Genomic DNA, 70147 nt, shown 5'->3' with positions numbered 1-70147 from the left:
GAGGGAACATCCTTCATACAAGTTGACAATGTTGCAACCATGCGGGAGTAGTATGGCAGCAATTCCAAAGATGTCCTTGGGACATTAAACAATGCTCTCACAAGCCTTTTTCGATTTGATTTTGAATTCAAATAACAGAACTCCACCTGAAATTATAATGAACAATTCAATACTCTTCTAGAGTTGCATACAAGCCCATCAAAAGCGGCATAAAACAGTAGCAATAAAAAGGGAGGTATAATTACCGTAAGTTGATCAATGAGGTCACGGCTCACACAACCTGGGAGTCTTTGCAGTAGAGCATCCAGATTCGTTCCTTCAAGACCTTTAAGCTTCTCCTTTTCATTCTCTCCTTTTTTATCGGAGTCTTTTTCTTTCCCTTTCTCCTTGTCTGGATCTTTATTCCTTTCTTTGTCCTTTTCTTCTTTGTCCTTTCCTTTCTCTATACTTTTCCCTTCTTGCAAATTGCCAGAGTCTGCAGAAGCCTCCACAGCATCTTGGGCAACTGCAGTACTTTGATCTGCTTCAGTAGAGGAATCCTTGAAAAAGAAAACCAAAGTATCATTTAATGATAACCATTAAATAAAGATAGCCTATTCAGAAAACTTAAATCATATCTGCCACGAGAGGCTCAAGAAGATTTCAACAATCAAGAAATCTAGAAACTGACTCACCCCTCCCGAACCCCCACCCTGCCACAAAAAGGGAGAAAAAAGAAAACAAGTGTACTGCAGTTAAGAAATCAAGAAATGGTTCAGTCTATACTTGGGTTTCATAACATCAAAATGCCTTGTTTCTGTCAAATTTCTTCTTCTTTTTTTCTAACAAACTATCAGATTTCTTTAGTTTTTAGCATCAGGAGCATTTTGATAATTTCCAACTGCAAAGATATGGATCATGGTGATGATTGGCGGAGCAGGGATGAGCATTAAATATGAAATGACAGCACATAAACAACCAATGCTCAACCAAGACTTAGATATGTTACACAGAAAGGATAATACTTTATTGGCAGTATTTAACCACAGATGACAAAGCCTATAATAACATTCAAAATCTTGATGTACTTACAGTTGGTTGCTCTTGTGCCTTTGACGTTTGCTCGATCCCTTTGGGCTCAGCTTCTCCCAATAATACTGCTGGGACAAATGCTCTGAGAATAACATGTATGCAATGCTCTTAACAGCAAGCAAAGACATCTTTTACTTCCGAAAAGACCATCAACAAAGACTCTATTGGTTAAGAATATATCTTCTTAACTAACTGCATAATGGCCACAACATACCTGAGATCTGGTAAGCATTCATAGAACGCTCTAGTGTCGTCATCATCCCATATAGCTTCAAGGGTGGAAGACTCTTTTCCAGTGGCAGGAGATGAAGCATCCTCTCCAGTAGTAACCCTAGTTGTGTGACTGTCCTCTGGCATCACTGGAGACTGCATATCAAGTGCTTCTGCTAAACTGCAGTATAAGGATTTAAAAAATATTTGAATTGATTTGTTTTTGGTTAAAAGAAAATAAGTCATTTATGATTGGTTTTCTTTTGTAAGAAATATAAGCTCATAATAAAGTTACTCTAGATGCAAGAGGCATGCTTGAGATTTGAGAATAAGCACATTTAAATGGGGAAAATTATGAAAATTCTGAAAAGCAAGGTCGAAGCAGTAGTATGAATCTGACAGTTCAACTACGGTTTGGCATCTTAGCCACTAACTTTGGCAAGACCCAAGAGACACTAAATTGTTAAAAAAACTGAGGTCTAAAGTTCCCACAGGTCATTAAATCCAAAAATCCACAAAAGAGACCACCAGATCAAGCTCAAACCCCGCATTTCTGCCACAATTCTTGATAGAATTGCTCATGCGATGGAAAAAAGTATGAATAGTACCAGGTGGAAGCTCACAAAGGATTTACTTCCTAGACTCTGTAATGGAAGAGCTATCTTGGCATACACACAAATCCAAATATCTGACAAAGCATTTATAAAGCAAAGAAATCATAGAAAAATCCATTACTTTTTATGCTTTGCCACCAACACACTCCATATTATAATCATTAATCTGAGGTCATTTAGTACAGATTTCCAAATTCAGCAATCAGAGCTATCACTCCGAATTCAGCAGCAATAATTTTATTTTGCTTTTACAAGAAATCATCTTGGTTTAATACATGGGGCTCAAAACTCTAGAAATCGATATTGAAGATAGCAATACCAACAAACCTATTCTGACAGCTGTCATCAATAGTTCCAGCTTTTATACTTCCCAAACAAAAGTTATTCTTAGCATAAGTAATCTCAAACTTCTCGACTGAGCATCCGAAGATTAAGTAATCTCCTGAAATAACTATTCCCCTATGCTACATCTTTCTTGACAAACATTTTAAAATACAAACCTTAATTCATATGTAGTGCACAAAACAACTATTAGCATCTAAATATTTAAGTTATGAAATGTAGAAAAGTATAATCTTTTCCACTTATGCCGATTGGTAGTTATTTAACGGAGCCTTGGTCTTCAACAATTTTCTATATGGAGAAACTGAATATTTATGGTATAAATATGGCAACTTATATTCTGTTTCATTTATGCTGATTGATAGTTACGTGGCAGATGTTTGGTTTATAGACAATATCTGTTCATCCAGAGACAAAGAGTAAAGATATTGGAATGCAACTCCATAATTACTCAATGATTATAAACTTGCTAATACAGCATAATTATTCCTGGTTCAGGCATGATCTAAACATCTATAATTAATATATAAAATAAGTAATACAATACCATAAATACCACTTACAATGAGACATTGCCACCAGAATAAACAACCACGAAATGACACATAAAGCAACTTACGACGAGACATTGCGGTACAAATGATCATAGGATTTTCGCAGCTTTTCATATGAAGACGCATTTTCTTCATTGAGCTCTCCTTTAGCATTTAGAATCTTGGCATTCTCATGCTCCATCTGGCGAAGTGTCTATAAAAGAATTTTAATAGTAATAAAAGGAAAAAAACCATCAATTAGGGCAGGGAAAAAAAAAAGATAATGAAAGAAACCAATTATTTCAACTAATTATTTGTGGAACAAAAGATGTGGCTAAAGAGAAGTTCAAATAAAGACCTTAATATTTATTCCCTTAAAAGATAATATTTTCAATTGCAAAAGCTTACCGCATGCTCAGACTGAAGAAGTTCAGTGACAGCATCATAATATGCATGGAAGGCCTTCCTAAAAGTTTTCTTCTGATCTGCTGTGATATTGAGGCCTTTAAAGAACTGCAGCAAATTGCCAGCAAAGAAGCTATAAACTAAGGTCTAGCTGGCATAACAATTGTTCACACAAAGAATAAAATGTTTACATTACAAAAGTACAGCCACTAAAGCATGATAGAATTATCTAATAATACCAAACAAATAGGGGTGAGAATTGTTAACCATATCCATGTAGCCACCCTATACACCGGGTGTTAGTGTAATTAATTTAACCTCTCTGGTTACAAATGGGTTAAAATTCACTGACCCCAGATATAAACATGTTTAAGAGGGGAAGGTGTGGTAACTACATATATGACTCCCAAAAACCCGCTTCAGTCCGTCATAACTTTAGATCCTCCCTTCTCCCACTTAGGAGTTTAGCCCCAATGCCACGTCCAAAGAGAACCAACAGAGGCTCAATCCCCACCACCAAAATAACATCATCATATGCTCCTTAAAGTCACAGAGGCCTCTTTGCCAAGCATGGCTGACTCACCACAACTGAGTCATCAAGTCCAGTTGGATCACTGAGTCAGGTCTCAGCATGTTGGCTTCTAGTGGGGCTAAAAAGGTAATGGTAAACTAGTCAACTTCTTGGCATACCCGTTTTGACATTGTTGCAAGCTTCCAACAGAGCCACTGTGATCCGGTTTTTTTTTTTTCCTCTTTTTTGCATTTCTGTAGACAATACATCTAATAATTGTAATATATATGTATATATTCCTTTTTAATAATGGTTGTTTTAATAGGTTTTTTGGCTACTTAACCTAAATCTTAGTTGAAACATTATAAGAATTGACCACATTCTCAACAGCAGAAAATATTCAATCAGTTAGGAAGGTAGGATCAGATCAGATCTGGATTAATAGTTACGGGTGCTAGTTTAGACAAATAAATGGGACATAAACTGGCAATCAGGTTGGAAATTAATCCATCTAAATATAATCAACCTATTCCTACCATTTTCTGATGCCAATAACAAACGATAAACTCCACTATCAATATCAAAGATACAAATAATCTAGAAGTCAAAATGCAAAGCCAAAATAGCTTCATAGAAACAATCCTAGATTTGGAAGTATCAGGCCATCTTAACGAACAAAAAAAGATGTACCTCTTCTAGAATTTCTTGTCCAGAAATTGGAAGCCCTAGAAACACTCGCCCTTGTCGAGCAAAACTAGCAAGAAGAGTTAAATTTGTCTGAGTAGCATCTCGGTCCTTCAAGTGCTCTGTGCTAGTAAGATCCTTAATGATATTGATAAAGATTCCGTTGTCTTCTATAACTCCAACAAAGTAAAGTTCCAGAAGAAGTTTCAAAGTACTACGCTTCTTCATTGCCTTCAAGTTCCTGTCTGCATCCAAATCATCCCCAGATTTTCCCGGAAAGAAGACTTTCAGGAGCCCTTGTATCAGACTTGGTGAGAAATCTTTGTACCTTTGATTAAGCAAAGAGCAGATCTTTGACAGATAGAAACAGTAAGTATCATATGGGAGGTAGAGGACATACAATTACCACAAATAAATACTTTTAAGCTCTCACAAATTTCTCAAGAACGACAGAAGCTAGCCAGCAAAACATATGTAGAGTGCATACATACTGATACAGACGTCACACATAACTATCCTTCTTATTACAACGAATAGATGTGAACTACACCCATTAACACATTTATGAACTTTCAGCCAACTTCATAAATAGTGGCATGGCATATGAAGACGCAGACTGTATACAAAGAAACCAGCAAAAATTTGGACAATTACAAACATGCATGCAGATACAGACATCACAGATATGCATATCCTTCATAATACAAGGAATGTAAATGTTAACTCTATTCATCAACATATTTTACAAACTTTTAAGCAAGTGACTTTACCAACAGTGGGCTATGAAGATAATAACTCTATATAACAAGAAACTAGTAAGATTTGGACATTACAAACCAGAAATTGCATCATAGTTGCCACAACCTGGAGCAGCTTATTATCCATACATGCATGAAAGTAGAAGGTGAACTACAAAGAAGTTGATGATGAAAATAGTAAGGACCAGACTAGGACACTCTATGGATATTTAAAATGTATGCAATAAACAATTTATAAAACATTGAATCCTCATGAAAAAATCAAATCTGCTAGCAAAAGGTTGAAAGCTGTTGCAGGAGGTAACCAATGACTCATACAAGCTACTACAACCCATTTGGACACAAAGACTACCAAATTCTTTTAGTTTCTTATTTAAATCAAAATTACCTAATACTGGCTGCTTAAATTACCTCGCTTAAACAGCTATGATTCATTCAAGTCTTTGAAGTTTGGCTCATGAAACCATGAACCATTTTCAGCTGAAGAGAATACACGAAAGTTCGCATTCAAATTTCAATCAAACATACAACTACCAACTTTGCATGTCTGAATAGGAAATAACATAGATTTTGAATGACTCTTTGTACTCACAGCGAATTAACTGAGATAACAATATGTATGGCCATATAATCTCAATATAAAACCAAACAATTTCTAGATCAAACTCATTCATAAACACTACCTGAACTGCAGCTTGTATATCTGAACTTTTAAGCTTGGCATCACATATAGCAGTCACAGCTTCACTAACAAATTTGCTTAAATTAACACTTCGTAGCTCCTCCATCAATCCTTCCTTCTGCTCTTCATTTATCTGCTTTAATTTTTTAATAACAGCTGTATTGCGCCTGATGCTGGAATCCAATGTTCTGAGGAACCCAGAGTCTAAAACCAAGAATAAAAACATATTAATGTCTATGTGACAGTTATTCAAAATACCATAATAAATGTCCACAACCTAGACTATATTGAAGTTAATCTACAAAGATAATTTTGGAAGTTAAATTAGGAAAGACAAAAATTAGACTAATAGGCACATGAAATTCCACCACCCATGATAATAATAAGCACAAAAGGAAGAAGGAATGGAAATCTGTCACTTATGGTTGGTCAAGGAAATTTTCCCCTAATTAAAGAAACGAGAAATAAGTCTGCAAAGCCACACAATTCTCATCTTTTCTCACATTTTCTTCTACCTCATTACCCAATTTAAAATATTGAAAGAAACTAAAAAGAAATGCATCATTCCTATCTTCAGGCTTTTATATCTGCCAAGTATAAAACTTTTAGACCTCTTTTTTTCATCCTCCCAATTTCTACCCTCTCAAATATTAAATTCCAGTTTTAGATATTCTATGAGCCCAAAAAATTACTTATGACGAAATTTTCTAGCAATTGTCTATCAAGTACCTAAGTCATCATCGTGGAAGCAACCCAAAACATCTTCAAAAACAATAAAAGAGCACTTTGTTCAGGGGCCATCTAGTGTTGATACATTTTTTTCTTGGATGAACTTCTTAAATTCCAAAAGAATTGGGTCACATATTACTGAAATAGAACATCATATGGACATAACAGAACGTTACAAGCAATGGTTAAGTATCAATATCATTAAATAGAAATTTTGAATTGGTCAAAAAAAATTACTTTGAGTGCTTTCACAACAATACAGTAAGAAGAAGGGACACTGTAGGTGACAACCAGTACAAAAATTATAATCACTACAAAGTAACATAAATTAAAAAGACAAATTATTATGGGCAAAACTTGGAAGGGCCAGCACTTTAAAAAGCTATCTAGTACAGTGGAGTTACCACTATACTAAGAAAACCTTAAGGAAGAATGTTTTAGACTGTCGTTATTTACAATATAGGCCCAGGGCACCAAAGAGAAAGTCCGAGTCGATTCGAGTGGAAGGGAACATAGAATTGCACATAACCAAAAATCTCATTGATAAAAGTGGTAAATTCTGAACATATAATGATAAACATGACTTAAGAGTTGACTACGAGCTTCTAAACATGAGCTATTCTAACTTGCATATCCCAATATTTCAGCACAATTCCTAATAATAAGTTTACAAAGCCACTTAAAGGAGCCTTATCTCAGCACTGACCTATTTGTTACCAAAAGTACTATAAGCTATAGTTCTTTCTTTTTCAGTTTTCAATCTATAGAAAATGCCATTAAGGATGAAGGATGAATTACTGGTTAACTCTAAGCAATTTCCATTTAAGGACAGGCTAAAATTACTATAATAGATGATAAACCAGTCGGGTAAACAATTTTAACCGTTTCAATTGCAATGGGCATTTAAGAAACTTTAAGGGTCCGTTTGACAACCAAAAAATAACTTGCTAGAGTAAAATTTTTTCTGTGTAAAATATTTTACAGGAAAATTTAATGTTTTCTGTTTTTAGGATAAACTATCAAAAAGATTGTCTATTGTTTGGATCATCCTGTGGAAAATATTTTCCACTATCACTGGTGGAATTATTTGGGTGTTAAAATGATAAATAGGGATAGATTACAAAACAATTGTGCCATTTGGTTTTCACATTAAAATTAAGAAAGGAAATGAAAAGGGGAAAAATCAATAATGATATTTTCCTAAGCAATTAACCACATATTGTAAAGAAAGTAAGCTCTAATTTTCAAAAAATTTTCCATCTCATCATTTTTTTACCATTACACTATAAAAATATCAATATTCGTCAATTGGGTAAAGCATCTAAAACCTATATTTATAAATGTATATTCATCGAATGATGGTCATTAAAATATTTTTTGTTATAATTTTGGTAAAATTTATTCAATTTACAAATAAAAGAATTAATTGAATTGATTGATTTCATTAAAAAAAATTTCTTTTAATTTTAATAGTATTGAATAATTTAAATATTAATACTTTAAGGTAAAAAATTTTTAAGTTAAATATTAATATTTTTAATTTTTTTAATATTTTAAGTTAAATATTAATTATTCATCAAACCTATACTACTAGGTAGTATAAAAGTATTTTTTCTGTTGACCTGTAAAATATTTTATATCTAGAATAAATTTTCCGTCTTCCAAACAAGCATAAGTATTGAAAACGTTTTCCAGAAAATAGTTTATGTGAAAACAAACGGACCTTAAATGTAGTAAAATTTACTAACCAGGCCTCTCAGGATTCAAATTGCTTTGACGAAGAGCCATTTTTCCCTCGATTGATTTCTTCATTTCCTCAAGACGAGCAACAGCTTCCTACAATTGAAATAAATCATATAAAAGTGAGTAATGTCAAAGCAACTTCAAATTTCTTTATTGTGAAAAACCCTCCAAGAACAAGAAAAATGATCAAATAGTAAATTTTCAAGCATACATGTACAATTCAACAGGCCCATTAGTGTTACCTCATCATCTTGTTTGCCATGGTGTTCACCTCCAGCACGACATTCATCCTCATGGTGATCCATCTCATCTATTTGTCGTAACAATTATCCTATTAACTATAACTAACGAATCAATCATCAAGAGATTAGCAGTAAAAAAATGAATCATTATTATATTTCACCACAATAATCCCTATATAACTATAACTAACAGATCAATTACCAAGAAATTACCATTAAAAAAATGAAGAATTGGAGCTAAATGGAACCTTCTACCAGCTTTCTAAATATAGTTAAAGAATCAATAACTGCGAAATTTGCATTAAAACAAAAACAAGCTATTAGTATCTAAATATGATCTTCTAGCTTTTCCAGAACCAAGCACCTCAAGGTAGTACCTATATAAATAACTCTCTCTGTATCATATATCACTCCCCCTTCCAGCATTTTAAACCCCTACGCTAAGTTGCACAAGATATCGTAGTCAACCCTGTAATACAGTAATTTTTCTTGGAACAATTTTTTTTTCAATTACTTTTTAAACTATGATACTCAAAAGTTCAGCCCTAAAATCCGCTTCACCAATTATACCTCATAACCTGCAGCATGTATATCAGAGTGATATTCGAAGCACAAAGACAAAGAAAACCATATTTTAACCTTTCAAAATACACACCTTAAAATCATGGAACAAATGCGGAAAAATACTTCATAATTAGAATTCTAACAATCTCATTTCTCCTTTTAACACTTACCTTAAATCCATGAAAAGAAAAGAGATTTGCATAACCATAATCTAGCTTAACTGTTCCAAATCATCTCACTTACAACTTCACTATAACAACTGAAAACATTTCGTAAGAATAATAATAATCATCAAAAATCAGAGAATTATACTTTCCTCTAATCATTAAATCATAAACATGTTAAAAAAAATTCAATCGGAAGATTAAAAAACAACAATAAAGTCTGTAAATGGGAGGTTACGGATCTTAGAGAGAGAGAGAGCGAGTTAGGGTTTTCACCTGAGAATTTGCGGAAGAAATAGTAAGAATAATAGAGTCAAGAGAAATAGACGAATAAACGGAGCCTGAGCCCTCGAGAGAAATTTCTGAAACGAACGCGAACTTTTTGAAGAACTGAATTGGCGAAGGAAGAAAACTGAAGCTTTCAGGGTGGCTCGGAATCGGATCGCGGGTCGAACTTGAACCCGTTTTGAAACGGAAGAATTTTGAGGATTTTGAGAATTTTATAGATTGAGATGATGCGTTTTGGCACGTCCGATTTGAAGATTTCTTTTTTTTTTAGTACAATTAAGTAGTATTTTTCTTTTAAATTTTTTTTACTATTCATAAGGTTGCCATTTTTCATTAGATAATAATAATTAAATACTAATAAATTAATATAAATTATTAAATAAACATATCTCAATCACGTAAATTCTTTCTTAAAAAGCATAATTTTTAAAAAAATTTGTCAATTATTTTACAAAAAAATTCAAACAATTTGTTATTTTTATTTTAAAGTCAATCAAACTTTTATTTATTTTGAACCAAATAAACTTTTATAACCAACAGTTCATTAACTACTATTAATCAAAATAATATTTATCATTTTATACCCATATAACATTAACGTGTTATTAAGTTAACGAGTGAAAAATGTTTTGTGATTATATTATCATATATTATGTTTATGATTAATAAACATATATGTATTTGTATTAGAATTCTGACACATTTAATTAATCATGTCATAGTCGTATTTACGTATATAACCATTAATATTTTATATTTACAAGATACGGTCGAAACACATGAACACAAAAAATTAGATTTACATATAAATTATTGAAAGTTTTTATACTTCTTTAGCTTTTAAAATTTCTTTTATGATATTTTATATAATTTTCATAATCTAAAACTATTGAAATATTATATACAAGTTACCAAAATTTTAGATAATTTTTTAAATATATCATCCTTAAATATCTATATAATCATAGTAACCTAAATTATTGAAATATTATGTATATGTTACTTAAAGGTTATATTGTATAATCAACTTTAAAATATGTTTTATAATATATATATACATATATAACATATTTAAAAAGAAGTTTTAAAGGGACTTTCTCGATTTTAGAGGGCGTTTAAAAACATTGAATAGCATTTTCAAAAAGAGTTTGAAATTGTTCATTTAGATTGTAGAAGTATGAACTTTACGTGTGTTACATACATAAGTGTTTTATATTTGATCCATATACAACGCACTTGTCATATTCTAATATATATATATATATATATAATAACAAACTTAATATATGTAATAATAAATAAGTAAAAATAAAAAATTAACATATAAAGATACCTTGAAACTGAAAAAAAAAAGTTTATGATATAGAATGGAATCTTTTTATTTAAAAATATATTTAATCAATTATTTTTACAATATTAAAAATCAATACGTATGGTAAATCTTGGGCCTGCATGAGATTCGACCCAAACCCGTTAGAGCTCGGTCCATGTAACTTTAAATACTGAGTCAAAGAAACAAATTGGGCTTTCGTGAGCTATTCAGTATTTGTAAATATGGGCTTAATGTCCAATATCACATTATTTTGGGTTTTCTTTCTTGTTAATAGGTAATTTTTTTATGATATATATATTTAATAAAAATTCGAGTAAAATAATTTGAAGACAACTTCATGAAAAAAAAAAAATAATTTGAAGACAAGGATACATATTATAAAATAAAAGTAAAATTCATAAAAACTTGACGATATCATTCAAAAATAAAAAATTAGGGATATTAACAAATAGGCTATTTATTATTTTTTAGATATCTTAATTCGAATTTTATTATTTAATAAAATATTCTAACTATATATAGAACTGATTAATTTTTTTGAATTGTTATCTAATTTGTACTTGGATAGCTTAAATACTACCCGATCAATACTCATATCTGTTAAAAATCATTTTTTACGCGTATTATTAATGACAATAAAATTAATAAATTAAAATTGATTCATAAAAAACAATTACAGTTTAAAATCATATTTACAATAATTAATGTAATGAATTTTATTAAGTATTATATTAATTATAAAAAATTTATAAATAAATAATATAATATATATAATAAAAATTTAATATTAAAAATCATTATTTATAATAATTAGTTACATATTCTAAAATCATTAATGAAACTTAATTATAAAATAATTTAATCATACTTAAATAGGTCAGATAGTACAAAATATTCGATTGTAAGGTACCCAAACTACCCCTTAACATCGTTATTAAAAATAGTCCGTTAATTTAGAAATCCAAATCGGCCTAGCCTTAAAAGGAAAATAAAAATTTCCAACCATATCCAACAATAGAAAGTTAAAACAGCTGTATGTACTAAAAATTTATATACTAAAAATAGAAAGCAATATACCCAAAAAAAATTGGCAATAATTGGTATAAAACCAAAGATCTTTTCCCCTTACTTATCTGCTTCCCAATTCCACCTTTCAATTCCATTTGTATGTCCAAAATCCTTAGGCTCAGAGATGGCTGCGGCTTCTTCTATTAAGAAAACCCCTGGAGGCTTCATGGCTATGTTCCTAGCGACCCTCATATTGTGCCAAGGGTTTGCAAATGCCGAAGATAAGCAACCAACCTTGATGGTTATGGGCAGCGAAATGCCCCACGTCGGAGAATCCACCGCAGGTATGCCTCTCTATAGGTCAAGGTCCGATCCCAGTGTTCTTATACCCGAATCTATGGTCCGGTCAACAAGCTTGCAGAGAAAGCGATCGCCATAAAAGCCTCAAGAGTCATACTATACACGTCTCATTCAGGAGTGGAACCAAGAATGATGTCATTATTGTCATCATGTCTAAAATTTAATATATATATATATATATATATAATATGATTATTTTTATAATTTATTTTTATGTGAAATTATGTCACATAACAAAAAAATAAAATATCGATGATTTATGTTTGCTTACTTTGTGTTCTTGACGAATTTAAGTGTGAATTAATAAATATTTACATGATAAGTTTAAAAAATTAGATTAAATTTGATGGGTCAAAGATGATTGCTTTAACAAATTCATCATGGATGTGTGGATGATGATTGTATTGATGAAATTGGTGGTGGGGTTTTATCAATGGTGTGTAAAGGGTGGACATGATTATGATGATGTATCAAGATTAGAGAAATTGGTTGGGGATTATTATTATTATTATGTATATGAAATTGTGCTTTGAGTTTTGTAATCTTGTTCATACCTTACCTTTGTAATGTACAAGAAATAGAATATCAAAATGCTTGGAAATAAATCGAAAGGATTGATTGAAGTTTAATTTCCAATGAAGTTTGAGCAATGTTTGCAGGTACATGTTCAAGAAAAGATTCAATCAAAAGACTAATTAATTGATGTTGAATGTTACGTCAAATATTTCTAAAAAAATAGGTAAGATATTTCAATCTTATATCAGATAATTAAAAAGATTTTAAAAAGCTTATAAATATGACGTTGCATATCTTAATCTATATTACGTTGATCTTTTAAAAAAACTAATGATCGGTGACAAAACAGTATCAGAAGAGACTTTACTTAATTTGACAGAGTTAGCCAATTCCTACTTTGTTTGATGCTGTTTCAGCTACTTGAACATGTAACCTCCATCTCCATGTCAGAATGGAGCAATTTTTTACCATTTACAGTCAAGTTAATGGTCACCCTCCTATCACATGCAGAAAAAATTTATCTGACATTTTGCTGCAAATGCATAATACATTCAGTCATTCACATCTACACAGTTGGCCTTCTAGAAAAAGTAGACTTTTCATCACCACCTTGCATTTGGGATTGGACCTGACCTTTCAAAAATGTTGAAATTTCCAATGCCAAATCAATATTTCAATCTCTTTGCATTCCCATGTTGTTTTTGAGGCAAGCCTGGACTCTCCACTTTTCTATTCTTGACTAATGACTAAAAAAGTGCAGAAAGCAGATAAAAAATAGTCAAAGATACCTCACTCTAAGGTAAAAAAAAAGGAAAGAAATGGTAATCATTAGTACAAAGGCTTATAAAGGTGAAGATTACTTAGCCAAAAAGAAAGGAAAGAACTACCTTTTTCTATTAAACCATATTCTGTACTATTGATTCACATGTAATTTTGAGCTTTTATTCTATTAATTACATCATTGCAGATGCCTTTCTCATTTAAAAAAAAAAAAAAAGAAAACTGGGTTTTGACCTCTGTCTCACATTGAATTTGTTAACTGATGAGTCTCAATCATAACATTTAGCTCTTGCCCTTTAACATATAGAAACAAGATTCCTTCCAGCTTTTAAACGAAAGGAAAATCCCATTTGTTTACTCAAATTCTGAAGGTTACCAAGGAGGTGTCTTTGTCAAAGAAACCATCCTATAAATGTAAATAAATGCAGCAAAAATTCCTCTTGCAGTTACCCTTAGTGTTATTTTTCAAGCACCAACAGGTTTATGTTTTTTGGGATAAAATTTCACAGAGATACTAAGCATATAGTTTCCACACGGCTCTAGTGGCCAACAATAATTGTGACAACTGGAATTGTAGTTATCCCTGGCTAGATATGGTAGGAGAAATTTACTTTAGATCTTTGAGGTTCAACCCTAGTAATTAGGGTCTATTTCTTTTACATTAGTTTACTATCTATTAACATCTGAACTAAGACTTTAAATTGTTTTATCCCTTTTAACTAAATTTTCCATATTTTTCCATGTGCCTATCACAGGCAGCAGTCAAGGGTTGTCATGCTGGCGTATTTGGGGTCTCATATTTCTCAAGTTTTCACATTTCCATTTTTATGAGTCACTGGCAGACTGGAGCAATTGTCGTTGTGAGGACTGAAAAAAAAAGGGGGGGGTTAAGCAATACTTTTGGCATGGAAAAAGACCCTTTTCAGATATGCATGAACCTGGTAATTCCAAGGAAATAGCAGACTTTGACTCCCTTTGGGCTGTTCTTTTCAATCGACAATGAACTTCAAAATCTGCATTTTTTCCTCATTTCCTGAACAAATGTCCAGTTTTTCCACTTATATTCTCTTGGCAACTGATTAGGACACAAATGGTTCCGAAAGAAGAAAGAACAACAGCCTTAAAAAAAAAAATACAATTTGCTGAATGGCAATCAAAATTACCCTTTGTAGGCAGGGCATGATAAGGGGAAGATAGAAGATGGAATAGGGAGAAATATCATAAGCTAGTCACAATTTGGACTATACAGTTTCAGATTTTTGGACTTGGTATTGATAATGAATCAATGGACTTTAAGTATAGACATTAGATTAATACCTGGCATGACATATCTTAAGAAGGTCAGATCCCAGTTCCTGTACCAGTTCACCAAGGTGAAAGATCAATTTCTGGTAACTTTTTGACTAAGCCTTTTGGCCCCAGTCAGACCATAAAATATGAGAAAAATTATCCACATAATGATACTCACATATCACTAAATCACTACATCTTTAAATTAGGATAGCTGTCTTGACAGGTGCTTTTGATGTTTATTTAGTATTCAAACAGCCCGTTCACACTATGACTGCATATGTAAAACCTTCTGACCACTACGGCTTGTTCTTTCATTGCACTATATATATGTTTGTTACCAGTCCCTTCTCCTAAATCTTCTCTTCTTATATTTTATAGTTAACTGTCAAACTCTTCCATTAGTTTCTCTTTCTGTAAGAAGCAAAGCAGATTTTTCCTCTGCTTTCTTCTGTACTTCTAAACAGCAATTCTTTAGCTTTCCAAGACAGTTTCAAAACCATGGAACATAAAAAGACCCCAGAAAGGAAGCCAGAAGTAAGGATCCCTCCAAAGAGGGGTCAGATTAAGGTTAAGATGTTTATACAGCTGGCAGAGAAAGTAATTAGTTGTTTCACAGGGAAAAGAAGGTGATGGAAGTGGAAGCTCAGCCTCAACAACACCCCCTCCTAGCACCTACCCATCAGAGGGGCATTCAGGTGCCTGACCAAGATGATAAAGTCATCCAATATCTTTATTTCTTGATTTCTGTAACAACTAAATGAAGCTTTTCTTGCATTCTTCCTTCCCTCTCTCGTATTACCCAAGCAGATAAGCTTAGTTGTTTAGCCTCAGAGTTCAGTGTTTCTTAGTTGGGGTATAGGTGGAAGGAGATTGACAATGGATTTAGTTAACTTGGTAAATTATTGTTTCTATGTATGTTATAGGATTTCATGGCTATGGTGGATATTGATATTTTGTAAATCATGGTTTGGTTGCTGGTCTTCCAGTTCTTTTCTCAGTGAAATCTACACTATTTCTTTAACTTGGCTTCTTTTCCCAGTTTTGCAGAAGATGACAACATTTTATGAGGATGCAATGTTGCAGAATCCAACTGTTTCTTTCTTTTCATGTGTTCTATATCTATGCTCATTTAAATCATACAATGAACAATCATATCTGTTACTGGTGAATGTTTTCCGAAAGCTGCCGAAACTGAAAGATAATATACTGTTGTTGGATTCTGATGAGTCCATTAATTTTTTCTCCCCTTTTTCTTATTCTTCTTTGTATGTTTGTGCTGCCTAGCGTGACGTTAAAGGCAAAGATAAACCTTTTCCTCCATTTTTCTGGTCATTAAATGGACAAATTAATATGTTATTGTTGGAGGCCGGAGGCTGGTAGTAAGAAGATTTAGAATGGGCCACAGACGTTGATTAGTGGTAGATATGAACCAACTCTTGTATCAAATCAATAAGGAATATATACTTGTTTCTTTTCTTTTTTTTTTTTTTTGGTTAAAGAAGAGAAAGAAACCATGACTACAATAGATGGTTATTCTACTAATCTGAATATAATATTTTAACTACTTGATGATTCTAGGAGGATGACAAGCTTGGTAGTATATGTGACGCGATTAACAAGCAAAAACCAGAATCAGATGAACATTGGGATTGAGATAATGAATGGAAAGATTATACTTCAAGAGAGTATTGTCTTATAGCTAGAATGGAGGTGAGTCAATGACGAATAGAAACTTGGAAAGGTTCAATGAGACTATTCAGTCAATGTTGATGAAGTGGAGCAAGGTGCAAATCTCACTCTTTTCAACAATGGTTTTGGAATGTTTCAAGGAAAATCAATGTGAAATTGCCTCAAATAGTGATGGGAATGAAAAACCAAAGCAATCAACAAGCACAAAGAATGAGATATTGAAGGGATGAGATGAAAGAAAATCTAGTCCCTTGTATGCTAATTTCAGCCCTGATTTAGTAGATATGTAGGGTTTGGGGGTTTGGGGGCTCACCTTTTGGCAGTTAATGGAAGTTTAGATTATACTAAACCCCCCACCCAACCCCACTTACATAGAAAAAAAACCTTGGAATTTTTCCCCTTTTTGTATCTCTGCACATTGCTTAAGGCAGTATATATTATCAAATTCAAACAACTTTTGGTTGTGGGCTGGAAATATATCAGTCCGGGTTCTATTTGGTTTTAGTGTTGGGTCATTCTAAATCTCTACAGCTAAGCAGCTAGGATTGAGTGGGGTAACGGTGTCAGAAAGAAAGTACCTTCAGTTCATGAGATAATGATGCCGGAGTCTCAAAGAAAGACTGTCTGTACAAACTAACCTTGTACAGAATTTCAGACCCTGGTATAGTTTTCTCTACTATTATTATAATAATACTTTTGGTCTTTGCTTACCAACTTTGAAGATTCTATATTAGTGCATGGATTCTTATTGTCTGGATGAGAAAAAAGATGGGGAAAAGAAAACGACAAGGATAAATCTTCAATCAAAGTCCCCAACAGTGTGAACACTTTAGAAAGAGACAATATTTGGTCATCATCTGAACCAACCCATTCTTTTTTATAACTTTGTTAAGTAGTCATTAGCAGACAATGAATCTTATAGTGTTTTGAGCCTTCTGCTATTATATTGGGCTAAATAAATACTGAAAGATTGGTCTATGACAGTTTATGAGTAGGATGTGCTATGCTGCCAGCAAAAAATAAGAAAAACACCTTGTAAACATTGAGTTTTGCAGTGCCAGCCTGTGATAGTTGAACCTGTTCCTAATCATGATCCCAAAAACTTGCTATACCTCTGATGCAACCTTTTACAAGGTTCTGACTCTTCGTTTTTTGTGAAGTATCCATGTCTAGCACATAATCTATGGACATGAATATGGAGGTCCGACCCTCCATATATAAGGAAAAACTTAGAAAAAATTGCCTGGACCTGTATCAGACACATACATATCCAATACTCACCTCTGAATCCAAGTAACATAGACTAATATTACATAAGGATTAATATGCCAATGTTTTGTGGAATAAGTGGCCACTGTTTATATAGGTTTCTACATCAAATAAGGTACATGTATGTGCTTTGCAATGTTTTCTGTTTGCCTTCAGATAGAATTTATCTTGAATTGCTTTTATTCATGTGCTTTAGAGCTCCCTTTTTGGGTTCAATCCTGTCCCATTACTTATATTAGAAGCGGTAATCAAAGCAAATTTACTAAGGAAGAACAATCCGATGAAAACCAAAATTATGAGCTGTCTATTGCTTGCTTTTTTGTCTGATTTTTTATAACCCCAACAAAAAGTAGTACCATCTGTCTATTTTAGAACTCTTTTTGCTTTCGCACTCACTTGCATATGGTTCTGTCACTGCGTTGGCTCGTGAGTGTTGTGCTACCCCACTAGGATAATATTAGACCCCACTGAGTCCCTAAACTCCCGAGTCTCATCTGCACTTCTTTCTTATCTTTCTTCTTCCCATCTCTTCTGTTTCTCCCCTGACTTTGAAACTATTCTCATACCTTTCGCTTTAAGTTTCCACACCATCCAACTACTCTTTTTCATAGCAGAAAGCATGGATAGCAAAGTCACGAGGCCAGTGAAGCAAGAGAAATCCCTTCTTCCACCAAAGAGAGGAAGGATCAAAGAAAAAATATTTGGGGAAATTGTGGAGAGTCTGGGGACTATGATCACTGTCACAAAAGGAGGACAACGCTGGGCGAGTGAAGAAGGCAGCCAACAGAATCTCAGCAACCATGAATCCACCAGGAAATAGCAAATATTCTTATTAGAGAAGCTGCATATATTCAAGCAGGGTGATTAGGTAGTTGAGACATGGGGGAGGGAGAGAGAAAGAGAGAAGAGTAGTTAGCAATGGGCTGAAGAAAATATTCCTATATCTTCTTCTTTCTTTGTTGTTTCTTGACTTCATTGTAGAAAATGAGTATATGCATATATTAATTTTCCCTGTTTCTTAGTCTGAATGTTATCTCTATGTTGCATCTTAATGTTATTTGCTTCTGTGAAAAGAAAATAGCATAAACTTCCTCCTACTTGCTCTCTTTTTCTCTATCATTTGTTTCTTTTTTCTTTTCCACAAAGTTGGCTTGGCAGTTAGCATTAAAAACTTTGTTTTGTAATCATTAAAGGTCACATCAGTTATTCAAGGCTTGAATCTGCTTATCTGCAGTTCACAGTTTCATATGGTGGCAGGAAAAAGGATTTTAGGGGTGAAAATAAATGTAGAAAAGTGTACGGAAATACTCCTTTCCTCTGTTCTTTTCTGTCTTGATGGGATTCTTGCTTATCCATACAGGCAATTTCCTCTTAAACCCAGATAACTTCCCTGAAATAAAACAGTGAGGGAACAATTTCAACCACTGAAAAACAAGGGATTTCAGTCAAAATTCAACTCATTGCATTTATGACACCTGATTGATCTGCTCTATTTTGATTGGAATGGACCTTCAGGTTTTCACTTGGAATGACCACTTGAACATGTCTAACATGGTGAAAAAGGGTAGCTTAGGGGATAAGGACAAGACTCCCAATATTTGGAACCGAATTTTCTGGTTGAAATTAGGTCTTGTATTCAACTGTTATGCCTGCTTCTTTAATTTTGAGTAGTACACATGTTGAAGAAAAAAAACCCCCAAAATACACATGTAAAACACATGCATTTAAACAATAGTCCCTCATTTGTTGAGCCTGGAAATTTTATTGTGGAACAAAATGACAGAAAAAGTGACATTTGTTCCCTGTTGAAAAGAAATTCAATGAATCTGCTGCAAGTGGCCTCATTGAATTAAATATTCCTTTTCTTAATAACTCATTTACATTTTCTGAACCAATCCTTAAGATACTACTCAATGATCGAATCTTGTTGACTAAATCCATTCATTTGTCCTGCATAACTCCATCCCCTTGCTTTCCCTATGGCTCAAAGATGGAAAAGGGTTGGATAAGAACAAAAGCTTTCAAAGAATTTGAATTTGACCAGCTTTCCTCCATGGCTAGAATGTGACCACTCATCAAACTAGGATTATAAAAACAGTCTAGTGGGACCATTCATCTTGTTCAGCTTAAACCATGTGCACAGTTCTTCTCAAATGCTTGGAAAAGAACAGTAAAAGCTCAGTCTCAAGGTTGAATGAGATGATTCTGGCCATTGGGAAAAGGTTAAATAACTTACTTCTTCATATTGAGTTGGATTATGGTAATGGAATCTGACATATGCAGCTCAATCAAATTCAAAGTGTTGGGGAAAGGAGAAAGGAAAAAAAAAAAAGGGTTTGATCAAATCAGAGATCATTTTTGACATCAGTGTTCTTACATCATCATGCTTATATCATCAACATATCATGCATTCCAGCCCCACCTTCCTGGCATAACATGGCATGTCTCCCGCTCTTTCCGCACATGATGAAATAATACGATGGTGACTGCAGCAACCTTTGACTGTAATTCCTTCTTCTTTTGTTTCTTCACCTTTTTTTTCCCTACTCTTTGACTATTTTGGTTATGAATGGTGGGAAAGGTATAATCCTTTTAATTCTTTCCACAGTCAAAAACAGAAAAAGAATCATCAATGATGTCATAAATCATACATGCATAAGATTTCAGTTTTAGAGATAAACTATATGATTAATTAGGCTAAGGATTAATACATATATATATATATATATTGCTTAATCTTGTGCATTAGCATTAAGTAATGATAGAGCAAAGGGTGATAAAGAGAGGGTGCAAGTGGTAATGCTTTTTCTTCATTATTAGGTGATTGCTTGTTATTCTTTTCCACATAATTGGAATTTGAGAAACCCATAGTTTTCATATCTCACATCATAAACCTGCTTTTGATTTGAATGACTCCCAGAAGAGATTCAAATGATGGTTGAATTGACTGAATTTGATTTCCTTAGCTCGAATGCCAGTCCCATCCATCCATTGGATCAGAAACGGACTTTTTCAGGCCATTTGTCTTTTTATATTCACTTTCTTCATCTGAATTTTCTTTGGAACTTTATGATAATAAAAAGCTAACCTACCCTGAAATACAAGCCAAGATTGTCTCTTATCTTTTTTGCTTAGTCTGTATCAGTACTTATAAACTATGTTAGCCTTAATCCAATTAATGAGACAATAATGAAGTAATTAATTGAAGAGTTTTTTTAATCAAAGATCGATGAACAAGCCGATTATCGAATACTTTAACATATCTCCTCGTCCAAATCTTACTTGTGTTATTAATTTATATAAAGGATATTCAACCTTATACCATACATAAACATATACTATATATTGGCCTTTGCTTGCCAACTATATATAATTAGTAGATTCCATGGTGGTGCATGCAGCATGTATGGATTCTTTCAGTCTAGATGGTAAAAAAGAGGAAAAAAATATATAAATCTACCTTAAAAAAAAAAACCCTAACAGTGTGAACTGATCATAAAGAAATATTATTTTTGGTCATCATCTTATAGACAAAACCCTCTTTCAAACTCTATTTGATGCTGTCACTGCTCTAGCAAAAACAACATGAATCTTATTATAGGGTTTCGAGTCTACTGCTTAATTAAGTATATGATTAACTTTTGGAATTATTTTACTACTATAATTTCATCAAAAACAAGCTGTATTATATATATTAATTAATATTATTATTTTATGTAATAAGAGTGGGTTTTTAACTATTCTTAGAAGATGGTTTTAATCCATATACATTCAATCAAGTTCGTATATGAAATTTAAAAATTTTATTGTCGGTCTGTGTATACGTATCCATAATTTAAATCCCACTTTTCTCTTTTTGAATCCCTCTTTTTCTCTTTTGAATAATTGGTCCAAGGCCTCCAAGCTGATTTAACATGCTATCTTTATTTTGGGGAAATGCCATGATCTTCCCTCATTGCAGCCTTGTCTTATTGGCTGTTTCAAACATCAAAGCTGGTCTTTGGGGGAAGAAGAAAAGGAGGAAAGAAGGGGTTAGCGAACTGCAACTTGCATGCAGACAATTGTGAAGAAAATTGCTTCCAGCTATATGTTCTCTCTTTTAGTTTTTGTTGTCGGTTGAGTTCTACTTTTATCCTTCTTCCCCATTGATTCTTCCTTATCCAGACAAGTCAAACTCCCTATGCATTTGAAAACACATGTCTTAAAAGGCTAGTAATATTGCTTTACATTGAAGATAAGATCTTTGGGGTATATTTACTTAGCCAAAAAATACTTTGAAAAATCTATTGTCTATGTTCATTTGATCTGAATTTTGCCATGGAATTTTCTTTAAGTTAAAAAAAAAAATTGTGAAAAGATACCTTTGGGATACTAGCAAAATAGCCCTCTTAATATGTAGTAACTATTATTATAGATAATTATTACCATCCTTAATCAACCAATCATATGTCTAGTCTGTTGTTTTTGGTAATTTTTTCAAAGGTTTAGACTGTCAAAATGTGAACAAAAAAAAAACATATGGTTAAATACAACACGTTGAGGGATGTGATGGGGTCCTTGAATTGATTAATCCAAGCTGTGGAATTTTGACAGGAAGAAAGCTGTGGAACGTTCTTTGTATTTATGGCCATGTCTCTTTGACTCAAATTCTAAGGAATAATACTGGGATCCTGTCAACAAGGTTACAACTCCTCCTCCTTTCTAAGACTCACCAAAAGGCCAAAGGTTTCAGTTAAAGGTTCAGTCTGTCTCAGTAATTTTAAAGTTTAATAAGGGGTTAAATGATTAGTTATAACATATTTTATTAATTTTTTAATATTTTGTTTTATTCTTTTAATATAATTTATCAAGATGCTTACATGAATTTTTATTTTGATTTTAATACATGAAGAATATGTACATATATCATTAACTCAAATGCTTCAATGCGACAAGTTTTTTTGATATATTAAAAGATTTGCTTCGATACGACAGATTTTCTTAATATACTTAAGGATTTGAAAACAAATGTGTTAATGGCTCTACTGAAATTTAAGATCAAACTCCATTTCTTAATCAGAGTCCCCCTGTTGCTTGCTGCAAACTTCCTTGTAATTTGACAAGAAACCACTTGTGAAGAGAACAATTAAAACTTGACCAAATAATTGTTTTACCTCCTTTTAGAGGGTAAAATCCAAATCCCAGAGTAGGGTTTAAGAGGAAGATGCATTACTGTTCAATTAGGCTTAGTCATAAGAGGAAAAAATGCTTATACTATCTCATTTGAAAGTAGGAAATATGTACTGATTTCAATGACTTGACCAATTGAGTGTTCTACAAGTTGTAATCATGAAAGTAATTAAAAAAATGTGCTTGAAATGAGAAAGAAAATAACAAGGTTAGGTAGTCTTTACCAAATCTTTAAATTTGATTAGTCAGTGATTCTAGGCTCTAATGTTGTTTTAAATGATTGGACATGTACACTAACGTAGAAGTGGAAAACTTTGGTTTTGGGATTTGCTCATGCCTCATTGTCATGATTTGCTTATTGCTTGCATTTCTTTGACTTTGAAATTTTGAAAGGGTTGGATAAGAAATAGGAGTTCATGAGGGGATTGAAGTCTCTCAATGTATCAAAACAAGTTTTCAGTCAAAATTACACTCTCATCCCTTATACTACCAAAACCATGGGTCCAAAAATCCAAATAGAGACAAAAAAAAAGAAAAAAGAAAAAAGAAAGATAAGATTCCCTTGGAGTTCAAATTGTTCCGAGTTATCAGATTGAAGAAGGGAGGAATGAAGAAAGAGATTATGGAAAAAGAGAAGAAAAAGGATCATTAACTTTGGGGCTTTTGTTGGATTATCAAGTCTTATTAGTTCAATGTGCAAGGAGGTAGCCCATCAACAATGATTGGGTGGTGCACATTGTGTCATAACTCATAAGCCTAAGATTTGATTAACTGTGGTATCAGATTCAATAAGAGGCAATTCTTCATGAAACCATTTCAGTCAATGTACTAGCAAAAACTTATATTTTCAAGTGAGAGTACTTATAGCCTTTGATTGACCTATATCATGCAAGAAAAGCTCCAATTATGGGATAGACAAGTTGGCCACTATAGCCCAATGACTAGATTATGAGGCTCAACTAAGTTTTCTGCTAAAGACCAACATATCTTAATCAGGAAGAGGCTACAAGAAGCAAAACTTGACACTGCCACATTAAAGAGCAGAAAAGGTGCGCAAGAGAACACTTACCAGTTTCAAACAAAAATATTTTCCATTGCCGGTTAAAAGCTAGGTTACAAACTCTTAATCCTTCAAGAATCTTACGGCTGTTTACCACATGTTTATCATTTCAATATGACGCTGGAATACCTGGCTCCCGAATATGAATAGATGTTCTAGACAAACTAGCTTCAAGCTCATTTAGCTCATCCATATCAAGCTCATCATCTTCATCATCAAGAAGGATGTCATCAGAATCAGCAACTGCACTAGTTGCATTACTTGGCCCAGCTGCTGTTGAATCATCCTTGACCTGAAATTGAAGACAATGAAAATGAGCTAAGAAAGCATAAATAAGATGTATTTTAAATTGTCATGATGCTTAACAGAAGAAAACCCCCATATACTATGAGTTTCTACCCACTGTAAGTCAGATGATCGAAATAGCAGTGTTATCAGTTCAAATTCTAAGTTTGCAGATCCGATATAAATAACATATTCTGTTCCAATCCATATTCTCAAGCATTTCCAAAATCCAAAGAGCATCAAAGTGTAGGGCACCGATAATCAATACATGCATAGCCCACTACTGACTTCATGCCAGATGAGTGGAGCTTGTTTTTGATATGCTGTTCAACCATGTAGGATGTGAAGCAGTTTAATTTTTTCTGTTCAAAGTCCTACTGCCAATGACCTTTCAAAAAAAAAAAAGTCCTCCTGCCAATGTATGGTTAGAGTATGAATTATATACTAAAGGGTATCCAAGATTTCAATATGACGCACTACACTGTGAAACATTATAACTCCAGTACTCCACTCTACAAGTAACAACCCATGGTAATTAATGACCATGCATGTACACATGAAAAAATCTATGATGCATGCTCTTCTGTTCTGTTCCAAAGCAAGCAGGTATACAGAAAGCAGAGGAGAAGGTAGGTGATCGAAAAAGCTAGAGATAAAGACAAGCATGAGTGGACAGCCCAACACTATCAGGAAAAAAAATTGATAGAGATCAGAGGAAGCATTCATGTACTGGTCAATGCATGCCAACCAAAAAAGAAAAGTGAGCTGATATCAAAGTAAAAAAATGTATAAGGAAGACTCAAATAGAACCTTGAGGCTCTAGATTGCTGTAAGTTGGAATCAGAAAATTTAACCCATGGGGGAATAAGAAGGCCTTTTTCGTTTTTCTTTTTTCTGTTTGTTTGTGGTGGGTGGGGGGACTGAAGAAGGATGTTGATTTACCAGAAAAACAAGTTTCCAACTGCCAGAGAGTTGTCAATGATACTGAAAATTAATAGTAGAAGAATTACCTTCTGCTCAGCAACCTCAGGTTCTTCTCTCTGGTATTCCTCATATGCCTCAGCATCATCCACAAACAAACTTGCATCCAAGAGAAACAACTCACGACCACTGAAATAGACGAACAAATATATAATAACATTCCAATGTAATATTTTTAATACAGAGCAACCTGCAGGAAGATAATACCTCATGCGATCATTCTTAGCCCTCTCTGCTCGTTGTGCAGCCAAACTAGCTTCTCTTTCTTCCATCTTTTTCGTCTTCCATAGCATAAATAGCTCAGGAGTCATTGGAGTGGATGCTGTTAATTTTGAGCGCTGAAATAAACAGACAAACAATTAGAACAAGAACGAATATAAGCACGGAAAACAAGAAAATATTTGCACATATAAGCTAAAATAGTCCATTTATTGAGGGAAGAAAGAAAAAGGAAACTAAATGGCCATTGTGAGTTGTGATACATAAAAAATAGAAGCAAACTACAACTAGGCAAACTTAAGTATGATTTTTTTACCTGGTTTTCAATCTCTTCCTCGATAGAAATCTTCTCACTCTCTTCCTCCAAAAGTGTCTTCATCTGAGACTTCAAAACATATCCTGGAGGAAGAGCATGTCTGTAGTGACAATCTTTGCCACCATTTGGGCATTCCCAGAACCAGCCATACTGTTTCTTTTCCACAGCTTCCAGAAAGTATTTGCAAACCTGCACAGAGGTATTATAAACAATCAACAAATAATGATACATCGCCACATATATAACTGCAGAAAGTAGTTATCAGATCACAAACAATGAATCTTATTGAAGAACAGTAGACAAAATGTAATTTGTTAAGAATGGCTTGGGCAGAATAATGGCTGAACGTCACCTAAGGCTATTAAGCTCCAAGAATGATCTAGGGGATCTACTTTTCTTTCTTCCTATTGAAATCAGCCAATCATTATCAGCCAAAATTAAAATTAACACCTAATGATCATAATTAGTATAAAAATCTGAGCCCACTTGACAAAACCTAATTGCCAACATAATTTTCTACCTTCTAAGTTTTTGCCCTTAGTCACACTAATTCTTAGCGTCCAAAATCATTCTTTCATTGCTATCCTTCACCACAGGGAAAAAGACAGCAGAGCAGAAACTGTAAATGTCAAGATATGATTAGCCAAAATACCATCAACATCTTATGTCTATAATAAATTGAGCAGGAAAAAGATTACATACAATCTCAGTAGGCTTATTCTGGTTATACTCTGTTTTTTTTGATTCCACAACCTTCTCCAGTGTCTCCTGGTCCCAGTCCTCCATTGTTTCTTAAGATAAAAACACCGCAAAAAAATCATAATCCCATTGATACAGAAAAAGAGAAGAGAAAAAACAAACATGAAAAAAGGGTCAAAATATTGCATAACAACTAAATGTCTATCAGTATCAACTACCTTGATCACGCTTGTCACTGTAAATATCAATCTTCTCACCCTTCCGCTGAACGTTCAAATCGTGTGAAAACTTGCACTTAAAACCCTTCATACATTGTCCCACCTTAAAAAATTCACACACTATGGACTTGGGATCCACACCTATTCAACATGCAACTTCCATTATCAACAAAGCCAACCCAGTGTATAAATAAGAAACATAAAAACAACAAATAACTCAGTTTGAAAAAACCATCATACATACCTACTGGTACTTTTGGTTGGGTAACAGCAATTTTGAACAAATCATTTAACTCTTTCTCTCTTGCTTTCTCTTCCTCTTTCTTTTTCTGCTCACAACATCCATAAAAGGAGTAACCCAGTTACTATAATTATCAGCTAATTCTTTTTCCTAAATCAAAAAGGAAGAAAAAAATATGAGCTAATTTTTCATTCTACCAAGCACAACCTCCTAACTAAATTTCCAAGCTTTTCTTTAATCATAGTTAACAAATTTCCATCCAAATACACCCACTTTCAAAATCCTTACATTACAATTATAATTATAATTAATTATTCAGAATTGATTTCATTACTGTTTTTCCTACTTACTTTTTACTTCCTTGAAAGTTGCTAATAAATAAAACATAAATAATAAAAAACCAGAACTACATTTAGTAACGATGAAAACATTAACTAAAAAGCACTTTACATTCATATGTACTACTAATATTTACTTCAATATTCAATCTTCAAATAAGCAATTATTCCATATAAAAATAAAAATCACAAATTTTATTATTCAAAAAAGTTAAAATTTTCAAAACAAACAAGGAGAATTTAATTAAAAAAACTTTTTAAAAATAAAAAGAAGGGTACCTTAGCGGCGACTTTAGACGGGTCGGGTTTGGCTTGAACCGTTTGCTGGAGACTTTGGACATATTTCTGAACGTTTTTGCTTTTGTTTTTGTTCTTCAGACCGAAGGTTTTGTCTTCTACGATTTTTTGCTTCTTCGCCAAATCGGCTTTCGATTTCGCTTGCTGCTTCGGGGGCATTGTTTTGGGAATCGGCCAAAAAAAAATAAATTAACTAATTAAAATCAAAACGAAAAATTGGTGAAAGCTTGAAGCTTTTTTATTTTGCAGGGAAGATTAGGAAATAGGGTTTTAAAGAGAGTTTAACAATGGCGTGGAGATGGAGAAGCGACACAGGACAGAGGGGATTTTGTTTTATTTATCTGAAATGACGACTTTGTCCTCGCTCAAGGGTTATGTTAATGGTAACTGTTTGCTAATATGTGAAAAAAAAAAATACACACAAAATTGTTTATTAATCATTTTCATAAGTTTTTATTTGAAGTATATTTTTATGTATTTCAAATAGCGCTTATTATAGGTGTCACAAGATTATTATTTTCTTTCTCAAAAAACATCTACGATGTATAAATTTTTTTAAAATTTTTTATCTATCTCGTATGAAATTAAAACATTACACATATTTTTTTTGAAATACTTGATTTACATTTTTCTCTACTCAATTTAAACATGTTCTCATACCGTTGATCACTTTAGAGATGATTGGTGTGAATCGAGTTTAAATCAAATTTATTTTAATATCAATTTTTTTTAAAAAAAATTAACTTATCGAATCATATAATGTTTATACTTGTAAGCTTTTCAAAATCTAGCTTAAAACTCGACATAGGATTAAATATTTTATTTATTTCCTTTTAGGCGTCTGACATGACATAGGATTTTACCTATTTGAAAATTTAATAATAATGGAACACAAATTAAGACAAAAAAAAAAACTACAACAATTTTGGTAATTTTCACTTTTTAAGAAATAATATAATTAAACGATGTCGTTTTAATAAATCGTAAAATAACGGCCAAGAACTCCAGGGAGGATGAGAGAGAGCCACCAGCTTCAAGCTTCTGGTGACCACAAGAGTTTTCACTCTTCAGAGAAGGAAGGAAGGGGAGAGAGCTAGGTTTGGAAATGAGATTTCACGCAACGACGATTTCTAGGGTTTCCCAATTAAAAAACAGAGCTCCAGTTTTGTTTCAATCGTCTCAGCTTCGCTCCAACCACCAAAAAAGGTTCATTTTTTAGGGAAAAAAAACGAAATTTTGTTTAAAATTCTTGTTTGGTTCCCTAGAAATTGCATGGAAAATGAGAATGAATCAGAAATTTTGAAAATTGAGGTTGTTTTTTCAATTTCAGGTGTAATTTTGGAATTGCATTTGATATCGATGGGGTTATTCTTCGCGGCCGTGTTCCTATTGGAGGTTCTCCGCAAGCTTTGAGAAGATTGTACGGAGATTCTGGTACTATAAAAGAATTTTATTTTTTTGACTTTCATTACTGTCATGAATTTTATTTTCTCTGTATTAAATTTGTTTGGTTGCCTTCAAATGCAAGAAAATTAAGAAAAAGAGGAAAAAATAACTGTTGATCAGTACGACTAATTACTAATATATAGTATATTTTTTAATGAATTCTTCAATAGGTGAATTGAAGGTTCCATACTTGTTCTTGACAAATGGTGAGTCATTTTAAAGTGAGTCTAGTTTATTATTAATATTGATGGAACCATACAGGTTTGCATTGATTATAATATTTTACATTTTTAGCTATAATTTTATAAAATGATGCTAAACATATATAATTAAAGGTCTAAATTGGTGTTCTGGTAGTTGGAAAACTGTGAACTTATTCAGCATTATGTGGCAATCCAACTGCAATGCTAAATTTAACCTACGGAATATTTATGTGAGAGTAGTATAAGGAGTATTATATTATGTCATTGGTAAAATGACATGGCTGTTTGACTTAAATAGGAGGTGGTGTCCCAGAAACTAAGCGAGCCAAGGAGTTAAGTGAACTTTTGGGGGTAAATATTTTGCCTTCTCAGGTAGGGTGTAGGTGTTTTTATATGAATGTAGAGTTTTCCATGTTTTTAATGTTTGTGTGTTTGAAAAATGGATTGCTGACATTTACTTATGATGCAGGTTGTACAGGGTCACTCACCTTTTAGAAATTTATTGAAGAAGTGAGTAGATATTGATTCTGCATTGTATTTTGACTTACCACATGCTATCACTAGATTATCAATAAATGAGATCATGGTTACTTGAGGTGTTGTAATTGGATTTATGCAAGCTAACTTTGGATTGGTAAATATCAACATTTGCTTCTTCTGGGAATTGCAATGAGGATGACTTTGATCTCTTCCATATAACATGTTGGAAGAAAGTAGTTGGATTAGAGGATCAACTGTGGAGTAGCTAAGTTTCCAAAAATCTTAAGATTTCATAATTGTATCAGACATTATAGGTTTTTGTTCTTGATATAATTATAGTAGATAAGACTTGGGTGAATTGCGCATCATCTTGTTTTCTGAAAGATATTCTATTTTAACAAGTTTAGCATGATCAGTCTAACTGAAAAGGAGGAGATTTATATTAATTTCTAGAATGTGGAATCCTTTTCTTTTGCTTCTAGAGTTCTTTTCTCTTGAATATTGACATCATTAACTTATAGTTAACATACAACCTATGTGCTACTCTAGTTCTTTCCAATTGCCTTGATTTATTTAGATGTTCATGATAGAGTTTGCTGATATTTGTTTTTTCCAAGTCAGATTTGAGAATGAACTCATTATTGCTACTGGGAAAGGGAACCCTGCTTTGGTGATGTCTGAGTATGGCTTCAAGTAAGGGCTCAGTTTCATGTTTAGGTCTGGAAAAGTCCTGATTTCTGTTGCATAGGTTTTTAATTTTTTTGGAAATATATACAGCTAAGTTATTTTGGTGCTAGAAAAGTTCTGTCCTTGGAAGAATATGCATCTTACTTTGAGATCATTGATCCTGTATCTCAATATAAGAGATGGACAACTGCACCTGTGTCAGATAGGAAGACACCAGCAGTGCCAAGATATGATGTTTTCTCAGAAAGGATTAAGGCAGCATTTGTTGTCAGTGATCCTGTAGACTGGGGCAGGGACATTCAGGTGTTTCTTATTCTACTTTTGAATTAGAACTGTAAGTCTATGTGCATCTTCAAATCTCAACCAAAAGTGCCCTTGAATGGTGTACTTTCAAACTCTTTATTAAGCGATTTTCTTGTTTGGTTAATTTGATATTGCACCATAACTTATTCTGGTGTTCATGATATTCAATGTGAAATGAAAGCAAGTTGTGAAATTGTTGAATTACATGCTTCTGTTTACTTTACTTTAGAGAAAGAAATCATTAACAGAAATGTTGGAAACATTTCAATGATAATGTCTTGTTCGTTGCTTGATGACATACCCTTGTCCCAAATTTGTGAAACAGTTTCATGAAATCATTTGCTTTAAGATTTGAAAATGTTGATTTCATGCAATAATGTGGCATTTTGAGTTTCACATTTTAGATTAGATTATAGTTTGAACTGCATTGCTTTATGAGGACTTGGATTGTGCTTTTCCTAAAAGTTCTAATTAACCTCTACTTGTGACAGTGGAAAAACTTTAATTACTCAACATTCTATTAGAAATGATCTTGTCCTTCCACAACATCTTATAAATTGATTGCTTCAGGTGCTATGTGACATTTTAAGATCTGGAGGCCTTCCTGGAGATGCAAATAGAAACCAACCACCTTTATATTTTGCCGCGGATGATCTTGAATATCAGGTTTGTTGTTGTGCTTATTTATGTATAAGAGAGTTTCATGGAATGTTTCATAGGGACTCAGCGTTGAACCACATTATGCAGATGGACAGAGAACAATCCTGAATTCAAGGGGCTCATAATAGAACCTCTTTTCTTTTGCTTACAAATATCTGTAAACCGGAGAGTTTGAGATTTAATACATAAGGTTACAGGCTTACAACTGCCTGTGCCTATGCTGTGCTCTTGGCATCAAGCATGTTGATAACTATATTATTGACTATTTTAATGTAGTTACTAGAACTTCCACTTCTTTTGACTTGGCCTTACCCTTAAGCAAACTTCTGCTCTCTGTTATGGGATAGGATTTAATTCTTTTAATACTTCTCATTTTCCATGAAGTGAATTTTGCACTAAACTTACTAGTGCCCTGAACAGGCTGCCTTTCCATCTGAGCGTCTTGGATTGGGTGCTTTTAGAATTGCACTGGAGAGCATCTTCAACATGTAAGGTTAATGTCTCATTGCATTAGATAATTCACATCAAATTGAGAATTCAGCTTGAATCACCACCTGGGTTGTATATAACTCCGTTGGCTTTTTTAAATAGAAAAATGGAAATACATCTCCAGTATTTTGAAAAGAGAATTTTGTTTGAATATTTTCTGTTTGTTCACTACCCAAGTCAGGGAAGTGACTAAGACATTGTCATAGTAATACTTGTACTTTCTGGTGTGACTGTTTTTTCATTTCAATAAACTACGAGATCATTCTTTTTATCTAGTGAAATACTTATCCTTAGATTTATAAACTAAGTTGTAGATTTTCCAGTAAGAAGATCTGAAGAATGATCTCTTCACCTGCAGGCTTTCAATAAACTCCATATGGCAAAAGACTTGACGGATCATACATATAACCTCTTTGTAAACAGTTGTGTCCTCTATTACTACTTTTATGCTTGTACTTTTTGTAGAATCAACCCCAAAGGTCTAGAGTATGTATCTTATGGGAAACCAAATCCATTTGTCTTCAAGAATGCTGAAGCAATATTGAGCCAACTCCAGTCATCTTCTTGCATAGATCATTCTGAGAACAATGGAGTTTCTGGATCACATCCTTTTGAAACACTTTACATGATTGGTGATAATCCTTCAGTTGATGTCAAAGGCGCAAGGCAGGTTTGTCTACATACACCTTATAATTCCTCAATCGTGTGCACAAAACTCACAGACAGAAGAAGTCCATTCAGTTATGCTTTTGTTTGAGCCTTGAGGATCAAAACCTTTGTACATCTTTTAATTTCCAGTCCGGGCATCCTTGGTTTTCTATCTTGACAAGGACAGGTGTTTTCCGAGGAAAAGATAATCATGCAGAATTTCCAGCAAACCTGGCAAGTTGACTAATCAATCTTAATGCTGTCAAAAAGAAATCTGTCATACTTCTTTGGTTTACCGTATTAGAGGCTTCCCTGTTTGCTGTGCAGGTTGTTGACACTGTTGAGGAGGCAGTAGACTATATTCTGAGAAGAGAGTATAATTCTTAGCAATCTGCCCTTCTTCCAAGTGTTTATTCATATTGTCCTTAGAAACATATTTTTGGTAGAACCAAAGCTCATTGTCCCAACGAAATTTTGGGGTTTATTTGAATGTATTCATAGATACCACCATTGGTAATACTATTTTCTAGATCCAGTTTGACATTACAATGAGATTGAAGGGATTTTCTTTCGTAATTGAGAATAAATTCATCGTAATCGAGAGTTAATTGTAATTTATATCTTGTTTAACCATCGAAATCTGGATTTTCTCTTTTATTAATGGATATCTTGTTTTTAGAGGAATGTCATTTTATGGATAAATTTATTTGATAAAAAGTAAATTTATTTAATTTAAAATAAAAATATAAAAATTTAGTTGAATATGAATTTTATATATAATTATTATTTTAATAAAATTTTGACATATAATTAAAATTTTTTAATTACAACGATTTATCGATTTTGATTTTTAAATTATTTTTTATATAATCATATTTAAAAAAACATACTAACTTGCTCTAAAACAAAGGGTAAAGTGAATTCTGATAAGGTAAAAGTATTTTTGATTCGTATTAAACCAGTCATCTAAATATTTAGAAAAAAATAAAATAAAATTCTGAAGGTCTTAAAGGTAATTTTGCTTCTACCCTTGCGGTTTCAGTTCCTCGACTCTGCTAACTGGATAAGCCCCCTTAAAACTCCATTCCCCTTCTTACGACCAATCTCTCTCTCTCTCTAGAATGGAAACCGCTCTCCTTTCCTTCCCTTCATCCAAGCCTCCACCTTCCCAAACCCAAACTCTGAAACCCACAAACCCATTTTTACACTCTTCCAAACCCAAGTTCCCTTCCTTCAAACCCACCACCCCTTTCCCTTCCATCAAAGCAGCCATTTCCCGTACCAAAAAGGAAGAAACGGTTGAAACGGTTAAAAGCCAATTAGAGAACTGTTACCTTATAGCAGCTGTAAAATACACTGGTTTCACTGTTAAGCAATTCCAGGAATTACGTAGATCACTTCCAGGGTCATCCAAGCTGCTTGTAGCTAAAAATACTTTGGTTTTCAAGGCTATTGAAGGAACTCCCTGGGAAGCCTTGAAACCTTGCATGAAAGGCATGAATGCTTGGCTTTTTGTTCACAGTGAAGAAATCCCAGATGCTATTAAGCCTTACAGGACGTTTCAGAAGGAAAAGAAGGTTGAAAATGACTTCACAGGGGCTGTTTTTGAAGGGAAGTTTTATGGGCCTGGAGAGTTTAAGCAGTTGGAAAATATGCCTACCAGGGCTGAGATTTATGCTAAGCTTCTGGGAAGTTTACAGAGTCCTGCTATTGGACTTGTTGGGACACTCCAGGCTCCTGCCAGGGATGTTGTAATGATTTTGCAGGCTTATGTGAAGAAGCTGGAGGAGGAAAGTGGTGGGCAATAGTGGGGTTTTCAAGATTCTTTGGTAGAGGATGGAGATTTCTTGTACTTGTAAGTGTAATTTAAGAACCCCTCCTTTTTTTTCTCCTTGTTATATTTAAAGTGAGAATTGTGTCAATTGTGCTAATATGTTTTTATTTTTGTAGAATTATGTAAAATTGGGATTTGAATTGGTGATGTTGAACCTCATTGCAAGATAAACTATTTAGTGATTCTTTTGAATTTTGTCATCTTCTGGTGTGTTGGATTTATGGTTATTTCATTTCTCATTGTTAGTGCCTACATTTGATTTTGCATCTCTATCTTAGGAGCTCACATCTTTATCCCCAATGGAACATCCCGGTTGTTAGAAACTAGGACTTTTACCCTAGATATCTCTGGCTCAAATCTTGGAGATGGAAAGATGTGAGATTTATGAGATATAACAGAGAATTACTTCCTGTTTTTGTGTAGCTCAAACTTCATGGACTTCGATACGCACAGAAGAGAGAAAAATAAAACAACAATCAGCATTTCCTAGTGAATTTGGTTACTGCTGCAAATCTTGGTCTTGTCTAAACCAGCTCCCATGCATGACATTTCTTTAGAACTGAAGTTGAATGGTAAAGCTAAAAATTCAGTTACTTCATCTGAGGGTTCTTACTCCGGTATTTTTGGTCATTTATCATTGTATGCATAAATTAAGCTTGCTAGATTATGGGGAACTTGATCTTTTTCTCCTCAAGAAGTCTATTTCTGTCCTGGATCTACATGTAAATGGATCTTTTGAGATGCTTGGGCTGTCTTTTAAGTTAGTTAGATTGGAGATAGGCAGGCCTGATTTTGATTGATACCTGTTTTGTTCCTGAAATTTGTATCTAACAATTAGTACTAGTTGTTTTCATCTAAGCTCTTACAAGCTGCAGAAAGGAAAGGTTTCATTTGATTGAATGACTTAAAAGCTGTGTATCAGAATAAGAGAGTAGAAGAAATGATTTTGTTACTGAGAGTTGTGTTTCCCATTGATGTCAAAAGTATTTCAATCTGTTAATGGGGGAGATTTTTTCCAAATCAAAAATAGAGCTTGCACTGAGCATTATATTGTGTTAAGATCCCTCGTACCAACTTTTGCACGGATGCTTTGTGAATTTAAATTGCTGAATTTCTTCCCTAAAATTGTCTCAGAGATAAAAACAAGACTTGAAGAGACTTTCCTCCACCCTACTCATCTATCAACAGATGCAAAGGAAACCAAAAATCCTTTCCCTGTTACAGCACTTGCCGACCTCAATTGGATCAGAAATGTAGAAACAACCCTGCACATAGAGCTTTTCACCAACACCCATTAACTCCCAAACAATTGCCTACCTCTTCTTGATGGTGAGGCTAGTACACCAGCGTCACAGAAGTAGCCATGTCAAGAATCATTCCATACTAACCTCAAAAAGGCATCACTAGCAACCTGCAAATGCTGGCATCTTCTTGAAACACAAGTCCAAAAATATAACTGCCATTATTTGTAATTGTTAATGCTAAAATCTGGCTCTGGAGTCAACATTTGTGCTTAGCTGAATACCTGCAAGACAGAGGCTGTTAGAAAGGCTGGAGCTTGGCTCAACTATCTGACAGTGAAGTCAGAAAATATCAAGAGTGTAGTAAGAGAATGTATTGAGAGTGTCTGAAAGAGAGAAACAGGAGCCTCCTTAGCTAGGCCTATAGAAAGGGGTATGGAGATTGGCATAATGCCTACAGTGTCTTTTTTTTTTCCCCCACAAAGGGTTGCTTTTACAATCATTTCTTAGCTCGGCAATGCAATTTGAATCCACAAACAATTCTTGCTATATTTTGGCAGTAACTTTCTAACAAAACGGCACAATTTCAACAGGGATGGCCAAACCACTCCTCTCCCCCTCCCCCACCCCCCACCCCCCCCCCCCCCCAAATACTTCACCAACTTGGGGTCATCAACAATAAGAACAAACTTCTGGCAAGCACCCTCCCTCCACCTTCTTCTATCTGAGAAGCAAAAGGGACTCTTGTTTCAAGAAAGATGAAAGGGACAGATATTCGTAGGGATGGTAGTTTTCATGGTAGAACACATTTATACAAAATAGTACAGCATAACAACAATTAGAATATAAAGCATTTCTTCATTATGTTTGCTGATAAGAGAACAACTACAGAACATTGGTGGTGAAAGTCGTGCAAGTATGTAATTGCAAAGAAAGTTGTTGAACAACCTTGACAGGAAACAACATGCACTTTCAGCATTCTAGCAATTTGGAGAGCTATGGCTCCAGAAAAAGGAAAGAGAGTGAGAGCTGCACTGACAGGTCCTTGCAACAAATTGAAGAATGTTGTAAACAGTGTATAAGTCAAACAAAGCTGGACCAAGTTTAAGGCTGAGGCTCAAGTTTTGCACAACCAAAAAAGAATTTAAAAAAGAAAAAGATCATGTTCATTTTTGGTAACATGGTATATGAAATTGACATTTACCAGCAAGCTAATTGGAAGGAAAAGAATCTTTGCTTAAAATGGGGTTATAAAAGAACTTGGTGGGTCAATTATTCTCTTCAAACAGAAATCAATGGGCAAATTTCTCCCTTTGCATTGCTTGAAAAAGACAAAAGTAAAAAACCATGTTCATCTTTTAACATTTTGCTCTTTGATTTGCTTAAATTTTGCAACTTCTCAAAGCTAAAAGCTGTAATCAAATGCTTTTCCAGTGCCAGCATGTAATAGCTGGACCTTCTCAAAACACAATACCTTCTAACTTTTGGAGATTTAATTCTCTCAAAAAGGTAAATTTAGATTCAAGTTGCTAATAATAACAAATTTGGAGCTTTCAAATACAACTCATCAATTATACTACTAGTCAAACTCAGATGGAATTTCATATAATGATTCATTGGAACCATAGCTGGTGTGCAGATTGATGAAAGGGAAGGCCACTTCAATTTAAGCAATTGTTCTTTTTATTCTCTTGCAATGCAGAGCTGAAGATTCACATCTCATCTTCAATGAACTCAATGCCATTTCCTCAGTCCAATTCCAAATGCAGACCGATCTCATGAGGCTGACTAGAAAACTGCAAAAAACCTCCCTTTCAAATCCCCAGTTTCTGTTTTTAAAACCCACCACCAGTTGTCTCAACCTAATGAAAGCAAACGAGTGCCACTTCCATGGTGAGGAATGAAAACCATCTGATATGATACCTTACCTTGGCTGTGAAATTCAGAGGATATCCTAGATTATCCCTGTGACAAGTTATTATAGGCCAGCACCTTTAGATTGTGAAGGAACCACCCATGGAAAAATGTATACGGAAAACTAGTATTCTAAAACTTCAAGGACAAACTTATGTAAATCATGAATTACGCCAAACAAAAATGGAAAGAAACATTACTATGTTAAAAAATTAGAGGTATAAAATAATTGAATGGCTTCAGACATGTCTTATAACATGTGACAAAGGACTTGCTTTAAGTATAGCTATACTAATCTTCCATTCCATATGGGAGATCTCATGTTTGAAATCCCTCTCCCTTGATAGCATAAAGTAGCAGGAAAAAAACCAAATCACAACCAAGTTTCACTGCTCACTAGGGCACCAGTGCAAACAAAATGAAGAAGTAATTGCCTCTCACCAGTTTAATCTTTGCCATCCTTAGTGTCTCACGAGATTGAAAATGTGAAAGAATAAAGAATAAAAGCACACCAGCTTGGCAAAGGAAGTAGACAACAAGGATAGAATTATCACTTTTAAAGTAAAGTCATAAAGTTACGGATTCCCTTCAATCTTTAGATTAATTATGGTTAAAAGCATCCGAATAGAAACAACATTTGCCAGGCGTTGAAGCACATAACAGTAAACTTTAGGCATAGCATATTTCTCAAGCACTATCTAAAAGGCCATATCAGCCAAGCAAGAAGCATCTATCAACAAAATCAGCAGGCATGATAATGCCCACTAAATCTCCAATCTCAGCATTATAGGCCTCGATCATCTTTGATTAAGATTCTAATATACTATTTATTACATAGTGTTATGTACCATTCTAGAGGTGCTTGGCAAAGATTGACTCAACAACTCCTTGAGCTATGGGGTGATAACAGTCACGAGCCTCAGCAAACACCCTTTTGGCCAAAATCTTCTCTTCCTCTTTTCCAATACCTTGTACAAGAGCAGTATAAAGTGGACGAACGTACTTCATCCTCCCAACTTCCTTCAAAGTTTTCTCCACCTCACCATAGAAATCTCTGCACTTGGACAAAATGGCTAGTTGAAGAAAAGCCACTTTTACCTCATAATCATTTGATTCTGATAGCCTGTAGCGTGCATCCAAGGCAAAGACCTGTATAATACACAAAACAGTATCATAAGCTAACAATTGAGAAGAGAGCAGAATACAATGACTTGAAGTTTGCGACTATGAAAAGTGGATCTCTCTTTATATGTTCTCCAAAGCTTAAAAATTCATACACACACACACACATATATGCCATAGGCTAAGGAAATTAGAACATAACAGATCAAGTAATTTTATAACCTGAATTTCAAGAAAACATTATACAGTCAAGTCGTCTTAAAAAGCAGAAGAGAAAGAAGCTTCAAGAGAGAAACAGCACTACCTGGGAAGCCTCTACAACTTTAGGCAGGTTCTCTAAGTAGAGCTCCCATTCCTGCCCTTGCCAATCAGCAACTTCATCCTCCCTCGGCATCCTCCCAAGTTTGAATTCATTTGCCAATGACACAATTTTGGTGTAAAGGTTGGATACCGGTTCATATGCATCGGGTGGGATACCTGTCCCTTCAGTCCACAAGACCAGGTCAATCTCTTTTTCTATTCCAGGGGCATTTGCTTTCAGGAAGTCAAGAAATGTCTCAGTGTCAATTGATTTGAACTTGAAGGTGGCAATATATTTCTTGAGAAATTCATCAAATGCTGGTCTTCCAATCTAAGCATTCCAGAAAAACACATAATGGTGTACTAAAATTATTTACAAACAACATGAAAACTTAAAAAAGAAAAACATAAGAAGAACATTTCAACACACCTGACGTTCAATGCACCATAGGAACTGAAAACCTTTCTCATATGGAACTTGGGAATAAAATGTGTCCGGGTCCACTCCTTCCTGATTGGTTTTGAGCTTGGTGAATTCCAAGTTGTCCTGGAACCTCTTGATTTCATCATTTAAGCCCCTCCAACCAATCCCAATACTCAATACAGCTCTGTCTTCACCCTGCACAGCCTCAACAATTCTCCTCTCTGCATATGTTGTAAATCCCTATAACCACAAAGAGAAATAAGGTGAAATCAATTGCATCAAACTTGCAAAGATAACAAATCCCTCTCATTTCAAATATTTATCGCCAACAAGAACAATATCTGCTTGATGAACCATAAACCATTCAGGTGATCAATAAAACACAAAATCATTCTTTTACAGCATGCATGGATATACAAAGACACAAGCATGAGAAAGTAACTACCATAAAAAACCAGTATCCATCTCCAAACTTTTCAGTTTGTAAATAAGATGAGGGATGTTGAAATTGAAAGACAAAGGCAAACAATCAACCAATTCATCAGTGTTTCCATTTTCGATAGCAAAAACAACAAACCCTTCCCACTACCTCAGGTCAATTATATGGATAATACTGCGTCACTATTCCCTACTATACCCTCACTAAGCTCAGTTAACAAGAGACGCTTTTTTTTTCATACATTCAATCACATCATCAAAGTTTCCATACATAACCATTTCATAACAGCACAAAAACAACATTTTAAAGATATACATATAAATCAAACACCTACAAACAAAAAACCACCATATTACCTCATTCAACCAAAAATGTTCATTGTTCTTGTTAGTAATCAAATTCCCAGTCCAACTATGCGCGAGTTCATGGGCCACGACCTGAGCCCCACTAGCATCTCCTTTAATTACAGTTGGAGTCAAAAACACCATCCTCGGATTCTCCATTCCACCATAAGGAAAACTCGGCGGCAAAACAAGCAAATCAAACCTCTCCCACTCATAATCCCCAAACAGCTTCTCCCCTTGCCTTATCATATCCTCCGTCCCCGCAAACTCCTTAGCAGCAGCCTCCAAAACACCATCCGCCGCCTCTGAGTAAACCCTAGTCCTCGGCCCCACTTCCCTGAATCCTAACTCCCCAACTGCAAACGCGAATAAATAAGGCGGAATCGGCTGGTTCATATCAAATTCCTCGACTACCCTCGTTTCAGAACACCATAAAGAATTAAACCCATTGGGTAACAAATTCGAATACCCTTCACCGGAAACCGGTAACCGCCTGTCGACGTGGCGAGCGGACATAACGGCGGATAATTCTCGGGGAACATTGAGTAAAGCAGAATAACGGATTCGGGCTGCGGGGGTGTCTTGGCAAGGGAAAACGGAGCGCGCGTGGATGGATTGGCATTGAGTGTAAACGAAAGGGTGTTTTTTGTTGAACGTCTGCGGCGGAGAGAGCCACTGGAGGGCGGAGGAGGAAGGGGAAGTGGAGAAAGTGATCAGGAAAGAAGAGAGGGCGACGTCGTTTGGGAGTGAAAGGGAGAGGTGGGTTCCTTTGATGGGGTCGCAAAAAGGCGAGAGGGAGTAAGGGAGAGGGGAAAGGGTGGAAGGGGAGAGGACTCGGTGGATGGAAAGGGAGCGCGTGTCAAGGCAGAGCGGGCCGGAGTGAGGGGAAGAGAGAGTGAAGAGAGCAGCGCCGTGGATGGTGGCGGAAGGGAAGTCGAAGTAGAGGGAAAGGGCGATGTGGGTTGTCAAAGTGTGGGTCGAATCGGTGAAGGAGTGAGGGTCTAAGGGTGCCATCGGAGGTAAAAATAAAGGGAAGACAAGGTTAGGGTTAGCAACGAAATGGGGGAGAATGGAGGCATCAAAATGGAGGATTTGGGAGTGCGTGTTGTGTGTATTTTAAAAATGGAGGGAGAATCAAACATCGGAATCTACATATAAAAGGTCAAATTTGGATCTACCCCCATGTTTTGCACCTATTTTCGATGTCTTTTTCTTGTCTCATGTCCCAGGGCTAGGAATATTTGCTATCTGCTCCTCCAAAATTAATCTAATAGAGTTTAAACCCTTTGCATTCTTCCTAAGATTGAAATATTCTATTTATTGTTTTAATCGCTTGCTTGACGTGATATTTTGTCACATTTAAATAAACTATCGATCAATCTATTGACTTTTTTTTTTTTAAATCGATCGAAACAAATCGTATTTGTTGATATACCATTTCGTTATTAGATCATAATCATCTTCTTGAAAAATTAAAGCTAATTTCTTCAATATAGAATCGAAACACGTTACTTACTTCATTTGAAATTATTAACGTGATATATACACCTAATTTTCACATAACAGTTTATAAAATTATCAAATGTCAATTAAAAAATTATATGAATTAAATTTTTTAATATAACTTATGGGTTTTGTGGCAATCTTTGTATCTACTTGATATATATATATATATATATATATATATATATATATATATATATATATATATTGTGAAAACATAATGGGATTTTATGTCACTAGTATACGGGCCAATGCACGATCCATTAAGGTCATGGGCCTTGACCCATGTTGGACTAAAGAAGAAAGTTTTTTTTTTTTACTTTCTTTTACTTGTGTAATAGATATTAACTATAAGAAAGTATTTAATTTAAAAATATATAAAAATTTGAAAAAATATAATTAAAAATAAAAATTTATTTTAATTTTTTAAAGTATTATTCTGTGTAAAAATATTTTCAAATTTGATTATTTTTTATATCATTTGTTGAGAGGAAAAAAAATAATTCTTTCTTTGTTTGTCTATCAATTTGTTGGCACACTAGAGTTCAAAAAGGCATCATTATAATAAAATTTGAAACTGAAAATCCCCTGTGGGATCCACTCTCATTATACCTGATCAGGAAATTGAAGGGTTCAGATCACACTTTCTATCTGTGGGATCCAGTCCTAAAGGACCATAATCAAGAAAATAAACGGCCAAGATAATCCTTTACCCGCCAGTGGATCCCACATTCACCAGAAAAAAAAAACAATTTTTATTATAATTTGCTGCACCCATTTCCAGCACCAGCGGCAAGCAGCTTCATTTTTTGTTTCTTCGAACACAAAAAGAAGAAGAAAAAGAAAGCTCGTATTTTTTCTGAAAAGTTTCTTGGGAAACAAACAAGCGATGGATGATTACACGAGAGAGATGATGGATTTGAAAACCCTAGTTACACGAACCCTAGAGAAGAAAGGTGTTCTAGCTAAGATCAGGGTAAGAAAAATTTTCAACTTTAGTTTCAGTTTTTTTCCTTTTTTTTTTGGAATTTCTTGTTTGGTTCTCGAGAATGTGAAAGAGAAGAGAAATGGGTTGAAGAATTTGGCTAAGTTAAGTTAGATAGTTGAGTAAAGAGATCTTCTTTTGGCTTTGGATCTCGTGTTAAGAATAAAAACCTAACATTTTTTGTTTATTTTTTAGCTTTAGTAATAAATTGAAGCGGTGAATTGGGTTTTTAGGGTAGATCTTTAGCTGTTAATTTCAAACCTACGAATTAAAATTCATGATTTCAAAGCACTGAGGTGTGAGTTTTTTCTTTTTTTTTTGTGGGGGGGGGGGGGGGGGGGAGAGAAATTAGATAAATTGGATAAATTTATGTATTTTTTGCTAATGTATTGAGGTGGAATACTTGAAATTTTCTGGAAGAATGATGTTTAATGTGGTATACTGGAAATTTTGAATTTTTGGTATGGAGTGAGATGCTGGACTTTTTTTTTTTTTAATTTTGTTGGATTGCAAGTTAGAATCTTCGAATTAGCTGTGGCTTTTAGTATGGGGAATTTCTGGTATTTATTGTTGTGCACTTCAATGCTTGGAAATTTACTGATAACCTAAAAACTTCTTAATTGGCTTCAGCTTTTAGTCTGGGGATGTTTTGGATTATAGGGAAGTAGTGGGGTTGCAGAGGGAAAGCTAATATTGGGATTTGTGCACCACTTAGTTGCCAAGGAAAAGGGCAACTCATTTTAAGTGATAGATAGCGGAGTATCTACTACTTGGTATTTATGCATTTTATTTTCTTAAATCTGTAAGTGAGCTGTTTCTAAAGGAAATAGAAGAGAAATTTGTGTCTTGATTTTTCAGAAATGTGGAGCCTAGTTAGTGGTGAGTGCCAAATTCTCTTTTGAACTTAAACAGGACTCCCGGAAAATCATTTTTCTTGTCTGCCTCCTTTTATCCTTTTAGGGCTTCGAGGTGTGGTGAAGAAAAGGGACGGGGGTTATAACAAGTGTCTAGCGAGGTCATCATTAAGTATTGTATGCGGTGGTAGTATTACTTTTACCTATTTGGGCAGAAGCGGATCAGTAGTGTTATTATCTTTGAATAATTGCTGCTTGTGAAGTGTTCAGATCAATAAAGGTGTTTTTCATATGGTTTTAGTTTTCTCTTTTCTCACTTGGATTTTTAATGTTAACATACTTGATATTTCATTTTCCAAATGAATTAGGCACTTTAATTATTTTTGTTTTACCATTTTTTTCCCTCTTCCATCTTTCTTGGTAGGCTGAACTCAGGGCAAGTGTCTTTGAAGCAATAGAAGAAGAGGATCGAGTAATTGAAAAAGAAGAAGGTTTACCTCCTGCATTATTGGGCAGCTGCAATGATCGTGCTAAACAACTTCATGCTTCTCCTTCTGGTCAGTCTATAAATTTGAGCATTGTCTTCTTTGTATTTTTATATGGAAGTTATAAAAGTAGCCTGCATTTGCTGCTGACTCTCCTTTTATTGCCAAAAAATGAACTAGTATCTAGTTTTCCTTTTCTTTTTTCTTCCTCAGGAGTGTTCCTACCTTTTATTGGCTTGTTAATCTTGCTTTTTGGGGGCTGTTGTTTGATCCTCTAATGGTGTTTCTGCATCCACTAGGGTTGGTAGTGTATTTAGTTCTGTGAGAAAAGTATAACTAAATTACTCTAGTTGTGCTTTGTGTTATAATAGAGCTTAGTGGCATGGTGAAACAACTAACAAGTCCCAGATTGTTTTGATGCTGATTTTCGTGCTTCTTGAGATAACATTTTATTTTTAAAAAATTCTTTTTGTTATTGCATCTGTAATCTTTAGAATACATATCCATCATTTTATATTGTTGTTCCTCGAGTGTATTCTTTAAATAGTTCATTTCAAAATTTTGAACTCATGCTGATGTTGCATTTTCATCTTCAAAATCTTCTTTACATCTGCCTTTCCTGATCTCCTTTATAATGTTCACCTTGAAATGCAGGAAGACTATTAACTGCACTAATATGCGAGTACTTAGACTGGGCGCAGCTAAACCACACACTAAAAGTTTATCTGCCAGAATGTAATATGGTAATCAAGAAATTTTCAATGTATCATAGTTCTGATCATTGCTTTAATAGTTTATTTCTATATTTTGCTTTTCTTTTTTCTTTTGAAGCTTACATGTGAATCATTGGATATCTTTTCTTCTTTTACGTTGTAGCAAAAAGATTTTTGGAAAGCTGAGTTGAAAGACTTTAGTGGCAAAAATGCTTATGATCTTAACAGAAACGGGGATAGTGGTCCTTTGCTTTTGGATGTTCTTGAAGGCTTCTTGAAATTTGAGGTTAGTTAATCTTTGTTGCATATATTTTCATACTATACATGAAGTTTTTGGCTTATGAAGTTCAGGCCAGTACAGTGTTTCTGTCATCTGAAGCTCATCTGTTCTTTTGTTTGCTTTTGAGCAGCGATCAGTGTTATCTGGAATCTTACATATTGGATTGAGAATGATGATAATTCTTTTCAGCTAAGCTGTAGCTTGCAATATTATTTGAATCTTTTTGTATCACCTTGTTTCAACTGTGGTTTGATGTCATGTATACATCAACTTATTGGACAGAATAGAACATTAAGTGCTCTTGGATAGCCATACATCAACTTATTGATACCTTTAGTTTGTGCATACATCAACTTATAGGACGGAATAGTAAAACATGTAGTTGTCTTTTGCTTTATGCTGGTTGAACTCCTAAATGAACCAAGGGAAGGGTTCCTAGCTAAGAAAAAAGCCATGATAAATGTTGAAAGTACTGGAGACTAGGGGAATAAGTGTTGTGTATCTTCAGCACAGAACATGATCATTGATGTGTAATGTGGTGAGAAAAATAAATCCATGATGCTAATTTAAGGGTGTGATGAGTATAGGTGAAAGATTAGGTTTCATCATGTTGTAAGGAGATCCTAGTTGTCTTGAGTGGGAAGAAAATGCTCTCAAGGTCCTTGAACCCTTTAATTGGATGAGTTGGACGTGTGAAGCTGAGGTTGATATTAAATGGTAAAAACATTAGACTTATCCTAGCAGTTGGGTTTGAGGGGTTGTTTTCTAGGTCCGAATACAAGCCTTTGGTAAGAACTAGTCATTTTCATGTATTGTTTTTCAATTTACTTTCTGCTTTCATTATACAAGGGAATTTGAGTTGTATTGAAGACGAGATGTTATTTGTTTTATGAAGTTTTGGGTGTTGTGTTAGATGCAATGTTATCCCACATTGCAATGGCATCTTTCATTATTTAAATGTTCTTTATATAATTTATATGTTGTGAAAAATAATGCTCACTGTGTTCGATCACGTTTTGTCAGAACTTATCCCAAGCAAAGGGAACTGGAAGGAGGCCACAGGAAATTGAGTCGTCATCTAGTTTAGAGTCTCGAAACACAAGAAGACCCTCATCATCAACTGTTGCTGGTGGCTTGCCCCCATTAGGAAGGTGCTGGACTATTGTCACCTCCTGAAATCATATTGTTATCTTTCTTGTTTCCCTCTTTTCCTCCCTAAGGCTGCTAAAAGCTGACTAGTTTTGTTATTTTATACAATAGGCCTGTTCCTGTTTCGCAGTCATCTGGTAAGTGATTATCTTATTTATATTTTAACATTCATACATATCTACCTTTTTGCTGTTTCCATCGCCTGATACCTTTGGCCAATTAGATAGGAGAGCAGGATCCTCCATGTCTGGCTACAGGAAAGATGAGTACAGTTGGAGATATGACAATGATGATATCCCAGAAGATGTGATCCGAGCTTCATCTGCCCTGGAAAATCTTCAATTGGACAGAAAAGCTAGGAATCTAACTACTTCTTGGCGGTTTGTTTCTCAACCCTGCTAAAATCCTTGCCTCCTGGTTCAATGTTTACTAGGAAAAATTAAATTTGTGATTTGGCTCAATAAACATGATTTTTAATATTAAATATAGTTTACTTGTGTTGACCTTGTTCCTTGGAATGCTGCCGGCTAATTTGCATTATGGTTGCGATGCATCCAGCACATTTCTTTTTCTTCCATAGTTATGACCACTTTATCATCCACTAGTTGCAAAATTTTATGGCATCCTTCTGTCTCTTCAGAATTCATAATCATGAGAATGGATAAATGAATCTGCATTTCATGCAATTTTGGATTAGTGTCTGCATCACCATTTAAGCTTTTTTATGACACTTCCATCGTACTGAGATTGTTCTGATATTTTGGCATGAAGACCAATGCATCTCTGTCCATTTACTGGTTTTGTAAATGATTGATTTTAGATCCAGAGCAGTAAGATGAATGCCTGTCACATATTCATTAGTCTAATAACTGTAGAAATAGACTATCAGTATATGCTTAGCCAGTAAATATCTGAAGTCATATCTGCTTAATTTGGTCACAGGCATGCTGGGGATGGAATCAGCGAGGATGATGGCAGACCCGATCATATGTAGCTGAATGACATCTGTTGAATTACGGCACGTGTAGTTTAGTGTGTATTTCAAGGTTTCAACAATCCAAGTTTTTTTTTTTTTTTTCAACCATAAAAGAAGGATATGTAAGTTCTATATGTAATTGTGATGTGATTTTAGTGTTTCTCTTTGAGCTTTCTCTCCTCTCTTTCACTTCTTATCTTTCGGATCCATTTTAGTCTTTTTAAATCAGTTACTTCTTTATTCTAAGACCTTTCAGTGTATCAGCTGTTTTCAGGTTTTGAATTGGATGCTTAGATCAATTATTGTTCTTTCAGGCTGAAAAATCTATGGCTGTTATCATTGTTGAACTTTACTTTTCTCTTTTCAGTGAGAACCAAAAGGGTATATTGCTGAAACTTACAAGTTACCAAAACTGTCTTGAAATGGTCATTAAACCATTTAAAAAAATATGTTTTGCTTCTCTTCTCAGAGTGGATCTTAGTCAGCATTCTTTGTTTTTACTTTGTTGCTTTGCACAAAAGAGAGGGCAATAAAATAATAATTGAATTGTTTCGTGTCATTTTATATTTACGTGGTGTTAATATGAAAGGTTAAAAATTGTCATCGGGTCTAGTTATTATGACATACATCTATTACAATATGTTAGTGTATTACGGAATATAAAAATAGTAAATGAAGTTTAAATTAATAACAATTAGTTGGTTAAAATAAACATATAAAAATTTAGTCAAATGTAATAAAAATTTATTTGAATTTTTTTAATTTGGAATTTTTAAGTATTATGCATTTTATTTTGTTTGCTTTATGTGGGTACTCTAAAAACTAGTGGTTCAAACATTATTGATTCCAATAATTGAATACAAATATTATTAATTCCAATAATTGAATAACCTATAATAAGACAAGTTCTTTTTTTTAATATTTTTTTTCTTTTTGAAAAAAAGGGAAAAATAATACATGTTTACATGTTACCATAAATTACAACTATTTTGTTTATAAAGACTATTGAATTTTGGTTTTTGTATTTTATTCCCTTGATTATTTTTCTTCAAAAAGAGACCTTGTGTTGTGATGCACAAATATTCTTTATTTATTTGTTTGTGAATGAATATTCAACTTTAAATATAGAATTAATAAAACCATTAGTCAAAATTCTTATTTTCTTAGTTTTTTTGCAGAGAAGTTAAGGCAACAACATGTAAACAATCAATAAAATAATTTTGGGTATTAGAAAAAACTAATTGTCAAAAAGAGTTTTTATTTATACTCAACTTAATCTAATCAACAAAGAGTTTGTTGACAAAAATCTATTAAAAATAAGTATTTAATTAAAAAGCCAACTTCCATCCATAACATGTCATAAGCTAACTTAATTTCTGATTTTTCTCAATAAAGAAACCAAAAGTATAATGTTTTAATTTTTTCATTATGTTCAATGACATTTTTATTTCCAATGAGTTTTATAATTAATTATTAATTAATTTTCATTAATTAAAATATCATTCGTTATTTTATATCCACGTGATGTTGATGTATATTGATGTAAAAAATGAAAAATATAACATAACAATATCATTATTCACATCATTATATCACGTCATTATTAATAAAAAAATAAATTTTATTCAAATTTTGCTAAATAAAAATTTTCTGTCGTTTCTTAAAATAAGTAATGTTTGCAAACTCGAAGATAATTAAATTACTTTTATATTAAAATGTAACTTTTGAAAATTATTTCTTTCATTAAATAATATAAAATCTTAAGGTAAAATTCAAATTCAAATAAAAATCACTTTCATGAATGAAATTTGAATTCTAAATCATTGAATTAAAAAATCTATTATTACTTCCACTTTGCAAGTACTAATAAATATAATCATAAGGTCATTTAAAAAAAAAACAATAATTTCAAAAAAAAAAGTCGGCAGATTTGCATAAAAATATCAAAGTCCTTAGAATTAATTATTTATAATTTATTAAAACAAAATAAAAAAGGAAAACTCACTCGTGGCAAAATTTAAAACGTCAAACCCTCGCACATTCTCCACGTTCCCTCACTTTAAGGAACCCAAAACAGGAGTTTAATTTTCAAAGACATTATTTTGTGTGTTCTTTTGCCAAACAATCCCTTCCCCTGCCCTTTTTACCATGGCGGTTCTCAGCCGTTGTTCCAGAGCTGCTACGGCGGCGACAACGCGTACGCAAACCGCCACCGCCACATTTTCTTGCATACTTCGAGCTCTCTCTCCTTCTTTTTGTTCTTCTTCCGCGTTAAATTCCGAAACTGACCTCAGCAATAAAAAACCCGCCGTGTTGGGGACTTTGAAGAGAGAGCCGACCGGTCGAAATGTCCAGTGGGTTTTCTTAGGGTGTCCCGGCGTTGGCAAAGGTACGTACGCTTCACGGTTGTCGAATCTTCTCGGCGTTCCTCACATCGCCACCGGTGATCTTGTCCGTGATGAGCTCGCTTCATCTGGTCCCCTTTCTTCTCAGGTCCAATCTTTTTTGGTTAGGGTTTTGTTTTTCAGCTCTTTAAAAGAATTAGAAATTTGATTCTTTTAACCGTTTTCAGATTAAAAAAATGATTTTTTTTACCACATCTATTACTTTTTTTAACTGAATGCATGTTGGAAAGAAGAATTTATTGCCAATTAGCTTAAATATTTATGATTTGTTGCTGTTAATGAGTAAGTGAAAGTAATATTTAGAGAATTTGAGGTTCTGTTTAGTATCTTAGTTTGAGTAGTAAATGATGTTTGGATATTAAAGCAGATATTATTTTTGAATGAGTAAAGTTAAAAGCTTTGGTTTTGTGGAACCATTATATTTGAATGTGTGTTACATTTTAACTTAATTATTTTCTTTCCATATTAAATCAAATTGATTTTTCCATTTTTACTAATGACTTTGAAAAAAGCAAGGAGAAAAACCAATAAGCAAATGGATCCTTAATAAATTCATAACCTCTAAATTTTGTGCTGTTTTTAGCTATAACTAATTTTGGTTTTTGTGGGAATTTGGAAATCATGGTACTTGCGTGTTCTGGAGAAAGACATTGAAATTGAAGCATCGTGAGGTTTTTTTTTTTTTTTTGGTTTGGATATTGTTGTTTTTCTTGGATTTACTTGTTTCTTACTTGTATTATATTTACCCTTGGCAGTTAAAGGAGATTGTTAACCAGGGCAAATTAGTTTCAGATGAAATTATAATTGAGCTACTGTCAAAACGCCTTGAAGCGGGAGAAGCTAAGGGTGAATCTGGGTTCATTCTTGATGGTTTCCCTCGGACAATAAGACAGGCAGTAAGTGCTTCATTTTGACCATTTGCTGGAATATCTTAGGTTGAACTTGATTTTACTTACAAGGAAATGTGAATATTAGGAAAGGCAGTGGTAAAAAGACTGGTATTCTGGACAGAAAAATTTATGCATTAGATACTGAATCAATCCCTTGCACCCGAGCTTTTGGCTTATTGGTTGGTGCATGATTTCCTGCATAAAGAGCAGGGTTCGAATCCCCCTTTCCCTAAATCCAAAAAAAAAAAAAATCAATCCCTTTGTTTGATTATATGCTGAAGGGTTCACTAGAAGCATGTATAGATTCCATCATAGTGTTTGAGATTAAAGTTTTCTGATAGCTTCTTGGTAATTTAATATATGCAACTTAGATTGCAACTCCTATCTATCTTCTCAATGATTTATAGAATTGCCACTGATCATAAGTTGGATGGTTAAGCACTGGAAACTTTTCAAAACTTATTTTTGTTTGCCATGTGCACTGTAAAGAATAGCGTTTTATCATGATAGGACTGAAAACTATTATATCATAGCTGGTGATTTCATGTGGTCAAAGTTGTTATATTATTAGCTACCTTTGTTTCATCAATAGTAAAATCTTGATTCCATGATAATCTGAAACTGCATCAGACATAATGTCACTTTCGCTACAGGTAATTTACTTTTCATATGGTCAAAGTTGTTATAATATTAGCAACTTTTGTTTCATCAAAAGTAACATCTTGATTCCATTATGATCTGAAATTGCATCAGAAATTTTTTTACTTTCCCTGCAGGTGATTTACTTATATATGCAGGTTTTTTCTAAAACTTTTTATTAATTAATACAAAAGAGAATGAAATAGTATTACAATACTAATTATTTTGGCACATGAATCCATTGTACTGCTATCTGTCATGGAATCCATTGCAGGCTGCATAAAGGTGAGATTTCGCTTTTTAATGGAAAGCTGTGCATTCATTGTCCCCCCCCCCATTTGGAGGAGGTGTTTGAGGGCATTGTTTAAATGTTAGGGACATTATTAGGAAACTTAAACTGTTGAATTATTGAATATGTTTAGCATTTACAATAGCTCCATCCCTTGTCGTGCCAATTATCATAATTTAAGTCTTCTGTAAAATCTCTAAACCTGTAGTTACTATTTTGTTATGCTTATATCCCAGGAAATATTAGAGGGGGTGACAGACATTGAGTTAGTGGTTAACCTGAAGCTTCGGGAAGAGGCATTGCTTGCAAAATGCCTTGGAAGAAGGATTTGTAGTGAGTGTGGAGGAAACTATAATGTTGCCTGTATTGATATCAAGGCTGAGAATGGGAGGCCTGGAATGTACATGGCTCCACTTCCTCCTCCTCCTCAATGTGCAACGAAGCTTATTACTCGAGCTGATGATACTGAGGAAGTTGTTAAGGAACGGCTCCGCATATACCATGAGATGGTAATTTTCTATATTCCTGTATATTTTTCTCTATCGCATTCTAAAGATTTTAAATTGCAGGGAATGCTTTGGTATACTCTATTGAGGTTGGATGCACCTGACCTTTTGATACATAACCTTGTGATCTGGCCATTGTATTTGCTGGGGGAAGTTTATTCACTTTATTGACTGGTGCATTGCCAATTTTGTTGTTCATGCAGACTCAACCTGTAGAGGAGTTCTACCGAAGTCGCGGGAAGTTGTTAGAATTTGATCTTCCGGGAGGAATCCCAGAATCCTGGCCAAAGCTGCTTCGAGCTTTGAATCTTGAATACCACGAGGACAAACAGTCTGCAGCTGCATGATGTCTTACATCTCTGTAGCATGTGAACTATTTGCAAGGTAAGATAGGTCATTCTTTGCATGCACAACTTCGTGTATGCATATTGATTTTAGAACAGAAAAGGAAGAGAGAAACATTAAATCTGCAATAAAGCTAGACATGCATAAAGCCCTAAACTACAAAACAAGGTAGTTGTGTACTGGTATTCCAGAGAATGTGTAAAGTGGATACGTTATTGTTTGGGGAGATGGGGAGGGCATTGTGTTTTTTAAGTTGGCTACTGATGGTTTGCTTCAAAAAGAGTATACATCTGCTTGATGCCAGTGCCATTGTCATTTTGCTGTATATTTTGTGTTATGTCAAGTGCATTAAAGCCGAATTTATCATTGTTAAATTTGGCATTATTCTCCGAGAAGGCAACTAGAACCAAACTTTGTTTTGACAAATATAGAAATATTGGTTAAAAAGCTTTATCTTTTATTGGTTACCCGGATTCGGGGATGAGTATTTGATACGGGTATTTGAAGAAAAATCTGTGTCAGATACGGGTATTTGAAGAGAAATGAAAAGTCAGAGCAACATACTATATGCATATAGTTGTTCTTCTGCAATGGACTCAGAATGCAAACAAAAACTTGGGGGATGCTGAATCTATGGAGTAACTTTCTGCAGAGTTTCATTGGACAATGAAAGGATGTTCTTTTCAAAGAAGAGGAGGGTAAGGTCTGGTGTAAAACAATGGCTCTAGACCACATTGATATATCTCACAATCTTACACCCAACATGAAAAGAAAAGATGGGTAGCTATTTCCATCTAAAAGTAATAGGATATAAAATCAATTCTTCTTAATTTGCATTGAAAAGAATTTAATAATCTGATTTATTTGTTGCGCTACTTTGATAATTTGGGTTTGATATTATTTAAACTTTGGGTTATTATTTTATATATAGAAGATAGTTTTTGTATATTTAATGGCTCATTATTTAAACCATTTTGTTATAGATAGTTAAAAAAAGAAAAAAAATTATACGTTTTATTCTTTTTTTAAAAAGTTAATTATTTATTAAGAAATTAACGTGAATATACACAAGGTTCATCAATGTATTTGATTTTTTTTTTGGTTGATATTTTTAGTTTTTGCTTTTTGTCTAAAAAATAAAAAAAAATACAAAAGAATCAATCAATCTCATAAAAAGTAAAAAATAAAAAACTCTTTAAACTAAGTAATAATATCTGATCGGGAAAGGAGAGGGATTCTTCCTAGAAACACCATGCACGTAAGCCAGCGTTTGGACGGGCGGGAGTTTTATGATTCCCACAGGATATGAGTGAGGGTTCAAATTCACTGTCTTTGGCGTCGTCGGCGATCTCCTCCGGCAAGGCACCGTTTCAAAAGATCCAATATTTGCTTGCCCATATGGCTGTAGAAGCGAAAATTCACTGTCTTTTCATTATCGCTGTCGACCCACTCAGGAGGAAGCGTCAATAAAGGCCATGACTTTCCCTGCCACTGAAGGTGACGGCATCGACGCCGCTGGTACGGCGGCCGAGGAGGTGGAGAAGTTTCATTTGTCATAACGGTACAGACGAAAGAAGAAAAGAAAAAAGCTTGAAGAAGTAGTCCTCTCAAATCCCCACACAATTAGCACCAATGCCAGGCCTCAACCGCTCGGCCTCCGTCTTCAAAACCAAACCTACCCTCAGAAAAGAAGCCATTACTAACAACTCTCTCGCGCGCTTTTTTTATAACATAAAATGACAACAATGCCTACTGCTAAATTGTATGGTAGTAGTAATGTTTATTCCACGAACACCCTCAAGACAGCTTCAATCTTTGATTTCCCCCCCAAGCACCGTCGTCGGTGTATCAGCTTTCACTGTCAGGGCGTCTGCTCCGAACCATGACTCGAACCACCTTGCCTGGGTGAAGCGACCACCGAAGCAGCGCTTCCTGGTCCTACCTATGAGGCCACATTGGGGCTAATGGGGGTTCATACCAATGCTAAAAGGCTACGAAAGGCTATGGCCCAAGCTCAAATCAGGGCCGACAACAGTGCAGAACGGATGCAAATATGTAAGTCAAGGGGCTGAAGAAAACCCTTTTTACATTTATTTTCCCTTCTTTCTTGTACAATATTGAGATTAATTATCACTTGGTTCTCTTCTCTTAATCTGAGCAAATCAGTTTGTAATAGAAAAATTTTCAGAACCCATTGTTTGCATTTGACTAATGATCATGTGTTCTAAATTTTGAGTTCTTTTTTTTTCTTCTGTTAACAGGATTGACTGACTCCATGCACAGATGAACGTTGTTTTGCTTTTCCAAGATATTTTTTTTTTGCATAATTTCTACTTATATAAGAGAAGTGTTCCGTCATTAGACTATAGAAACAAAACTTGTCTTTTAGTCATATTCATGAAGAACATCCCCTTATCCACTAAAATTTAGTCCCCATCATGCCTTTGCTCAGCATTTGTTCATATGGGGATCCCGCATGTTAGGCTAACTCCCTTACCCTTTGCTGAGAAATTAGCCTTTCTTTTCCAGGCTGGATCATTAAGTGGCATATGTCTTTCAAAGAAGACAGGCTGATCAGACTATTATATCATCATTATAGCTTGTTGGGGATGCATTGATGAATTGGCTCTGGGAAAACCTGCCTTGTTTCCTTGCTTTGTAGGGTTTAGGGGTGAACCAAAATTTAAGGATGACTTTTCTATTGCCTTCTGGAAAAGGGGAAACAAAGGCAATAAAGGCCAAATGAAAGAACGAAAGACAACTCTCTTTTCTTATCCTCCCTTCTTGCGTCATGGCATTGATCCTTAGGCCAAAAGGTGCATTTGTTGGGTGTTTTCAGATTATACTTTTGATCATTTGCATATACATAGGTCATTGAGAAAATAATTTTTTTTAATTAAACATATTTTTAAAGAAGTGAAATTTAAAGATAATTACGTATTTTTATGCTTATTTTCAATCATAATATGACATTTTAAAGATAAAATGTAATGTTATATGTTTTTTTTTAAATTATTCTATACCCTGATAATAAAATTTATAAACGAGTTCTTGATAAATTATTGATATAATTACCAGATATATGTGATAATTTTATAAACACACTTGTAAAATTTAAAAGTTTTATATTCGATACATAAATTAATAATCTATTTTTATTTTACATCTTTATTTGAGTTAAATAATAATTTTAAATATATATGAACAATATTTTTGAAAAATATTTTAAAATTATATTATATTATATATATATATATATATATATATATTGTGTACTTGTGTGTATGTGTGTTTGTTTGTTTTCTATGAGATTGGCCGTGATCACGCTATTTCCCTTTTTTTTTCTTTTTCTTTTACAATGTAAAAATAAACTTTAAGGGACCGTTTGGTAATAGACAAATAAATCAATTTTTTTAAAAAATTTAATTGATGAAAAAGATATGCTACGTTCTTGGGAAGGTAGCTTTAGATGGACATCACACGTTTGGTAGGCTACACTCATGAGAAAGTAGCTTTCCCATGAGTGCCACATTACCACAAAATTTGGGAATGTCATTCCCATATGGAGACAGTAAGGTGACTTTTCTAGGTTGAGAGAAGATAAAAATAAAATTTTCATTTATTTAAATTTTTTTAATATATTTAAAAAGATTAAAATATTACTATAAAATAAAAATTTATAATTTTAATAAATAAAATTATAATCATACGGACGAACTAGACGTAGCTCAAGCTTGATAACTTGAAAAAATAAAGCCTAATAAATAAAAATTAAAATTAACTAGGTCAAGGAAGATCAAACTTACTATTTTTCATCATCAATCACAAAGGCAAAGGGAGCCTCCAAAAGTTTTTAAATTTTATAATTGTTTTGTTTTTTTTATTTTATAGTTTTACCCTTATAATATTGAAAATATTATTTTTCATCTTTACAAACTTGAAATCTTGATTCCGTCAATGATTCATGGCATTATTTGATGACTTAATTCAATTTCTTAGCTAAGAAAAAGAAAAATAAAATAAAATTGTGGGCATTAGCCCTTTTGGCATATATGCTTATGAACCTCGATATAAAGCAAGAGAGAATCCTCAAAATAAAGCAAAAGAATGACTGTCACATGTACTGTAAAAGGATCAATTCAAAGTTATTTGTTCATGTTACCTTATTAAAGGAAAGTGAAATCCCTTTCTACCTAATCTGTTATTAGGTAATTTGACTACATTGAAAAAATTATCTGTCTGACTCCTTCTTTGCCACACAAAAGTTGTCAGTAGAGAGTAATACTTTAGATCCGAACGTGTGTATTTATTAAGAAATATTAAAGACCTACTCCTATGAAATTAAAATTGTAAAATATTTCACATATCTCGTGAAACGAATCAATATGTTAATTGAATGACTATATACCATGATAATTTACTTTCGAGATTTAGTGTTTTTGAGTCTTTTTTTATTGGCATTGTTTATTTACTAGTTGATGTTCTAAGAGTTACTTGATCTAAAAGAATGTAATAAGCTATTTTATTTCCACTATATATAAAAAAAATTTATGTGTCATGACATAAATAGTTAAACAATATTACGAATTTATCTTTTTGGATATTCCATTGGATGGGATTGGAATAGGATGGATGGATGATATTAAGTCTACTCCCATTATATTCCATGTTTGCCCAAAAACAGGTTATATGTTGCCTACCCATCAATTCAGCCATAAAAAATAAATAAATAAAGGGCTAGTCATGCGAAGGGATATTCCTAAAAGCCAATGTCCCTATCCCTTGTTGGAAGAATTTTTATTGGGACTATGGCCTTGGAGTTTTCTTAAAGTTTTTTTTTTAAATATTTTTAAAAAACTTTTCAAAATCTTGTTTAATCCGATTTATACTTTTAAAATATAAATAAATTAAAAAAAATCAAACTAAACAGGTACTTAACCTCATTTGCTCTTCAACCTCTCAATTAGGAAAGATGAAATCCTTTTTTTTTTTTTTATCAAATTCTCACTTATTTGGTCAAAATATATGTATATATATAGATAGATAAATAGATAAATGTTGAAAAAAAACCCAACCAAATATTGAGTTGAATGGGTGTGGCAAGCTTGTGTCTTTTTTGTGAACAAAATTGCCCACATCACAAACCACATAAAAAGATATACCCAACTTGCACTTACTTTACTATAAAGTTTCGTCGTCACCTTCTGAAAATTTGATGGGTCTTTTCCATGCACTCATGCAAATAATAAATCAAATCTTTAATTAATTGACTACTAATAATGATTTGGGTCCAAAATTAAGATTGTAGTTGGCAACATTAAGGATTCTTGGCTCTCCCTTGCATATTTGAGAAAGTTTTGTATAGCTTATAATTAATATGACGAAAAGGGTTTTGTGTAAATAATATTTTTCAAAAAACATATCGTCGAAAGATTAAAGTTGATATGCAAATAAAAAGTTAGAGGGACAAAATAAACAAAGGCCACAACCTAGGGAAGAAGAAAAGCAAGAATGGATAGAGATGGGGTAGCTGTTAAGAGGATTCCAAGGACAAGGAGGAGGAAAATGATAAGGAATCCTTCTTGTGGATTGAATGAGCAAAGAAAGGGGGAGGAAGACAGAAAACGTTTAAACACCACAAAGAAGGCATGAGATGCAAAGATGAATTAAAGGAGGAATAGTATAACATTTGAAAAATAAAACAAAAACAATGGCAAAGTCACAGCATCACAGGTCTTATTCCTTCCACATGGGAACCAATATAGGGTGGATAGGAGTAATTACATCGCACCCCAAAAATACCAACAAAAACGGAAGCTACCAGAAGTTAAAAAAAAATATTATAAAAAGACATAAAAGGATTTTTTTATATAATTTTGAGTATAATTTTTATATAACTTAAGAAAAAAAATTATAAATTAAATTGAGTATAGTTTAATATAGTTTTGGAATAACATACTTAGAAATGTAAAATTATATTTTTTTCAAATTTTTTTGTTGAAAATAGGAGAAATATGTACAATAATAATAAATAAAATAATAATAATTGACTCTCTCTCTCTCTCTCTACACACAGGCACGCACACTTTCTCTACTCTCTCACATTGCTTTTGTTATTTGTTTGTTTATTTATAAAGGGTGATTTTTAAACTAGTATTAATTAATTATGTAATTAGATTTATTTTCGTTAAATTAAGTTTTTAGAAATTAAATTAAATTATAATATGAATATATTAGTATCAAAGATCAAATAAAAAAAATCTTGTGGAATTCACATCAAACATATTTCACTTTTTGAGATTGTTTATTCTTTTGACAATATATATTTTTAAATAAAAATTACAATTACAACGCTTCTAATTCTTTTAATTGAAACATCGCTGGATTTACTAATTTTTATATTAAGAGCTTTTTATAAATAATTACAGTGTATGTGCGCATATATATATATATTATGAACTTTACAAACTAATAATGTAAGGCACCAATTTAGTTTTTATTTAGTTGTTTTGGTCCAATAGTAATGCTATTTCTCTACGGTTTTAAATATACTTAAACATTTATTGCGACGGTTAATGTGTGTGTATAAATATATATTCAAAAGATCCGGTTCAAATATAAAAAAAGTTCAACACTTTTTTTAAATAAAAAAATATAATTTAAAATTATTTTTATAATATAAGGCTTTTTTATTAATATAGTATATTCAAGAACACTGAAAAGGGGCTCCATGTTGAATTCAGTATTTTAAGTTTTGATATAATCAATTGAAGATGTGATCAAACCCTCCTAAGCGTTATTTTCTATTTTTATAAATAACTCTTCACCATCAAAAATCAATTTTTTTATTAATTATACAAGCGATCATACCAACAATAGTACATTAGATTGCAATTTCTTATTAATGTGCCAAGTAAGTGCTAATGTGCTAATAAAAGTTAAGATTAATTAAGATTAATTGTACAAATAAAAGGTACAATTACAATAAAATCACTTCAAGATATATTATATAACTTTTATGTTTGCCCTTCTTAAGATTGTAATTATTTCAATATTAACCTTTGAATATTTATGGTTGGCTAGGCATCTCAAACTATATATCATATCATAACACTAGAACATTTATAGTAAGTTAGGCCTTGTCCATAACGAGTATTTTATTGATTAAGAATTTGAGATTTTAATTTAAAAATCTAAAAACTCGAAATAATAATATTATAAGAAAGTAGGTTAGACAAATAAAGCTATCAATATTGGCTTTGGTCATGCATTTGATTTTGGTATATTTATGATAGTTAAAATGTCACATAAGATTTTTGGTTTTAACTTCAATATTATCTTTGACTATTAGATATTAGTGTACATACATTTCTTTATATTATTATAAAATATTTTAATTGTTATAAAATGGATAGTAGTTTAGATTTGATTTGGTAATTGTTAATTTTTTTCACATGGTTGAGATTTAAAGTTTGAATTCATTCTTTTTAGTGAACCTTCTGAAAAAAATACAATAAAATTATTTATTATTTATTATTAGATATAAACTTGCATACGAAAATAGAAGAAAAAGATAGTGCAAGTTGAATAAACTTAATTTGGCTCAATGAAAAATTATTTATTATTTTATGATTTTATCTTTACTCAATAACACTATTTATTTATTTTTTTCATATTTTTAATAAAAAATTATTTAACTTTCTTAGTTGCATCCACCCAAAGAAAATACCGACCCGAACTCCGAACCGCAATGAATGAGGAGCCAAGCCAAGTGCTGGAAGGTATTTTCTTGCTGACATTGCAAAACCCTTGGACTTATTCATGTAAAACCCAGATACTATTAAGGGTAATTCCGTCATTTAACCAAACCCCCACCACAAGGGTGAAATACCGTCTCGTTAGCTCCGAACCAGGCAATGGCTTCACTGTGGTCACCTCGAAAACGACATCGTCCACCTTTTTGATAAAAGAAAATAAAAATTTTTTTACCTTTCCCCCAGTCCCCCAAGCATCTTTAACTCATCGCACAACGCGCCACGTGTCCCCTAACACGATCTAGAGGATCGCGTTAGATCCACCACAAAACTGTTCACCGCCCAGCTTTAGATCTCCCCTCCGCGTCATCGCCCTCCGTCCCCAGTAGATCAATGACGTGGCTTAACTTCACGCCTACCTTACGCCACGTCATCAACACGTGGGGTCGCATAATATCTTTTATTCGACGTATCTTTCTTTCCCCTCCACCTTTGGCCTCGCCGTTTCTCATTCAAAATCTTCTTTTAAGTTGGTTTTTTTATTGGGCTTTGTAATCGGCAAGCTTTCGAGTATTTTATGTTTTTTTTCCTGAAATTTTCACGTTTCGAAGTTTTTGAAATTTTTGACCGTTGGGGGAATGGGACGAAGATCGACTTGAAACGAGTTTGGAAAGGTAAATAATCATAGCTCCGTTTTGTTTTTTTTTTCCCCAATTTTTTTAAAGAATTTTCACTCGTTGTTTCAACTCTCAATGTTTTTGCTACTGGAAAACTCTTTTGATTTATTTATGTCTCTTTCTTTGTAACTGTTTATATGAGCTCAGAATCAAACTGGTTCTTTTTCTATAAATTTCTTCTTATATTCTTTTTTTTTTCCATTGGAAATGTTCAAGCATTTATTTGAACAAAAATGTGTTTCGATTCGTCGAAATGGTTGAACTCGGCTTACTATTGGATGTTTCAGCAACGTCTTTTCTTTTTTTCATTCAATTTCATTTATCCTTTTCTTCTTTGTTCTTGTTCTAGTAGAAATTTGATGTTGTGTTCAACTTTGCAGCTGTAAAATCTGAGAAATTCTTGCTTCCCTTGCGGTACGCTTGGACTGTAAGAAATTTCGGAAGAAAACCGCGAAAAATCAAAATTCGAAGTCTTTCTTCTTTTAATTTTATAATTGTTACTTGAAGTCTGTTTTTAGTTGACTACTTGAATTCACAATATCATGTTCTTTGAATTGCGTTCAAAACTTAAATTTCTATTTTATCTTCTTTTTCTGTATATAATTTCAATTTATGGCTATTTCTTTCTTCTTCTTTTTTTTTTTTTAATTTCTTTATAAATAGTGAACTCTATTTCCTAATTATAAGTCTTTTATTTTCATGTACTTTATGTTCTCAGAAGAACAAAACACTCTAGTTTTTTTAATCAAATGCTTAGTTTAAGTGTTTGAGTGATTAAAATTTTAATTTGGTATGTCTTAAAAACCTGAAAATTTTGTTTATATTTATATACATTTCTCATCGACAAATTTGTTTGTGTTTCATGACAGGTAGGTTATTTTTCTTGAAATTTTTACTTCACTTATTATACCATGAAAATGGAAACAGTTCATGAATTTTTTTTTACTTTAGTTTCTTTAATCAAATGCTTAATTTAGGTGTTTGAGTGATTTAATTTTTAATTTGGTATGTGTCAGAAACATGAAAGTTTTGTTCATATTCTTTTTTTTTTAATTTTTTTGTTTACATTTCTCATTGACAAATTTGTTTATGGTTCATGAAAGGTCAATTATTTTTTCTTGCACCTTTTACTTTAGTTATCTGAAATTAAAAATATAAATTTGTATGCCATGAAAATAGAAATGGTAGTATTAGCTAGCATAGGTGTCTTTCTTATTGAATTTAACAGTTTGTTATGTGTTATTCAAAACATGATCTTACATATGAATACATATTTGCATGTGCGTACTTTGTTTTGAGTTAGATAAATCTGAGTTTGTGGGGTTTATGTATATTTGACAGTAGTAGGATGAGAGGAATTATTATGTGCAAGATTTTGTATGATTGTTATATTTCCATACTTCTAATATGAAAATCTTATATATGTTTTCTTCCATAGGGCTTGTTGGAGGTTTGTGCTTGTAGACGTTTGTATCTTGAAGACAACGGGATGTGCAAGCTCTTTTGTGCAATAGAGGAATAAACTTAATCTGGTGCCTTCCTTATTATTGGCCTTTTTGAATCTGGTTGATGGGGATAGTTCAAATGAATAATAATGGTCCTGTGGCCAATGGGTTGGTTGAATTGAATACACATATTCATGATGAGCACAAGAAAATAAGGGGTGGGGTCATAGGTGAGGGGCAGGGCCTCTCAGTGGAAGAAGAGTCATGGATTAATGAGGATGTGGAAGACAGGACTGATGGGAAGACAGAGTTGGTTCAGGTTCAGGGCCATGCACAGGGTGAGCAAGAGAGGTCACAGCAACAGCCTCAAGGTCCTTTGGTTCACTGGGAGAGGTTTTTACCTCTAAGGTCTTTGAAGGTTCTACTGGTGGAAAATGATGACTCAACTCGCCATGTTGTCTGTGCATTGCTGCGAAATTGTGGATTTGAAGGTCAGTAAATTTTTCTTGATACGAAAATTTCTAGTTTTGCAATCTGAAATTAAAATATTGTACATTTGTACACCAAGAAAACTGAAATAGCAGCATAAGCTACCTAAAGACAGGACTATCTTAGAATCTTATTTGCGTTAAAGGTTGTTGACCACACGTAGTGGGAAAAGGCTTAATTTATAGTGCGGTTATTTGCATAAAGGTGACTTATGGTGGACAGGCTACTTTTTTATTGTGAATAACTTTCTCTTTATTAACAGTTTCTATTAGCTTGCGAGCTTTATCTGGTGATATGAATATGGAATGTCGTCTTGGTTTTGCTCTTTTATGTTGAATGGTTTTGGATACAAGTGTCTCTGATGTGCATATATCTAATCTATTATTAGCCTACCTATTATCCAAAATTAATGTGTGGTATGCTCGATATCTTCTTCTTAACTTGAATTTAGACTTATTGCCCTTCTTTTGTTAATGATTGCTTAACAAAGTAATTTGATGATGTATCTCACATTGATATTTGTGACATTTGTTTTGGTCTTTTGTTTGAAACACTTTTCTGAATCATTCTTGAATTTACCTTGTGTTGAGCTGAAGTAGGGTGGAAGGATATTTGTGGGTGTATTGTGTTTTAAGTGGGGGCATCAATGGTTCTATGTTTCTGCTTCTGTTGTACATGCTTTTTTCGCTTAGCATTACACTGAAAATGGGATAGGTTCTCTGAAAACATTTTGTTCTGAAGGTGCATTCTTTCAAAAGGTTTGAAATCTTTTGCAAGTTTATTAAAAAGGGTCCACTATGATACATTAAGTTCTCTATGGATCCAGACATTTAAGTGCTGTCATTTTAAGGCTTCTTTAACATACATTATGGATGGCTTATTACAGTTAATAAAGTACACTGTCCTTGGACTATTGGAAAACACTAATCTCGAAACAGAATTTTGTCTTAGAGGCTTGTGCCATGATTTTTTACATTAATATTTGGGTCAAATATGAATTGTTAATGATGGGGTAACATTGAGTCAATAAAAGCAGTGCGAAACCAATGCAATCCAAGTCTTAATATTTGATATTTTGCTTAGTTTGGAAATCTCTCTCTCTCTCTCTCTCCTTTTTTTATTGGAAATTGGCATGGCAATATTAACTTTTGGGTATTTACCTTATTGTATCCTTTTCTTCATTTTTTTATTAATTCTTTTATTTTTTGTTTTGATGGTTGTCATTTTATTCCTATTATCATCTCACAGCTTGTGATTATCTTTTTATTCTCATTATCATCTCATAGCTTGTGATTTTTTTTATCCTCTCAGTATCGTTGCACTGGTTGTTATTAATTCTTTGTGATATTGTTTTTATTTACCCAAATAATGTTCTTTATCTTACCGCTAGGTACCATGAATATTCTATAGTTTCTTGGTTGGTAAGACCTGCTGATGTTTTGGAAGAAAGTTTCTGATTTAGTTAAAATGCATGTTTTATGGTGATGATTACTTGCATATACTATTTTACTTCGTGTAGCTATTGGATTGTGGGTTTAAATATTATATTCTTTTGATTTGACAAATTGATGCAGTCATGCAAGAAGTCTTAGAGGAAGAAGTTAGTATAATTTCAATTCTGTAATCATTTGATTTAAGATTTTATGTAATTTTTATTTCATATACTTTAGATTTTAGGACTAATTATGCTAGTTCACTTAGGTTAATTACGGTTACATTTGAAATTCCATTTATTCGGAGTAGGGTTTTACAGGTTTCCATTATCCATAATTCTTTTTGTATGAAGAGTCTTGAGGAAGAATATCAATTATTTTAAATTTTGGAATTCTGATCTTGATTTAATTTAGGTTTTAGAATTATTTATGTTATATAGAAGTTAGAGGTTGATTGTGCTATACTTTTTTTTTTTTGGTTTTCGTTAACTAAGGTTATTTATTATATTTCCATTTGCTTTGACAGTCCTATGTTTAGGCGAAAGTGGGGCATCACCCCTGTTTAGTAAAATTTTGCTTAGTAGCCTCTTATGATCCAGGAAATTTTATATAAATTTAATAAGTGGATCACACTATTCTTTTAGAGAATTCAATTTTAATTCTAAATCAATAAGATACCTTTTTAAAATAAAACAACTCAAAATTTTATTTTATACTTTCTTCTTTTCTTTCATTTTTTCCTCGTAATGCAGTTTCTAATACAATAAAGGGCTTTATAAGCATCTGAGTTCGATTAAGATGCACTGTAAGTAATGAATTTGATTTTTTTTTTTGTTTATCCTCTGAATATCATGAATTAATGAATTTAGTTGAGGTGATTGAAATTTTTTTCTCTATTCATTTGTTTCACTACACAACAGTCTGGTTTCACCTCTAATTGTTTGGTTGAGATTTTATTGAAGGAAAAAGTCTTATTTTTACATTTTCATCATTGTGACTTTTGGTGTTGGAAGAAATTAAATAAGAACAGTACCAATTTTAGTTATCTCTTAAAAAGATTTGGGAAGAGTTTTGGATTTTGGCCTTAAATTTGGAGTAAATAACCAAAAATTCACCCAAATATTATGTTAAAATTTGTGTCTGCCTCCTCTAGGCAATCTGTATTAGATATTACCTAGATCTCATATGAATATCTTGCATAGTATAATAGCACTGTGATTCTTAAATGTCTTTGTAGCTGTGTGCTAGTAGATTGTAATACTCATTGGGAAATTTGACTGCAAGCCTAATCACTTAGAGGGGTATGGTCATAAAATTTCAAACCTGGTAGATGGGCCTAGACCATTAGTGCTAGAAATTAGTCCTGCCAAATTAGTACTAACTGATGGGACTGTTTTTAAGCTAATTAAGTTTTTATTTATATTTCATTTACAGCACTGCCACATCTTCAACTATCTGTCAGTTGCAATTTACTGAAAAGTTGTAATAATAAGAAATTTTATTTGTTAGAATGGGTTGGTTGAGAATTCAACCTACGTTAATGTTGGTTGCATACGAGTGACACTAGTGGCCCTTGAGATTTTTCAAGTTCCAAAGTCATGGAGAATTGAGAAATAGGGGTTGTAGCTTGAGAAGGACTTGGTGAAGAAACATACTAGGTGTTGAAAATAAGGTTTGTAGGCCTGATTTGAATCTGATCTTTGTAATTGGAATTATGTGGCTTTGCATTGCTAGAAGAAAGAGAAAGGGTAAAATAAATAAATAAACAAGTGATAACATAATGAGTTTTAAAAACAAAAATCCTGGCAATTTTGACTTGGCCAAGACTTCAGCTACTGGTATCAATCACATTGTACCTTAACATCTTTGCACTTAATACTAGTTTGAAATACTTTGTCATCTTCATGATCTTCTTCTTCAACAGCATTTTAGATCAGAGAAAGTACAGGTCCAAGTACTAAACAAGGTAGCTTACTTTTTGACATTTCATCATATGACTTCTTCTTTTCAGCTTTTCCCCTCACAAATAAATACTTCATTTTCTTGCTTGATGGAGCCCTTATGTGTATTTCTTAAAAAGCTACCTAGGGTATTAGGAGCCTTGGAAGTAAGGAATTGGTTCTTCAGCCTCGAAATTTGAAATAGAGTTTTGTTACATCTTTGAAGAACTTAATGAATGGGTGGGTTATTTAGCTGCAAAATTACTAAACATTCCAACTAATGTTTATTAATTAAACTTTTGGAAAAAATTTTCTTTCTTGTGGAATTTGCTCCACTGTGGCTAGAAGGTCTGTTGTTGCAAGTCTTCTTCAATTTCTTAAGCAATTTATATTTCTGTGGCCACAATATTCAATTGACAAGTAGGAGACTGCAATCAGTTTTTGGCTTTAATTCTCTTCTCTGCATAACAGTTATGATATCTTTTGGCCATAAGGTTGTGGATAAAGAAATTAGAGAACCAAGTGTCTTATTCCTCTCCAACGTATGACTCTGCCTGAATCAAATCACTCTTTGTTATTTTGAAAAATATTTGGTTTATTGGTTGTTTCATCTACTCCGTATCTTCACTTTCCAAAACCCATTTCATCTTATGTAATTCTTGTTGCTTGATTTATCATATCCTTACCATCCTTTGACCTTGGGCTTGTGTCTTTGTTGAAATTCATACACACCAACATGATGAAAGTAACTTTCCAAAATATTTATGTACTTGTCAAATGTTTCTGTTTTAATATCTCCTTAATTAGGTTCATGTAGTTTAGCACCTTCAGTAAGTTCTTTAGGTATGGTAGAGCACCAAGGTTGGATTTGTTTCAAAAGCTAATATCTAAAGTTAAGACAGTGAAAATGCTGGAAAATTATGTGGTGATTTGAGACTAATATTAGATAAAATAGACCAAGATTTTGTAATCTGTTTGAGGGCTTCATAATACTTGTTGAACAAAGCTCATTTAAGGCATGTAAAATTTGATGTCATTTCGGTGTGCATTTGTTAGGATTTGAAACGTTCTTATCTAAGCTTAAAGTGAATATGAAAAGGTTTCAGGGTTAAAATAGTGCTTAAGGTACTAAGATACAAAGAAGGTCTAGTCTTCACAGCTAGATTTCCTTTGGAATGACACCTAAGGTCCGCAGGCTTCAAACCTTGGTTAGGGTGACACAATTGCAAAAGAAAGCATAATAAGCTGCCAGAAATTTCATGGACTTCTTATATTAATTGGGAGCCCTTGCAGGCATTGTATATAGACTTTGTGACAATCCTAATTTTACAAGAACTTGTTGTCAGAGGTAGGGAACCATAAAGGTTAATTTTAAAGAATTTCTACACAATAGATAAGTCCCAACAAGAGGATAGAATCAAAACAAAGGCTTTACTTTTCACAGAATGGAAGTGCTTTATTCTTTATTAAACAAGAGGGGCTTGTAAACTAAAAGTAATAAAATGAAGTTTAAATTTGAAATATGCCGCATGAGCATGAAGATTTTGGTTTCATAACAGAGGCTTATAAACTAAAAGGAATGAAGTGAGGCTTTAGAAAAAATTAAACGATGTCAATCTGTTCACTGGCAAATTTTATTTTGGTTTGGTGCTTGATATATAGCTCATAGATACTTTACCAAGGTCGTTTCTCTATTTTTTTAACTGATGGTCCTGTGCAAAGTGATATAATGTCTCACTGAGGATTGTGACTGTTCATTGAGTTTGTTGTTAACTATATTGCATTTGTTTTCAACATGAGTAGCTTTCTTGGTTGATATGTATATGATTACTTTAGATAGAAATATGTTGTATATAACATTTCTGCATGTCAAGTTTTCCCTCAACATTTTTTCTGTAACCTATGAGCCTAATATCCATTTTTTTTTTTTCAATCTTGGCAGTTACTGCTGTGTCAAATGGACTGCAAGCTTGGAAGATCTTGGAAGATCTAACCAATCATATTGATCTTGTTTTAACTGAGGTAGTGATGCCTTGTTTGTCAGGCATTGGCCTTTTATGCAAGATAATGAGCAACAAAACTCGCATGAATATTCCAGTGATTAGTGAGTATATTTCTTTCATTTATTTTCCCCTTTTTATAATAATGCAATTTTATACCTATTTTCTTAACAAATTTATACTTTTAACTGCTACACCTTGGTGACCTTGGTGAGTTTTGTGTGCAGTGATGTCATCTCATGATTCTATGAGTATAGTCTTTAGGTGTTTGTCCAAGGGTGCAGTTGACTTTTTAGTGAAGCCTATACGAAAGAATGAGCTTAAAAATCTTTGGCAGCATGTTTGGAGGAAATGCCACAGCGTGAGTTGCTATAGTTATCCCACTTTATGTATGAAACTATATGGACCAATTATGGATTCTGAAGTTCAGGTCTGTCCTTATATATGCTTTTTTTTCTGACAATTGTTGAGCTACTGGGACGAAAAACAAGTTGTTCACTTTGCCAAGTTTCCACCATTAAAATTTTAGAATCTTTATATAAAAATTTTTCTTTCACATGCTCATTGTTTTTACCAGTTTCTTGACATAAGACAGCAGAAAAGTGCAAACTTTTCCTCCTCTGTTTTGCATTTACTATTCATCCTTTCATCAGTCTAGCAGTAGTGGAGGCCAAAGTGGTACACAGACCCAAAAATCCTCAAAATCAAAACGTACTGATTCGGACAACAGTACTGGAAGTAATGATGAGGATGACAACGGCAGTGTTGGATTGAATGTTCAGGATGGAAGTGACAATGGAAGTGGCACTCAGGTGAAGTTATACTTCACTATAGACTCATTTTTATTCTTGTGTCTTTTATCAGTCTGATATAGATTGAAACTATGCTTTTATATTTACTTGGCTGTCCAATATTTGATTGGTTTGTTATTCCTTTATGCTACACATTGCTTGTGGTATTATGTGTTTTCTCTGATCATTATAATAATTAGTAACAAAGCATAAAGACTGGCTCATTCTTCTATTTTAGGCATTGAAATAATTATTAGGAAATTTCAGAATTAATTGTCAAATATAAGAATTGATTTGATTTAACAATAGGTTTTATAACAATTACATAGAGTTTTCTCAGCCTTACATATAAGCTTCTGAAAATATTATTTTCTGTTGAATACACTCCACCTCCTTTGCTTTTATTAGGAATCTACGCCCCCGTTACGTAGAGCTCTCAAAACAGAGCAAAGGAAAAGGAAGGTGATACATGTGTTACCACATCTTATTAAGCTGGTTATGTTCACTAATGCACACTCTAAGCAATTGTAAAATCAACCTAGTTTTAAAACGTATTGATGTGGCACTTTCAAATCGGATTCAGTATCTCAACTGTCTTATTTCGCTTCCGCTAAAACAAAATATCATGCTAATTTCCTTAGCGGTTTCATCTGAAGGAATGGATCTTTGGGGTGACCTTGTCAGTATGATTTGGGCACAGTGCATAATGGTAGGAAAAACACTTGCATTATTTTTGGACAGATGAAAAGTGAATTACTTCAGCATGTATGACATAAGAAGGCAGAGTTATCCCTAAAGCAAATTTCTTTTATATGCTTAAGGCAGATTTCTTTATTGGTAGCTCAAGCAAATATTGTAGTGTCTTGCTCCTTTAATTCTTAGAACCACTGCCAAGTGAAGTTACGATCTGTTTAGTGGCTAATCTTTTGGCGTATCTCCAATCACATTGATCTCAATGTTGGTACTAGTATGCAACTTATTGAAAGACTATTATTGACGATTGAGCAAGGAATTGAAACACTAAGATAATAGAGTTACTTACAAGCTTATCAGAAAAAATAGAGTTACTTACAAAGAAAAAAACTCTAATTAAAAAAAGCCTTGTCTGTGGAAGTATGAGCTGATGCATTTTCCAACTTAGCTTACTTAAAAGAAAGACAGTTTTTGGCATATATCCCTTGATAGTTGGTTATACGCAAAATAACAATCAAGTCATGTTTGCCTCTCCTTCAATTGATAGAGTGGTAAGACTGGAAGCGTTACTCTTAGGTAGATTAAAACAGCAGGTACTTCCATATTCAAATACAGTGTGATTTTGGAAAGAGCTGCTTTTCTAGGTTTATGTGTTCTCATTGATAGAGTTTTTTGTTATAATATGAGAATGTGAAAGCTTAGACTTTTCACAATTAGTCTTTCTTTAATAGAAATTTATTGGCTTTTTTTTTTCCTCAAAC

The 70147-nt window shown here is 33.3% G+C and overlaps 8 protein-coding genes across 19 annotated transcripts in view; 5 read left to right on the top strand and 3 right to left on the bottom strand.

Annotated features, from left to right (window-relative positions):
* LOC18586320 (regulator of nonsense transcripts UPF2) overlaps positions 1 to 9729 on the bottom strand; it is a 15239-nt gene extending 5510 nt beyond the window's left edge. Inside the window, exons 1-11 of one of the 5 annotated variants that reach the window (XM_007009632.2) lie at positions 9529 to 9729; positions 8525 to 8626; positions 8288 to 8375; positions 5812 to 6014; positions 4377 to 4721; positions 3179 to 3283; positions 2857 to 2984; positions 1286 to 1462; positions 1072 to 1153; positions 246 to 539; positions 1 to 146 (exon numbers count right to left, since the gene is read on the bottom strand). The exon at positions 1 to 146 is cut by the window's left edge and continues 52 nt beyond it. In XM_007009632.2, coding sequence (XP_007009694.2) covers positions 1 to 146; positions 246 to 539; positions 1072 to 1153; positions 1286 to 1462; positions 2857 to 2984; positions 3179 to 3283; positions 4377 to 4721; positions 5812 to 6014; positions 8288 to 8375; positions 8525 to 8587 — 1631 coding nt within the window. In that variant the 5' untranslated portion in view covers positions 8588 to 8626; positions 9529 to 9729. Of the gene's footprint in view, positions 147 to 245; positions 540 to 1071; positions 1154 to 1285; positions 1463 to 2856; positions 2985 to 3178; positions 3284 to 4376; positions 4722 to 5811; positions 6015 to 6539; positions 6674 to 8287; positions 8376 to 8524; positions 9242 to 9528 lie in introns of those variants that run through there. The other 4 variants (XM_007009633.2, XM_018129334.1, XM_018129333.1 and 1 more) reach the window with 4 other exon arrangements.
* LOC18586316 (zinc finger CCCH domain-containing protein 11) lies at positions 23959 to 27950 on the bottom strand. Its single transcript, XM_018128610.1, has 8 exons — positions 27594 to 27950; positions 26980 to 27064; positions 26736 to 26876; positions 26521 to 26609; positions 25819 to 26007; positions 25491 to 25621; positions 25313 to 25412; positions 23959 to 24309 (listed from the first exon to the last, which is right to left on the bottom strand). The coding sequence occupies exons 1-8, from the start codon at positions 27768 to 27770 to the stop codon at positions 24127 to 24129; spliced, it is 1095 nt and encodes a 364-aa protein (XP_017984099.1). The 5' UTR covers positions 27771 to 27950; the 3' UTR covers positions 23959 to 24126.
* Positions 28627 to 33145, top strand: LOC18586315 (uncharacterized protein YKR070W). 2 transcript variants are annotated; one of them, XM_007009624.2, is made up of 12 exons: positions 28627 to 28817; positions 28942 to 29045; positions 29228 to 29263; positions 29559 to 29632; positions 29730 to 29770; positions 30362 to 30433; positions 30538 to 30730; positions 31301 to 31396; positions 31811 to 31878; positions 32345 to 32549; positions 32715 to 32761; positions 32855 to 33145. In XM_007009624.2, the coding sequence occupies exons 1-12, from the start codon at positions 28717 to 28719 to the stop codon at positions 32880 to 32882; spliced, it is 1065 nt and encodes a 354-aa protein (XP_007009686.2). In that variant the 5' UTR covers positions 28627 to 28716; the 3' UTR covers positions 32883 to 33145. The 2 variants fall into 2 exon arrangements, with proteins under 2 accessions (XP_007009686.2, XP_007009685.2); XM_007009623.2 differs by having other exon boundaries at positions 32678 to 32761.
* Positions 33581 to 35254, top strand: LOC18586314 (50S ribosomal protein L10, chloroplastic). Its single transcript, XM_018129722.1, has 2 exons — positions 33581 to 34382; positions 34785 to 35254. The coding sequence occupies exon 1, from the start codon at positions 33649 to 33651 to the stop codon at positions 34333 to 34335; it is 687 nt and encodes a 228-aa protein (XP_017985211.1). The 5' UTR covers positions 33581 to 33648; the 3' UTR covers positions 34336 to 34382; positions 34785 to 35254.
* LOC18586312 (leukotriene A-4 hydrolase homolog) lies at positions 38079 to 41275 on the bottom strand. Its single transcript, XM_018129579.1, has 4 exons — positions 40158 to 41275; positions 39369 to 39602; positions 38943 to 39269; positions 38079 to 38665 (listed from the first exon to the last, which is right to left on the bottom strand). The coding sequence occupies exons 1-4, from the start codon at positions 41157 to 41159 to the stop codon at positions 38369 to 38371; spliced, it is 1860 nt and encodes a 619-aa protein (XP_017985068.1). The 5' UTR covers positions 41160 to 41275; the 3' UTR covers positions 38079 to 38368.
* LOC18586311 (protein TONNEAU 1a) lies at positions 42416 to 47403 on the top strand. Its single transcript, XM_007009615.2, has 8 exons — positions 42416 to 42624; positions 43912 to 44044; positions 44627 to 44715; positions 44849 to 44971; positions 45989 to 46116; positions 46226 to 46251; positions 46338 to 46494; positions 47057 to 47403. The coding sequence occupies exons 1-8, from the start codon at positions 42538 to 42540 to the stop codon at positions 47106 to 47108; spliced, it is 795 nt and encodes a 264-aa protein (XP_007009677.1). The 5' UTR covers positions 42416 to 42537; the 3' UTR covers positions 47109 to 47403.
* On the top strand, positions 49131 to 52617 carry LOC18586310 (probable adenylate kinase 6, chloroplastic). 2 transcript variants are annotated; one of them, XM_007009614.2, is made up of 4 exons: positions 49131 to 49583; positions 50251 to 50391; positions 51550 to 51822; positions 52023 to 52611. In XM_007009614.2, exons 1-4 carry the CDS (start codon positions 49239 to 49241, stop codon positions 52164 to 52166), a joined length of 903 nt encoding a protein of 300 aa, XP_007009676.2. In that variant the 5' UTR covers positions 49131 to 49238; the 3' UTR covers positions 52167 to 52611. The 2 variants fall into 2 exon arrangements, with proteins under 2 accessions (XP_007009676.2, XP_017985168.1); XM_018129679.1 differs by having other exon boundaries at positions 49146 to 49598; positions 52023 to 52617.
* The window catches only part of LOC18586308 (two-component response regulator-like PRR37), a 14838-nt gene continuing 5084 nt past the window's right edge, over positions 60394 to 70147 (top strand). For 3 of the 6 annotated variants that reach the window (XM_018129175.1, XM_018129174.1, XM_018129171.1), the window contains exons 1-5: positions 60394 to 60592; positions 62034 to 62531; positions 67845 to 68006; positions 68130 to 68332; positions 68556 to 68714. In XM_018129175.1, coding sequence (XP_017984664.1) covers positions 62165 to 62531; positions 67845 to 68006; positions 68130 to 68332; positions 68556 to 68714 — 891 coding nt within the window. In that variant the 5' untranslated portion in view covers positions 60394 to 60592; positions 62034 to 62164. Of the gene's footprint in view, positions 60593 to 60975; positions 61023 to 62033; positions 62532 to 67844; positions 68007 to 68129; positions 68333 to 68555; positions 68715 to 70147 lie in introns of all 6 variants that reach the window. The other 3 variants (XM_018129173.1, XM_018129172.1, XM_007009607.2) reach the window with 3 other exon arrangements.

The sequence above is a fragment of the Theobroma cacao genome, chromosome 10, assembly GCF_000208745.1.
Source record: "Theobroma cacao cultivar B97-61/B2 chromosome 10, Criollo_cocoa_genome_V2, whole genome shotgun sequence".
Lineage (NCBI taxonomy): Eukaryota > Viridiplantae > Streptophyta > Magnoliopsida > Malvales > Malvaceae > Theobroma > Theobroma cacao.
The sequence above is the reverse complement of the archived record's forward strand: the minus strand, read 5'-3'. Positions and strand labels throughout refer to the sequence as shown.

Excerpts from the sequence above, each read along its gene's own strand:
- LOC18586316 (XM_018128610.1), bottom strand. The coding sequence starts at position 27,770 with ATGCCCCCGAAGCAGCAAGCGAAATCGAAAGCCGATTTGGCGAAGAAG. Across the intron at positions 25,622-25,818 it reads AGGAAGAGATTGAAAACCAG|CGCTCAAAATTAACAGCATC; the intron begins GTAAAAAAATCA and ends TGTTTATTTCAG. Across the intron at positions 24,310-25,312 it reads CTGAGGTTGCTGAGCAGAAG|GTCAAGGATGATTCAACAGC; the intron begins GTAATTCTTCTA and ends CTTCAATTTCAG.
- LOC18586315 (XM_007009623.2), top strand. The coding sequence starts at position 28,717 with ATGAGATTTCACGCAACGACGATTTCTAGGGTTTCCCAATTAAAAAAC. Across the intron at positions 29,633-29,729 it reads TAAATATTTTGCCTTCTCAG|GTTGTACAGGGTCACTCACC; the intron begins GTAGGGTGTAGG and ends CTTATGATGCAG. Across the intron at positions 30,731-31,300 it reads ACTGGGGCAGGGACATTCAG|GTGCTATGTGACATTTTAAG; the intron begins GTGTTTCTTATT and ends TGATTGCTTCAG.
- LOC18586314 (XM_018129722.1), top strand. The coding sequence starts at position 33,649 with ATGGAAACCGCTCTCCTTTCCTTCCCTTCATCCAAGCCTCCACCTTCC.
- LOC18586312 (XM_018129579.1), bottom strand. The coding sequence starts at position 41,159 with ATGGCACCCTTAGACCCTCACTCCTTCACCGATTCGACCCACACTTTG. Across the intron at positions 39,270-39,368 it reads TATGGTGCATTGAACGTCAG|ATTGGAAGACCAGCATTTGA; the intron begins GTGTGTTGAAAT and ends TGGAATGCTTAG. Across the intron at positions 38,666-38,942 it reads AAGTTGTAGAGGCTTCCCAG|GTCTTTGCCTTGGATGCACG; the intron begins GTAGTGCTGTTT and ends TGTATTATACAG.
- LOC18586311 (XM_007009615.2), top strand. The coding sequence starts at position 42,538 with ATGGATGATTACACGAGAGAGATGATGGATTTGAAAACCCTAGTTACA. Across the intron at positions 44,045-44,626 it reads ACTTCATGCTTCTCCTTCTG|GAAGACTATTAACTGCACTA; the intron begins GTCAGTCTATAA and ends CTTGAAATGCAG. Across the intron at positions 44,972-45,988 it reads AAGGCTTCTTGAAATTTGAG|AACTTATCCCAAGCAAAGGG; the intron begins GTTAGTTAATCT and ends ACGTTTTGTCAG.
- LOC18586310 (XM_018129679.1), top strand. The coding sequence starts at position 49,239 with ATGGCGGTTCTCAGCCGTTGTTCCAGAGCTGCTACGGCGGCGACAACG. Across the intron at positions 50,392-51,549 it reads CTCGGACAATAAGACAGGCA|GAAATATTAGAGGGGGTGAC; the intron begins GTAAGTGCTTCA and ends CTTATATCCCAG. Across the intron at positions 51,823-52,022 it reads TCCGCATATACCATGAGATG|ACTCAACCTGTAGAGGAGTT; the intron begins GTAATTTTCTAT and ends TTGTTCATGCAG.